The sequence below is a fragment of the Temnothorax nylanderi genome, unplaced genomic scaffold, assembly GCF_030848795.1.
Source record: "Temnothorax nylanderi isolate EJ_2023f unplaced genomic scaffold, tnyl_v1.0 TNYL_tig0019_pilon, whole genome shotgun sequence".
In the NCBI taxonomy this organism is placed as follows: domain Eukaryota; kingdom Metazoa; phylum Arthropoda; class Insecta; order Hymenoptera; family Formicidae; genus Temnothorax; species Temnothorax nylanderi.
Window position 1 is genome coordinate 4177 of NW_027249081.1, and position 60948 is coordinate 65124.

Sequence of the window (60948 nt, forward strand, 5' to 3'; positions counted from 1 at the left end):
GGACTAGAGCAACAAATTAGCACATAATTAGCACTAAAATTTTTTATAGTTCCGGATTTTTTTTGCGATGTGGGGGGGCTAACTTGATAGGGGTCTGCGAAGAGCATTCGCCAGCTGGCATACGAAGCGTGTAGCGCCGCTGGCAATGCGAGAGTTTACCGCCGCGTGCGTTTCGAGGGAAGAAATTTATAGTCACAAGAGTGAGAGAGAAAGACGAAAGAGAGAGAGAGAGAGAGAGAGAGAGAGACGAAAGAGAGAGAGAGAGAGAGAGAGAGAGAGAGGAAGGAGGAGAGAGGGGGGAAGGCTAGTGCCCGTACTGAAAATATCGAAGAGAACACGCGGATAGCTCGATATCGAACGTCTATCGATTTTTTCCGACCACTGTCGTTATTCTACTCGCCAAGCTGAACATTTCCTGAGTTGACTATTTCATGGCATTTCAGCCGTGATATCTCTCAATAAAAATTAGAATTTTTTTTAAGTTGGCAAAAGCAAACGGGTTGCGAAATAACACGGTGTTTATTACATCGAATTAAACTTTATTAGCTGATAAATCATAAATAAATAAATTTACGTGACTCAATATATTGATACAGATAACACGTATATATTCCAGTTTCACTTTAATAACACGAGGTACTCTGGTGACTCAAAAACTTGTTTCTCTCTCGCGATTTTTAAGAATACGTTTTCTCTAATTAATATCATGACAGATCATTTTCTGATACGATATGACGTGGTATTTTTATTCATTATCAATATTTTTAAAAATCTTATAAATTACATATCATCTCTCTTCCTCCTCCCTACTCTCGCTAAGTTAAGTTGTAAGTAAATTTGTAACTTTCTTATCGAAAAATTATATATTTTGTAATTATATTTTTATAATTCAGTGCAACAAAAAAATATTTGATTCAAGTATTCGCAAACTATTTTAATAGATGTTCAAAGTATAAATACCGTCAAAGTATAAAATTATATTAAAATCTGATAAGAAAAAGAGAGAAATGTATTAAGAATGTCATCGATTACCCACCCAAGTACAGCATTTGTAATTATGTGAATTTTATATATAGATATATTGTCAAATGTAAAATAAAGTAAAATATAAAATATAATAAATAACAAATAATATATAATATGAATAAAATAAAATATAAAATAAAATCGCGTAATGGGACTGTACGTGTGTATTGTATATTAAAAATAACATTTTATGTGCAGTCTATATGCGAAAGAAGTGAAATGTAATTGTAGTCTCTCTCTTGCTCGTGCTATATGAAATATTTCGTATCCGCAGATTGAGAGCCCCTGGCGTACGTCACCGTTACTTCCACGCTTATGCCAATGCACTTTGGTAATTGTTTTTATATTACATGCACAGTTTGCTTTATTATTTTGAAATCTGTTTACTGTAAATATCATGCGAATAAAAGCGTAATAGGGAAATACATGCAAGAAAGAACGTTGTATAAAAATAAAGTATCGGAAATTATTTGGAGAATATTTCATATTTTTCAAATCAAACACTATTACAAGTTTTATAAAGTACAATGGAAATCCAATCATCTTTATATGATATGAAATTATTGAAAATGCAATATATCAGACATTTTTCCTATCTTTATGTAGATTATTCTAAGTGTCATTTCGTATTTTGACAAAATGTAATATGATAAACGTCAATCAAACGTTTCACGTTATTATGCTAATGGTGCAGGTATTGTTTATTGAATATGTTTATTCTTATATGAAACAAACGTTACAGAAAAAAAAACGTTTTAATGAACAATATCAGTATTTCTGCAAATCTCGAATCGATCGATTGGGTTCTGCAGATTTGCAAAATTGGGTTAGGCCCCTTGCACAATGTCAGGCAACAGGCAATAGGAACAGAAAATAACCAAAAAATCATTAATTACAACCTAAAAAATTCGAATGCTATGATTGGTTGGCAACAGGCAATAGGCACAGAATTTCCAACGTGACGGAAACTCTGTGTCTATTGCCTGTGTCACTCTTTATTCTGCATTTATACACGATTTCTGATTTCAATTCCCTGTTCCTATTGCCTGTTGCCTGGCATTGTGCAAAGGGCTTTAGAAAGGCAATTCAAGAAATAATTCCTGAAACGTGCTTGTAAATGCATTCGCCGAAACAGCCGATAAATTTGACATTTGTAGAAACACTAATGGAGTATGTAAGAAACTTTCTTCTAAACTAAAGCTTTGAATATTATAAATTTTCTTTTTATATCTCATATCGCCGATTTAAACGACACTGAAAGACTATAAGCCTAAGAACCAAAGAAGACCAAGAACCAAAAAATAAATAGATCTAGAATATAATAAACGTTTTAGTTTACAAACAAAACAGCTCGCTCGTTTTACTTTCTTGCTTTTGTCTTCTAATTTTCATAGCTTAACGCTTAAAGTAAAAACTCGTTCGAATTATATAGACTATCTGATCGATATTCGTTTTGCTTATCGTAATTGCACATCGATATATAATTAAACTCCAAGATTAAAACCGGTTATACGTATTTTTCTCCGTTAGAACGATTCGGATGACAGAAATATTCGCGGATAACTCGCTCGCGGAGCCGCGCAATGAGCGCCACTGTCGAACAATAACTTCGTGCTGCTGCGAGCTCTCAAAATGGCTGTCCTCAGCTATTATTACTTCGGGGAAAAAACAAATGACGACGCGCTCATGCTACGCGAAGAGAAGAGGAGAGACGGAGCCAAGGCCTTCGTTCGGTATAACGTATCTTCGTGTGCATGCGATCGTATAAGTCGCGTATATGTATATATATATATATGCAGACATGCGGTCGCCGTTTCTCTCTCTCTCTCTCTGTCTCTCTCTTTCTCTTCCGTCGGCATGTCCTCGCGTACTACGGACCATATCGAAAACATCGGAATACCTTACACGTTTCCTGAAACCTGGTTTATCGGAGCGATAACGTCGGTGGTCTGTGCGAAAACAAAAACAAGCCTGTAAATGATGCGACGCCATACAACTTTCCTCTTACATATATGTATAACACGTATATATATATATATATATATATATATATATATATATATATATATATATATATATATATATATATATATATATATATATATATATATATTATATATATATGTATATATATTACATACAGATATCCATGACACACGGTAGAAACCTGACAAATAAAACCTGAAGGCGACAATGAAAAATACGAGGTCGCAAAATTTCGGGCGAAACAATAGCTTCGAAAAATAACAATACAAAATCCTTTCTCCGATCACTCCCGTCTCGATCTCCCAAAACTTTCCTTCAGAATTGTCTCCTCTATAGGTTGTTTTCTCTGTACACCTTGTGTGTGTGACGTGACAAAATTTAAATTTTAAAATCTCTCTGTCTCGCTTTTAGAGAATACCTTTCTTTCCAAAAGGTACTTTTTTTCCAAGTGCCTTTTTGAAAAGATCTCTACCTGTGGCTTAACCTTAAATATTTCACTACATTTAAAATATTTTAAAATCGACGAGACCGGTAAATTGTCGGCAAAAAATGCTCAATACCTTTCTCCCTAACAAAAACACAATTACAATGGAAATTTTTCTCTTTTAGGGTACAGTCCATTTACTGTCCATTTACTTTCCGAATTTTTAAAAAGGGGGGCCAACTTCACAGACATCTCGAATGTTTTCAAATGTTTACTTCCTAAACTTTCCGCAGGTAGAATAAAAAGAAATACCACATTACTAATCTCAATTGTCAAGGATGAATGGATCGTTTTCTTAAGACTTGCAACAAAAGTTTGACTAATGCCCTAACGAACCGTTAAGAACTAACTCACTAAATGACCTATGGCTAACTGGAAAGACATATAGAAACTTAACAATGCAAGGACGTTCGTTGAACAGTAGAATGTTCTTTTAGAAATCAAAAAGAAGTACCAGCTTACAGAGGTATGCAGCTAGAGCTGCATTTTACAAATGTACACTTATACAGTTTTTAAGAATATTTCATTGAAAGCGATCATTTTATACAGATGTACCTATCGGTTTACTAATAATTTCTTAACTTTTTCATTGTTATCAGTATTTCTAAGTGACAATGACTTAGCATCTAAATATTACAATTTATACTTCATGTTTTATGTTTAACGTTTATGTAAAATTGAACAAAGAATAGGAATCGATCAAAATGTTCTCGTCATTATAAAACAATTCAGCATTTCAACAATAAAGAACATGCGCTAGCAAGAAGTCGCTCTAATCGTTCACAGTCGATCACTGCTAACAATAAGCGACTACTCACCGCTTGCAATGCGCGTTTTGTAGCGAAAGTTCTTGTAGCGAAAAGATTAATATATCTATCTCAATAATAGATTAATTTTGTTATTATCAAGTATATAATTACGAGCATTCATAGTTTACGTAATTTCAAGATCGTAAATATATTCTGGATGTAATAAAGACTTTTCGTATTTATATTAAATTTATCGCGTCTAGAGACACGATTTTGTATTGAAATCTTAACGAATTATAATAACTTGTTTTCTTTTAATGTTCCATTTAATATTCCGCGAAATTAATTAAGGATTCAGATTTTTAGAATAATTATTTTTTGAAGAATTTTATTCAAAAATCATCGCTATTAATTTGCAAGCGAAAATTAACAGCATAACTTGCCTAGAATTTCTTCTCTGTTTCCGATAAAATCGACATACTTCTATAATGCTTCTTAATTGCAACAATAAATTCTCTGTTAGAGCTAAAGTCGATTCTTTTAAACAAAAATATCAAAACGTCATTATCAATTTCCAACGTCATATATCTATAAAAATAAACTTTGAACATAGAAATTATATTATTTATCAGTTGAAGAATACATTATGTACAAAAATATAAGAATATATATGATCCTTCTTGGAGATTATTTCGGGAAAAGGCCTCCTTCATAACTCCAAAAATGACCAGCTCCTGGACACCTTTTTTGCCAAAGAAAATTCGACTTCGATTCTTCCAGAAAAATCTGTCGTTAAATCTGTGGGACTGTGAGCTACGGGACGTGGGTTCTAAGGGACGAAGGAAGAAAAAAAGAACTCTATCTTTATCTTTCAAGTTCGCGGCCGATAATTCCTACGACACGTGTGTGTGTGTGTGTCCGTGTTAAAGACTTGAACTTTCGTGGCGGGCGTTCTAGATCAATATACGGCAAAACGCGCTACAGGAGCAAGGATGTATCAACGCGGTGGTAACGTGTACGAGGCTAGATTCGCGAGCCACGAAACGTGGGACGCGGTTTTACGGGAGAGGGCGACGGACTTAAAGCTGGAACATATATTGTCCCATTGATCGCGAGGGATTCGAGGCGACTTCGCGCGCCATATATACCCGTGTACACGCAGAGGTTCTCAAAAAGAAAGGGGGGGGGGAAAGAGAAAGGGGGGTAACTTACCGTTTGAAATGCTCCCTGATGCGATCCTCTCGGATGTTTTCCGGCAGATTTCCAACCCACAGGTGACGTGTCTCTCTAACCATTTTGCTCCGAACTCTTCATTTGGGATCGGATGTTGTGGTATCGTTTGGAGGCACTGTACAACGACACACAACCTCGATCAAGGCAGAATATAATTCACCAGACACTCTGGGCCACCAACACACCGGAAAAGCGCGCTATTTTTTTTTCGATCGATTGAAACAGGCCGGCTTCCACCCCCTCTCTCTCTCTCTCACTCACTCTTTCTCTGCTTAGGAACTGAATCTGCCTCCTCCGCGCTCCTGTTTCTTCGCTTTATCTCCACCGACGGAGAGATCAATTCGTGCACGCGTCCCTCTCTCTCTCTCGCTCGCTCTCGGCCACGCTGCTCACGGCACTGCCAATTTTGATTTCACCTCGGTCACCAGTCACCAGACGATAAACGAGTCCGGCGGCAGCAGGTTGTGGATCTGCGCGTACGTGGGCGCGGTAGCGACGGCGACAACGTATCCGGCTGCCAGCGGGACGATGACGTGGACGGCGCCGACCACGCCGGCGACGAGGATGCGGAGGAGATCGCGGAGCGATTTACCCGGCGCGACGCGCTCCGACGTCGTCGAGGTGTCGCGAGGTGACACGGGGGCGAAGGTCGAGGTGCAGGTGGTGATGGTGTAGTAGCCGGAGCCTTGACTTAAGCGGACGCCACTGATGATTACGACTGCGAGGATCAGTAGTACCGTCGCCGGAGAACACCACATCGTATAATCACTCGTATCGCGTACGGGGATACCTTCTTGCGGGGGGGGAAGGGGGGCTCCCAACCGAATCACACGTCACTCAGCCACGAGGAGCACTTCCCGGCACTCGGCGGCGCGGGATACGATCCATCCCGGCACGGCATTATTCCTCGCGACGCACACGCGTTCGTGTCGTCGGCGCTAGGCGACGCGCGCTTTCGTGCCGCTCTCCGCTCCGATTTTTTCTCCGTCGGAGCGGCACACAGCACACCGGGCACGACACGACACAGCACGGCACGGCACGGCACGGCACAGCACAGCACGGGCAGCACAACCAGCGCCGGAGAGCAGGACCAGGACACGGGCACGGCACGGCACGGAACGACACGGCACGACACGGCACGGCACGGCACAGCACGACACGACACGTCACGACACGTTACGCGGCCACGGCACGGCGTCACCGCCGAGGACGCGCCCGCGCGCGCGCGCTCGCTCGCTCGCGCACGCGAGAAACACGGAAATTCCCTTCGTCGTCGTCGTCGTCGTCGTCGTCGAGGCGCTCGCCTGCTTCAAGCGAGCCTCGGTCGCGCGCCGCGGCGTGCGTGTGCGTGTGTGCGTGCGCGTGACCCACTGCTGATAACGCGAATCAATTCGAACGCGCCGTTTCCTCTTCCTCGCCTTACACCGCACGCGCTCTTTTACCGTAGCGCGCGAGTAGACGCGACACGGTAGGCCCTTCTCGTACCGTACACATACACCCGAATAGGTACACGCGTGGAGAGCATACACGCGTAAACCCGTGCTCCCCCCGCGCCAATGTATTCACTTTGGGGGAATCGCCTTTCTTCTCTCTCTCTCTCTCTCTCTCTCTCTCGCTGTCGCTGTCGCTCTCTTTCCCTCTTTCACATCACCATCGTATATGTTTCGCGCGGCCCGAGTACGTCTCACGTTAATTATATTTATAGGTATACATACCACGGGCGATCCGCGTAAGTAAATCACCACTCAACACTCTCGCCGCCTCGAGCGCCTCGAGGGGGAGATCGAGAGCGCGGGGCGCTCCGGCGACTTTAGAAGACGTGCGCGCGATCGCGGCGAACAGACACCAAGTTATCTCGGCGCGCGGTTCCCGATTACGCGCGCGGCGGCGGCGTAAAACTCCCGTTGTCGTCGCGCGGCGAACGTATACGCGTGCATGCGCGACGCCGCGGCGATGCCGAGACGTCCGGCCGGACACATCGAAACTAAAACTCACTCTCGGACTTGTTACTTTTTTACTTCGGCTCTCTTCCACTTCCCTTTCCTCTCCGCCGTTGTTTTAAGGGTTTATTACCGCCTCGTGAACTCACTTCGCCTTCGTAATGCCTCACACTCGGGCCATGTAACGCAGAACGGAGCTGACTTCGGCTCCTTCTCACTGCACTACACTACTCAGAGTGACGTCACCGTGGCGGGAGCGCAGCGAGGCTCGCCGACTAGCATCGCCGTCCCGCCGCCTGGTGGGGGTGCCGCGATAGGGGAGCGGAACGAGTCTACATGAGAGAGAGGCGGCTTCGCGATCGCGATCGTCGCCCGCCAGGCGCGGTGAGGTCGCGCGGCGGGTAGAGAGGGGGGCGCCAGAGAGTGGGGGGGAAACAACGGGAGGGTGTGCGAGCGCGCGCGCGCGCACTTCGGACTGCGGGGCGGAAAAAGGGGTTGGGGGGGAGGGACTCGTTCGAATCGAAGCAAGGACAGGTAGGGAGAACTCGGGACTCGACACGGGCGGAGAAGGGATAACGGGTCGAACGAGCTAACCCGAACCCCCGAGCCGCGCTTGTCCCTTTCGTCCCGTAGTTCGCCCCACCCCCCCTCCTCGCCCCCCTCGACAGCCTCGCTCCACGCCGGATCATCGCGCTCCTTCTGTCTCTCTCTCTTTCTGGCTCCCCCTTACCTTTCTTCCCCCCGCGTAAGTCATTCGTTCTCTTCCTTCTGCACCACCACCGCCAGTACAGTACCGCCACTACCACCACCACCATCACCAACGCCGGTCGCCGTCGAGTCAAATCCTATCTGCCATCTTTGTTCCTTCTCCCCGCGCCTTCCCGTTCTACAGTCCTACTCTTGCTCTCTCTTTCTCTCTCGCTCGCTTCGAGAATGCGTGCGCGCGCACACATATATTCGCGCTCTTTCCGTCTTTCTCCCTCTTTCTCTCGCTTCAGGGCCGGTTTAGGGGCAGCCAATTACCCGGGGCATCGGTACTTTCTACCGAGAATAAAGACGGACAATTGGATTATTACGAAAATAAAAGTGCTTAACTTCGTGACGTTCCCTCTAATCAAGGAAGTAACGATCAAACAAACGTGTCGGAGCTTGATAGCGCGCATTAATGAGGCTCGCGGGTGGATAAGCGTTTTTCGCGTAAACGATTCGGTAGATTCGGCGGCAGGACGAGCGAGGAATAAGGACCCTGTAAGTGGTCCTTTTCCTACAAAATTTTTCGTTAGCCAAACGATTTTTGAAACGTGAGCGGAACGAAACACCCGTGACTACAATAATGCCGGGACAATTTCTCCTTGGGACGTCGAATTCTTTAGTTCTTGATAAGACAAAGTCGATTTAAAACTGTAAATGTGTCTTGCATCCAACCGAGAATGCCACATACATATCTGGGAGATTTGTTTGTTATTTATGGTTGTTGCGATTTTCCATAAAATCTACGGAAACAGGATTCGTTAAATTTTCGTACAATTAATGGCTTCGCGAAGCAATTTTCGTCCAAGATGCGTGCCTTACGCTTAATACATTTATCAGAACGTGTATTACACATGTAAATGCCTAATATAATTGAAAAATAAACCTACACGAGTATAAATTGAAGCATAATATAAGTATATAAATCGAAGCGTAAAATTGAAGCTATAATAAATATAAATGACTACTACCGAACGCTTCCTACCTGGCATATCCGACTATTTCGGTTACCGCCCGGATACCCGAATATCATTTTTCACCGAAATGAATATCTCAGGACACAAAATAGTCGGGGACACGACAGCGACGGGTCCGTCGGGGGTGAACAATGCGCTAGCTGCGTGCCTGCGCCGCCGCCATCTTGTTCTCGCGCCGAGGACCGTGTCGTCCGCGACTACCACTAATACGGGCACTACGGGACGGGCGTTGTTATGTCCATGCCTCGTGCGATCGTTGTCGCTCCTCCGAGTTCCGACCCGAACCGCCGGTCACACGTTCGCTCGCATCTCGCATGTCGCGCGTTACGCGACGTCGAGCCCGGGCCGGGCGTGCAACGACAGTAACGTCTGTCCGTGTGACCGCGTCGGGATGATGTTGCCCGAGAGAAAGCGACTTCCGTCGCGGCCGTGTCGCGCCGCGCCACGCCGCGCCGTCCGCGTCCGAAAACGGACGCGAGCGTTTTCGTCATTTTGGGGATGAGCCGGATGAGCGTCTCGCGTGACACGTTTGCCTCTTCCCGACCAATTTTCACAGTCGTGTGTCTTGTGCCGCTTGTGAATTTCTTTCCCCAGGCTCGATTACGGGTAATACTCGAATTTTCGGGCTCTCGCGTAAACGGCCCTTTTGCGTTTACTCGGAACAAATTGGGGAGTCAATTCGCGTGGCATCGAAAATTGAACTCGACAGAATCACGGCAATTTTATTTCGATTGTAAATTACGGCGGTAAGAGGGTACATTAATATAATGATATAGATATGAGCGAATAACGGGGGATATTAATCCTGATGTTTCACGCGACTTCGATGCCTTCGAGTATCGAGATTTCCAGGATTCGTAGAGATGCGTTCAACTTCCGATATCGATGCTGGAGAAAACGATTTCCGAGAATAAAGCTGCCTCGTCCGTTCCGAAAACGTGCACGCGTCGAGCGTTTCGTTATCGGAGGTCGTCGCCGTCGCTTTGTCTCGGCCAATTTGCGGTCGGATGAATTCCCCGTGAATTTCTTTGGCCAATATCGGTCGTATTATTATTCAAATTGCCGTAGTTCTGCGTATCTCGACGTAGCGGACGTGCGAAAATGACCCTTACTCTCCTCCTCGCTCGCTTTGCATACCAAATTCTGGGCAGCGCATCGGCGCGTTTCGTTATCCCGAACGATGGCCGCAACGAGCGGTATCGTACCAAAAATATAACGAGGCCTACAGTCAGCTTCATATATCCGCTTCGGCCGTTTCTCGACGCGGTATTTGCTTAGCGCGGTGAGATCTGCGTTCTATATGGGATCTCGCTCGAGCGTTACGTTTTTCCACGCATTTTTTCCTTCCAACGTGGAGAGACGCGAACGCACGTTTCGCTAACGAATGATGTAGGACGCGATAAGCATGTAATTATAAATAAAATTTAATAAATTGAAAACAAAGGGGCTCAGAGCCACAACCCACAACCGGATATTCGGGGTCGATGTTATCTAATCGAATTATAATTTACAAACGTTTCTTGCCTTTGAACCATCTTCTAATTTCAACGGTAGAAACCTGTGAATAAAGAAATATATATAAACTCCTAAATATATATGCATAGCTCGCATGAAGTATTCAATGCAATCATATAAAACGCAAATCGTGTAAAAAAAACTGTAATGATAAAGAATTCACTAATGCCAAAAAGAGTAAGAAAATTCAATGATATCTAGGTTTTACGTTGATATTTCGCCTCAGACATTTACCGTTTAAATTTTCGATACACGCGGCGCTCGAAGCTTTGTCTGCTATGCATTCAACGTCCGATTAAAATCTTTCTCTTCGCTGTCATTGGATCCGCAATTACCGAGCGATCTAACTATCAATTTGTATCTTTAATCTGATTAACATCTTTAATCAATTTGAAGATAAATACCGCCACGTACTCATGCATGATCACCACCTCAATTTCGTGATCATCGATATCTTATTTATCACAAAGAATATGCGATGTCGAATAAATATATTTGCATCTTTTACAATACAATGTGTGCGCGACTTATTTTATTTCTTCTATATACATATCCCTATTGAAGTATACCCTCGTTTACGTAAACTAAAATATGTATAGATCCTAAATAGATACTTGACGCGTGCGTTCGCCATCGCGCGCGCGTCGTCGTTTTCCGTTATGCGCAATGCAATCCAACTTCATCGCGACAATCCGTTATCGCCGCGACAATCCACTCGTCCGCCTAGCGCAATGGAAGTTAGCGGAATTGCCTCGTCTATCGATAATCGAACGAATCCAAATTGGAACGGGGAAGTAAGAAACGGGGACACCTGGGGACACACGCGGCATTAACCGATACAAACGAGCGCATTGTCGCGGCACACACGTGCTCTGCTCTGATCGCGATGCTCTTAATACCATGCGTGCGTAGGCGTACGTCTTAATTCATCGAGCGTGTATCGAGTCTCGAGGAGAGCACGATTGGCCGAGAGAAAGAGAGAAAGAGAGAGAGAGAGAGAAAAAGACAGAGAACGTGAACCGCGGCTTAGCGGTTTCGCTACAATTATCTTGGACCTTCTGCGAGACGATTGATGATGGCACTTATCGCACTGGATAAAGCTATTTCTTCGCTCGTCATTGAAGCGCACTGCCCCTTCCCGTACCCCCGTCGCGCTGCCCGAAGGGGTTACGACACGACACCGAGCGTGGTAACGCACGAGACGAGATAAATCGGGTGCATTAGCGTCGGCTTTCGTACCTTTTCGCGCCAGACGATAACGGAGAGACGCAATAGCGGCGCGTCCTGATCGTTCAACTTTAATATCGCGCTTTAGATAGATAAATATACATCTTACACATGTGTATATCTATATATGAGCGTGTACCCCCTTCGGTCGTGCGCTAACCGAGCTAATCGCGATCGAGACGCGTTACGTAAACTCGGCGCGGAGATAACGTATGAATACACGGCGTGGAACTCGCCGGTCCATTCGCCCGTCCCGTTCGTTACCGCCGCGTTTTTGGGAGCTTCGCTTTTTCGGCTTTGTCAGATTTTCCCAATGGCTTTCCGCGCTGCTTAATGACGACGCTTCTCCCACGCGCTTATTCAGCAGTTACATCGACAGCCTTTTCAGGGGTGAAATCAAAAATTGGAGCTTTAGCCTTCGTTATCCCGCTATTGAATCAAATATATGAGTCCTACTTTTTAGCTATATTTTAAAAATTCGGTAAAAAATTAATATACGCGTGTATGTGTGTGCAATGTATATAGATGTGTGTGTGAATAGACCTGTTCGTTTTAGCTAAACTTACTTTTCACGTTGAAGAGAAAAAGAGAAAAGATGAAGTGTGCAAGGAGTTCAGCTAAAACGAACAGGCCTAATGTTCGCAGCATGTCGAGTTCGAGTTTTTAGGTTTGCTGAGCTTAAATGACTGTGCGAATCAGGGCCCCGCAGGTGTTACGAGGTTCTTTCTTTAATTTAGAGACATAAATAAGAAACGATTTTTAGCTTCCGCTATTCCGGTTCATCCACATCAAACGCGTACATGGATGTCGTTTTTATTCCCATTCTTCTTATTATTTTTAAATTAGATTGTATCTAGTTTCAGCTTTTTCTCACATATTTATTGCACTGTCGCTCGTAAAAAACATGTATATATGAAATGTGTAAATAAATGTATGTAACGGAGTATCAATCCACAATGAATGAGCGAATCTCGATCATTCCTATGCCTGTACATCGAAGTTTTTTTTTTTATTAAACATAGTAAATATTGGCATTGGGATTAAGCCCATTTCGCCGAACATCGAAAGTACTTTTATTAGAAAAAAATAGATTACTACTAGTACGAGCAGAGACCTATTTGGCAGCAAAGCCCGTCGATTTAATGTGTAGTGACATCTCTCAGCGCAACACATTGCTATCAAGGCGATATTAGTTATCAACAGCGGCTATTGTCACCTGACTGTATTATCATCTAAAAATACATCTATAATATACGTATGTACATACATTTAACACGTGATGAAGGGCACCTCTACCAACGGCGATTCGAAAATATTATTTCAAATAACGAAAATGCAAAGAAGAAAAAGGAGAAAGAAGGAAAAGGAAGAGAAATATTTTTCTTTTTTTCCCTGTCGGTTGTACGCTTCGCGACGCGTGGAAATCGCGTGTCCGTATCGTCGCTTCGACTTGGCGACCGAATATTGAACAAACAAACGCTGCATGTCCCGTATTACAGAGAGAACGAACGTTCGCTAACGTTAAAAAGAATTTTGCCGTCTCGGCGCGAATAGCCGCTGTCATTTCGAACGCGCGTTCACATTCACAATCGAATATCCCTCTGAACTTTGCCCTGAATTTTTTCCTTCGCGACGCATTTCGCACGCACGCGGCGAATATAGAGATAAATAATGAATGACAGATATCCCGAGTTCGCGGAGGACGCGGAGGAGCCGTCCGTTACGTCGTCGGATCCGAACGAGCGGAAATTAGCGCGCCGCGTCCGTATTCAGCGGCGCCTAGAAGCGCTAACTAAGTAAGGATTAACGCTTCCCTTCTGACACTCGGTTGACTGAAAATACGATGTGCGAAGATTCGCAACCTTCTCCTCCCGCCCCCTCGATTTATTCTTTAAAAATTGAATAATCCGCCCGCAATGTGCGGACGATAATGAATGATTATATCCTATGTTGCGCAACTACGAGGGATGTTTACAAAGTTCTCGGAAATCGCGCACTCAAAAGTTTTTCGAAGATGGCCTTAAAAAATGGTTTTACGCCGAGATAAGTGTGTGTTCAGTTAAATGGAATATATATTGAAGGACTACAACGCGTTATATTGACGAAAATGAATGAAATAAAAGATTTAGAGCACAATTCTCAGAATTTTAGAAATATCCCTCGTATATTCGCATTTTCGCAATTTTGTCTTTCGCCGCCTTTGTAGCGATCCTTTTTCAAAGAATCGGATTTTTTTCTCCGTCTAATATTAATTGTGACTATCTCTTTTGCAGAAAAACAGATGCTGAAGATGAAGAGGTTGTCGAGAAGACGCTCACCGAAAGACAAATACTTGCTAGTTCTGAACTGTTGGAAAACTTGTCGGTGGAAGGGGACGAAGTGGTTGGCATAACGAATTATACCTTTTATATAATTATATTAATAATTATAGAATTATATTTATATAATTATATTAATCGAAATAATATTATATTACATAATTGCTGTTCGTTATATATTTTCGCGACGTATTAAAACTATTAACGAAAGAGATCGAACTGATAAAATTGCGTACAGGTGACTTCCGTGAAGGTGGCGAACGATGCTAGGGAGCTGCAGCGACGGAGGGAGGCGCAGGAAATCAGAAGAACGTTGCTGAGGAAACTCGAGGAGGATGACGAGGAATGCATGAGAAGGTACCGAGTGATCAATGAGAAGTGGTCAAACATACTCGCGTCCAAGGACCCGTTAGACATACACGCGGAGATGGAGGCCCAAAATGCCAAGTGTCTGGAGATCATGGAGAGGAAAGACGCCGTCATCGCGGAGCTGCGGCAAGAGTTGGAGAACGCCGATCTTGAATTCGTTACTGACCAGAAGAGTCAGAATGAGGATATAGATTTATTGATCAATAGGATGGACAATCAAGTTAGATATAGATATATAAAGATACAGATATATAGTTAGATATAGATCTATATAGATATAAATATAGTTAGATATAGATATATAAAGATATATGTGTATATTCTTTTGATAATGATATTAACGTGACTTCGCGCGTATTAAGAGCTCGTATATTTTATCTAGATGAACATTATGACCAAAGCTTACCGTTGCGAGTTATCGCTTATTAATGACGTAATGGAGTCTGAGCGTAAAATGCTGCTGGAAAATCTCTCGGAAAAGTGGGAAGCGCTGTACAAAAAGCTACGGGAGGACAGTCTCGCGGGATTGGACAGGCGGAAGGAAATAATGCGCGAGTACGAGGAAGAGATGAAGAAAGTCGTGATCGAGCATCAGGAGGAGTTCCGGGCGCAGAAAATCAGCTTCGAGCTTGAGATTCAGAAGCTCCAGCAGGAGGTGCAGAGCACGAAAGCGCTGTGTTTCATGAACATCGAGAAACTGGACTACAGTTATGCCGTGCTCAAGCGACGAGAAGACGAAAACACTATAGTGAAAAATCAGCAAAAGAGAAGAATTAATAAGTCGGTATTGAATGCAAATCGAATTATTCCATACGATCGAATACAGCAAGGCTTCGCGCTCCTCGAGATCGCGACAATTAATTATGATTAATCTGCAGTAAACTGGCGTGTTTTTCAGACTTCAAGATATTATCAATGGTTTGAAAAAAAATTATACCGAATTGGAAGAGAACACGAGACTTGAGATACAGAGGCTCACCGATCAGGTCATAAAAGCGCACAAGAATATTTTGGATTTAGTAGAAAAGTCGAACCACTTCACGAGAATTAACGACAAGAAGTACATGCGAATTTGGGATATGAATGCGAAAAATGCGAATGAGTTGCTCGATAAGGTATGTTGAAGTAGGTTTTTAATTGTATCGACGTTAAAAGGCTAATGCATTTCAGATTTTAAATGCTGACAAAGTCATATACGAACAAGCATTGGGCATGGAGTGGAGTCCACCTGAACAAACCTTGCTAGAAAAGAAAGATCTGCCGTCTTATAGTAGTGTGATGTGTACTATAGAAGAAGGTAACGATCGATTAAACTTTTTTTTAATCGATCCCGCATCAAATTTTACTGACACGTACATGCTTGCATTCTCCAAGAGAACAGATTGATCAACGAGAAGAAGACGATATGTGAATCTTACAAACCGGCTAGCACCATCGAGGAAATCAATTTAGAAAGACGATTGCTGAATCGTATTATTAAGAACATTGCCGATCGTTGTGATTATCTGATCGAAGATAGATTGCTCGAGCTGCTCTTACCCTACACCGCGAATGATCAGTTGATCATACGATTGGATAATGTGTTTGAGGTAAACGTACTTACGAGATATCTCATATCATTTCGTTGTAACATTGTCGTATATTATTAGGCGTTAAACATTAAATCCGAGAAGGAGCTTGGCTTTCTCTTGAATTTCTTTCTGCCATATGCATATTGTCCTATGTGTAGTAAGGGCATGAGCAAGGACATAAGCAGATCCACCGATGACGAATTTACTAAATCTCCTTCGCTGAAAACGGAGTAAGTAGACGGTTACAATTAAACAACGTATTTAATAATTTTATAAGCAATATTATATTTGACATATCAGCGTTGAAGAAGTCTGTGGAGATGTCTGTGGAGTTGCTGAGGAGTTCACGGAAGACGAAACTAAATTAATTGCCGCCGTTAAAGAAGCAATCTGTGACGAAAAATCATCTACTCCTAGTGATGATACGAGCATCACGGGCGCTTCGTCTCGAAGTTCTTCAACTGAAACGTTACTTCCTATCGCGGAATGCACTTCAACTTCTCATGCATCTATTAGTGATATCGTTCAGGGTACGCGTACTTTTACTTCCGAATTTAATGAGCGGAAATTAAGAGCCGAGGAAAATTTTATATTAATAAGATAATAAAATTAATATTAATTCTATTCATTTCGTACAGACGATGATCAAATGCAACGACGCTTATTGTGTGACAAGGGACACTTGCTTGAAATTGAAGCTACGTTTGTCACCAGAGCATTACGAGAATTCATAGAAAGATATCATTTTGTTAAATGGAAAGAGACGCCAGAAACATTTCAAGAAAAATTAATGGAGAAAAAGACAGTTGTATCCCGAAATATGACAATTCAGGATGTGACCGATTTTTGGAAGCGATACAGTGAAATTTTCCCAGCAAAGAAGGAACGACTTTGGGATGGTTTATTAATCGGACTTAAAAAGTATCACGAAATATTAAAAGAACGACATCGTTTAAATATTGAAGTGGAATCTTTACGAACGCAGAATGCAGAATTACGGCGTTTATTGAAAACATACATAATTCAAGTAATGCCAGAAAATATATATCAGATATACTAAATATCGCGTTATATTGAAAAATGAACTTGAAATATTAACACCTCGCATTCTTTTCTAGTCTGAACCTGAACGTGATGGATTCTCGCAAGATGATGTACAATCTATTCACGAAGCGACTTAGAATGGAATTTGTGAATACAGCAACTTAAATTTTATAGTTCATTAAATTCAATATATAATTTTTGACAGCCAGAGTAAAATGTAAATATACATAAATAATATCATTATATCGCTATATATAATTTTGTAACTCTTATTATCTCATCTGATGATTTAAACACAATGATGGATTCTACAACTCTTTACACAAAAACTTTTTATTCAATTTTAATATTAAGATGATTAATCAACTCGGTTGACTGCTTTCATATATTGCTATTTGAAAAAAAATTCCTGTTTTTCTTTCCTTTTAAACAAAAATGTTGCAATCCTTTAAAAAAAAAATTACGGAAATTTAAATTACAAATATGTATATTTACATTTGTTATATATTTATATAATTATGATTTATTAGTTAATAAGATATATTAGAAACGATCTCGTAATATATAACTCAAAGTAAAATGTGCAAATTATGTAACTTATGGCTGATATGTAAAATATCGGGTATTGCCCGATACAAAGCTGTTTGACAAAGATGGTATCTGATCCCTGGAAGCGATATTTCGTTTTGCTTTTTTCCGATACGGATATGGAAGAAATCCTTTATTTGGATCCCTAGATCTCTTCACTTTGTCAGCATGTTTCTCCGAATTCATATGCTGCAAATATATAAACGGGCGATATTAAATTTTAAGTATATCATACATTACGAACTCGATATTTCTATATTTATATAATGCAAATTATATAAAGTGTCAAAAAAATTTATGCAGATACTGCCAAAAGAAAGAAAAAAGTGACAATTGTGAAATACTGTATCCAGATAAAATTGAATGTGCGCAAATATGTATAAAATTATTGTACCACAGTGTATTGAGACGGAGAGTTGAAGAACTTGTTACATATTTCGCAGGTATGTAAACTCCTTTTTACGGGAACAGATTGTTGCGCACTACCAGTCGATTTCAACGAGGGACCTTGGGTGACAACCTCTTTGCCATCCCATTCACCTAAGCATCAATGTGCGATCAACACTATCTATATATCACAGCCGCAGAAGCGGTAATTTGTGATAATAAATCAGCTTGAACACTACATTCATGCTATAAAAAGATTGGTCATTAATGAGCGCATATAATCTTAATAATATAAAATTACTAAGAGTATCTCTGTAATATGTTAAAATAAAGCGTATTTTCATGCGAAAATAATCCATTAATTTACAAACTTTTTATAGCAATATAGGGATCGAATATTAATACCTATATGATGTGTTTTTTTTACCAAATATTTTTACATGATTTTTATTAATATATGTCTATTACGATTACTTTGAAATTCATAGAATCTTTGTTTTATATTATGAAAACAGTCGCTCGTTACTTTATTTAGAAAATTAAATTATAAATTTAGAAAAATAGACACACATATATGTATATATATATATATAACGCCATTGTATGAAAATTTAATAATTCGCATTTGTTGTTCTTTATTTTTCATGAAATATTTTTCATAGTATATAAAGCAGTCATTAAAAAATAACAAAAAATATTTCTATAACACAGCAATATAGTAAATAAAAAAGTAATACATATGTAAAATTTATACATGAGAAGGAATTAAGAGGTACAGTCAAACAAACTTAGTTTATTAAATGTAACATATGCAAACAAGTCGTGATCAAGCTGCTTTTCACGATAACATGTTAATAAGCAAACAAATATAATATATTACTAATTTTTTTTCAATAACAATTAAATATTAAATAAATAATAATAAATAATAACGCAGAATATCAACAAATTTGCAATTATCACTAAGCGCTTACTAGCACTGAAATTCTACAACAATAAAAGTTATGCGAATGGCAAGCAAGTTAATTCCACATAGTTAATTCATAGAAAGAAGTGAAAAGCAAAAGTGAGCAGTAGCGTCAAGCATGCGAATGCGAACAATACTAAACTATAAACAAGTACAACTGTATTTTTCTCTATTTTATCCAGGTACATGAAGCGATTAGTTTTAAGACCATATGGCAGTGTTTTTCTTACCATATAGGTTTTATTATTACCTCTCATTAATTTCTTTTTATGACGGCTTCCTGCAAATACATGTTCCATGTCATTTTCAATATTACTTTAATTTTATCTTAACTTTACGCTGAACTTAACGATATATCGCAAGTAATACTTAATACTTTCATTACCATTGAGATGCGTCTGTAACTGTTGAATAGAGTTCAGGCACACGTTACAAACATTGCATTTGAGCCCGTTTGTCTCTTCATCCTTGGAAAATGAGATCTTTGTTTCCTCGAGAGTTGCCATTATATTCTTAGATCTTACCTGTAACACAAGATATATTAAATAATGTACACTGTACTTGCGCATCCGATACTTAATGTACATCTTATTACTGACCTGTTTAGCATGACGTGCGCCTTGTAAGTGGGTATCTAATACCGCTTGGCTCGTGAAGGAAAGGTCACAGTCTTCGCATCGAACGAGAGGCTTTTTCGTGGGCAGATTGCCCATTATATTATCGACCACCGCCTTCGTTACGGGATCATCGAGATTCGTGTTCATGACGTTCTCTGACGGTACAGCCATTTTTCCAGTCTAGAACACATTAACGTACGTTAACTGATTGTCTCCTTCGAGCGAGACGATCATGATCGACTTGAAAACAATAGCTAGTCGAGCATCTCTCCTTTATGGACATGAAAAGCGAATACTTGGTTATTATTATCGGAGGGGAGAGAGTTATTACAATATTTACAATTTAATATACCGTGTCTATCGTTGTACGGGACGTCGTTCGCCTTATCCTAACTCCTAACGTAAAATCTTTCCCGGCGCACACACCACCACACACACACGCGCCCGCGCGTGCTATTGTCGAGGACTTGTACGAGAGAGAATACGCTACAAATTTGCGCTACAATTGTACGATATTAAATCGGTGTAACGCGGCCGTTTCGTCGGAGTATCAAATATAATTGTGCCGACATGTGATATTTACCGTTACAATTCCTGCTCGCCGTAAAGCGGTATCGGTGTAGGCTGCTGTTGTGAGAATACAATTTTTTTTGCTCCGCTCCGCGAAGCCGCCGTGTAAATATAGCGCTTTTTCAAATCACCGTTCTCCTCCCGGACGCACCGAACGACATCAACGTGCGGGCCCCGTGAGATCTCGCCCCCTCTCGCCCTTCGGCGTCTCGGTTCATAAGCTGCACCTGTCCGCGCTTCTCGTCTCGTCACTCTCGTCCCACCTCTCTTTCTCCCACCAACGCTCGATCGTACGTCCATTTCATCCCCGTGTCCGGAGAGTGCAAACGGTGCAGCTGACGAAGAACCGATCGGTAGAGTCTGTGTATCGAGGCACGGCCAATGAGGAGCTTCCGTTCCCTCGCAGAACGAGCGCCATTGGTCGCGCGATTGGTCCCTCGTCGTGGAATTCTACGAATTTTCAAATGTCGTGTCACGCGACGGGTATCGGAGCTCTTGTTGTGGCAACGTCATCTGTCAACAATTGGTACTTTAAAAGTTTAAATGATCCTTTCTTTTTTTTTAGAAATCGCGAGTATCAGCTCCTTCGTATCGCCTCGATCTTGCATCAATTGACGCGCATCCGTTATCCTGTTCCTCGCGTTTCTCGTTTAATACATTTTCGATTTACCTAAAACGTTATCGAGTTCGCGTTACTTCGGTTACCCTGTGACTCCGTTTGTCGCAAACGCTCGGCCGCGACGCGAGGTCCAATCGTCGCGAGCGAGTCGGGGACGGCGGGGCGGGCGGGCACGGCCTAAGGCGAGCGGCCAATCAGGCGGCGCGGCTCGCCGCGCCGCTCGACGGCAATCTCGCGCGCGTGTGCGTGTGCGTGCGTGCGCGCGTGTGGGTGCCCGTCGCGAAATATAGTAGCAGCCATCTTATATTTTGTGTCGGAGAAAAACAATTTGACCGTACAAATGTTTCGCGATTGCCCGTGAAGCCGCACGACGCAGGGAGGCGGTGCGCTCGATGAGGCGCGACGTTTTTCGACCCTAGACCCGGACCACTACATCAGCAAAGGTTCGTATCGTGCGGGCGAGCGCGTCCCGTTCGTTTATTCCCTCCGAGGGGAGACGCGCACACGACGGACCACGTACCTCCTCCCCCTCCCCTCCTCTCCTTCCACTCGGCGAGAGGAATCCGGTCTCGCTCGCCGATTATATTTCCGCCGCTTTCTCCGTCGGCCGACCCTTTAAAAATAGAGCGGCTCGCGTCAATCGCCACCGACGGCCCTGACCGACGGCCCCTCCGCCGTGGCGTCCGTGCCGTGGCGCGACGCGCCCCGCGGTTAAAAGTTATGCAATCAGCTGATCGTGTCTGGCTACCCTCTGTCACTTGTCAAAGATAAATGTCAAAGCGGGACCTCGGGTCTAACCTGACACACGGCCGTACCGCGCGCGCCGCAGCCGTCGTCGGCGGGTGATGCTCGCGCGCTGATTGACGCCGCTTCTGTCCCCCTCCCCCCTCCACCCCCGCGACCCCTCCCCCATATCCAGGGCGTACCGCTCTGAGATCTTTGTTCACGCACGCAGGTGGATTGGTACGCAGGATATGAGCAGTTTGTCAAGCGCAACCTGACTCTGCTCCCCCATCAGCAAGCAGCGCAGCAGCAGGACGAGCAGTCTCCGCAGCTGGTTCAACCGCAGCAGGCTGACATTATGACATCCATGTTCGATCAGCAGATCAAGAGCGAGCCCATGGGGTTCTATTCGGTCGCTTCCAGTCGCTCGGACGGATCCAACTCCATGGTGAATCTGTCCGACGATCGAGAGGATCTCTCGCAGCAGGAGGGTCACCTGCAGCCTCAGCAGCAGACGTTGCAGATGAGTCAGCAGCAGCAGGGTCAGCAACAGGGCCAGCCGCCGAGTCAGCAGCAGAATCAGCAGCAGCAGCAGCAGAATCAGGGTATGCAACAGGAGCCACCGAATCGCCAGTCTACGGGCCAGCAGACCGTTAAGGAGGGCTCACGGTCCAAGCCTCAACCTTGCAAGGTCTGCGGCAAGGTGCTGTCCTCCGCTTCCTCCTATTACGTGCATATGAAACTTCATTCGGGGAACAAGCCCTACCATTGTACAGTATGCGAGGCGAGTTTTTGCCGCAAACCTTATCTGGAAGTGCACATGAGGACGCACACGGGCGAGCGACCTTTCCAATGTGAGCTATGTCTGAAAAGGTTTACGCAAAAGAGCAGTCTCAATACTCACAAACGTGTGCACACGGGCGAACGACCGTACGCGTGCGACATCTGCCACAAACGTTTCGCCGTCAAGAGCTACGTCACGGCGCACCGTTGGAGCCACGTAGCCGAGAAGCCGCTGGTCTGCGACCGATGTTCTCTCACGTTCACGTCCAAAAGTCAATTTGCGATTCACATCCGTACACATACCGCTAGTACCACTTACGAGTGCAATATCTGCGGACGTACATTTGTACGCGACAGTTATCTGATAAGGCATCAGAATCGGGTGCACCGCGACATGAATCAGAGCAGCTCGAATCACAATCCGCCGACGCCGCAGAGCAGCGGCGCCGGGACGCCGGGCGCCGGCTTCGAGAGTCCGGTCTGTGATCTGCGCTACAGCGAGGGTCCGTCGTCCCTGGACGGTCTCGCGGGAGCTAAGGGCGCGGGCATCGCCGCGGAGATCGCCAGTTTAGCCAAGCAGAACAATCTACAGCTTCCACTACCGCTGCTGCATCCGCAGACCACCAACTAGTGTTTAGACAGCAGCAGCGCTACCCAGTCCCTGCCGCAACACCAATCACCACAGCAAGTAGTATGTCCCACCTCGGCGTCTTCGCCGTTCACACTTAACTCACCTATATCTCACATCGAGCACACGAGCACACCGCAGAGTGTCTACCAAACGATGGGCTCCTCCGATCCCTTGGAAAGCCCCAACTCCCAACTCTATCCGCACTTGTCGTCCCCTCTAGACCCAACGTCGGAGTCGCAACATCATTCGCATCAGCTGCACCGCGGCATCCCTCCGCCAGGGCTTCACCCCGCGCTCTATCTCTACGCTGCTCAGTATTCGAATACGAGCCCCGCGACTTCGTATTCGGAATATATGCAGCGTAACAATTAAAACGCGAGTTTTCATCTAGCATCGATCGGCTTCCAACGTGAACGAAAATACCAGTGAGACTGGTGCTATTTAATCGCGTCGGTTGATCAAAGTGCCTATCGAGCATCCACTTCCGGTTCGTAACAACGGATGCTCGCTCGTCACGGTTTAGGAATACGGTTTCGGTTTTGGTGCAGGAGGGGCTACGACTACTCAGCTCGATCAGTCGCGAAGTGATTACCGTTCGATAATTGTTCGCTAATATTTTGTGTCTTTATATCTAATCTAATGGATTTTATATTCATGAACATCTTTTAACGTGGGATTGAATAGCACCCGCTTGAAGCGGTGTTTTTAATCTTTGAACGATAAAATCGTTCTGACGCGGATCGTTTCAATAAATTGATCGCTATTCGTACGCGATGCTAGCTGAAACCGAAGCGTGTATCGTTTCTACGAGTCTCCACGATTTCAGCACTCTTGTTTCGCCTGATTTTAATCACATTTCTGTGAATATATGTCGCAGGGATTTTGTGTAATTCGTTATTTTTTTTTTTTTTTACAAAATTCCTAGAGACTCCACAAAAGAACCGGGATATTGTGGAATAAATACAAATTATACAATTTTACTAGTGATTTTGCAAAGTCTTAGGTTCTATCAGCGAAAGTGTAAGTTAAAATTCTTATTAATTTATATTTATAAATATATTAATTTTTATTTATTCTACAATATCCCGGTTTGTTGTGGATTTTAACAGTAAAGATTTCTTTATTCGACTTAACTGGCTATCTTAATAATCGTCACGACAATACCACCATTAGTTTTGGTCAAGACGTTTCGACTATAGTTTTGATCTTTCTTAATCGATGTAACTTTGACGATAATATATAACACCCTATTTAAAAAATTTATTGCGAAAAATATCGATTATATATAATAAAGATAGCTCAAATAAAAAATCTTTACTGTTAATTATTCACTGGCGAAATAAAAGTTACTTATTTGGTTTTCGTGGATTTCCTAGGAATTTTGGAAAAAAAACGAATTACATGAAATCCCTGCGATATATACATATGTATATACACATATACATATGTATATGTATACGTGTGTATATACATATACATTATGCGAATCATTACGACACATACACATATTTATATTATATTTTTAAAGGAGTTTAGTCACTTGAATCTGTGATATAGATAGTAATTATTGTCTACAATGTTTAAACTATTGGTTTACTATTTTGATGAATATCAAAACGAGGAAAATGAAAAAGCAATGTCACGAGGTGATCAAAAATTTTTTAGCAACGTTGGTCTCTACCGAAGGTGTGTTTGGTAGACACCCTTTATTAATTTTACAACAGCAACAACAGTAACACTCTATATGGCTAATTCTACTATTATCACTGCTATTATTCTAACTACCCACTATCACATCTATCACCACCACCGACATTTCCCCAATTATATATTATCTATCGCTACTATTATACGGCTATTACTACCACTATTACTCTACTGCTACTACATACTACTATACTACTAAAAAAAAAAGGAAACTATTACGATCACATTATCGCTAAGGATACACTCACACATGCGAGAGCGCGCGTTTATTTCGGCAAAGTACGTGTACTGCATACGACTACGGCCCGTCACATAGTCGTCATGGTTTCTCTTTAGCTTGAAACGCTACGAGAATTCCTTCTGTCGCTTTCTCCGTAGATCGTAAAAACGTTCATCCCTTTGCAACATCGACGGATATGTTCGTATGTGACGAGGTGCGCGTTTGTGATAAAAAAAAAAAAGAAAAGAAAATTGTTCTTCGTTAGATAGTAGAGCCACACAGCTTTCAATCAGTTCCATAGTTGTACTTACTTTCCACATATCTCGAGGTGTACACAGATATATATATATATATATATTGTATATACATATACATATACGACGTACGAATGTATTATAAAGCGGAAGTGTAGGAGAATGCAGGTCATTTACAAAAGAAACAGTTCTACCACGTAAAAGGCGCAATAGGCTGTTGATTCTTCGCGAACGCTCTTAGCCATTAGTTTATTATTAACTCCTTGTTCTCTCTTTCTCTCTTTCTCTCACAATCACGCTATACGAGCTTTATTGCAAGCGCGGGGGAACCATGACAACCGCGCGTAGAATTGGGAATAAATCTCAAAGTGCACGCATCTTAAACGCGGCCGTCGCTCTTCGAGCTAATCGAAATCCGAGATAACTGCGACCACACGTGTAAATGCAATTCATCAATAATTGCGCGTTAAGCACGCGCGAAACCGCGTTGTAGAGCTACAAAAGGTACACAAATCGAAAGAAGCTATATATTTGCGCTAGCGTGCCTCGAACCCCCTTATTGTGCGGTTCTCTCTTTTCTCTTTTTTTTCCCCTTCTCTCTTTTTATCTCTTAGACTCTTCCTTTCAGCGATCTAATTTTCACATCGTGAAATGATCAAAATGATCCTGCGCGCGTATGCCTGAGGCTTTCGATTTAAAGGAGGATGCGACGTCACCTGGGCAAGACTGATCTTTATCGTAACGAACTACAAGATACGAAATGTTTATTCTCTTTCTTCCTTTTTGTCTATTTTGTTTTCTCCTCATTATATTCTTTCTTGTTCTTTCTGATTTCTATTGAGGCGCATGTAAGCGCGCTAAAAAGGGGATAGTGCGATAGAGTCTTTCATTGATGAAGAAGAGCCGCGTAAAAATGCATGTTCGTGGACGAAATGAGTTAAGTAACCGGGCAATTGGTTAACGTAATCCATCGTTTCATTAATTAACGTGTAGTTAATTAATCAAGCGACTGGTCGCATTGATTAAAATTTAATGAGCGATTAAGTTAATTACGGGTGAGAAATCGTGAACGCGCGATTTTTGGTTCACAATTATGTTGAGGAACGAGGTGCAATGAGAGAAAGCAATTGATCTTTTTTTTTGTCGGCTAGTCATTGGGCAGCTCTACGAGATATTAAGTGTACTACAAAGCTGTGATTAAAGCCTCCGTGCATATGACCGCGCAGCTCCTAATTATAGTGATATAAATATATATATATATTTTGTAGTTTATTATAAATATGTAAGTAAAAGTGAAATTAGATAGCCTTAGGAATATTTAAAAATCGCAGTTCCGGTTGATCGGTTAATTATTCACTCACGATCTCTTTCTTTTTATTTTTTCTTTTCCCTTTTCTTCGTTTTAGACGCATACCTTCGCAGTGTTGGGCAAAGACATATATATGTAGGTATCATAAGTTATCGTTTGGGGAGGACTCGCAATTTGTGCGAGTGTTTAAAGAGAGTTTTATACGAGTGCGCGCGGGGCGCGGGTTTACGTTTTATAAATTTTTATATAACGATCGTACTGTTTGAAATAGATGCTTGCTTTTTCAGAGAAACTACTCTTATCTTGTCAATGCGCCTTAAGCTGATTTACTTGCCAATCCGAGACGAATTGTCAGTCGTTGATGCACGCAATTTACGAAGGCTATTTGTTTTTCTGTTTATGATATTTAAATATGGTCGCGCAAATAGGAGATAATGTACGTGCGTGCATTCGTTTAATCAAAAGAGCTTGTTTACTTGCGTTCTTAAACGTTAAGACTGGAATTGCACAAAACGATTATTTCGAAATTTCAATTACGGGCGACAAATTCGCAATCTAAAAAAAGATCGCGCTCGCCAACGGCAATGATTCCCGATGCTTAGAAATGCGAGCGTCGCGATTGCATCTCTCCAGTGAATGTAATGACCGGCAAATTTCAGCCAGGAACGATCGTAGCCAGTAACATCAGCGTCCTGAAAAATGTAGTGAGATTTTTAACTGTGTTATCCAATACGTATAGAATTAGGAGCTATTTCAGACAGTATGTCGCGTACATATAGGCTGTATGCGTATATTTTTTAGGATTGCCCAGCACTGACTTAACGAAACTCTCGAATCCGGTAAATAACGATCTCACACACCCCGACCGCTTTTTTTTCTCGCGGACGTATCTTCGAGTTCTGGTATTCGCGACATGTATATCAAAAAAATGTGTATTTTCGTAAGAAGGAAGGGAGGGTGGGGAGATGGAAGACAGGTCCTTCCTTCGGGAGAGCCCTCGTCGGACCAATACATATGTATATATGGCAGACGATAAAAATGAAAAAAATGAAAAAAAAAAAAGGAAGAGGACGTTTCTGCGGCGCTTCTAAAGCGCGGAAAAAATACGTCTACAAGTGCTATATACTTACACATAACGCGCGAGACGAGCGAATACTTCGACGTAGAATGCGAGATTGCACATTTTCTTTATTCATTTACCTCGATTTTCTTTGCCTTCTCTGGTGTCCATGTCTACAAATTTTTTTCTTTTTAGTCATCTATCGGGCAATTTCGATGCTTTTTATTACCCCTTTTTTTATTTAGATAAGCGTGAAAGATCTTTTAATTTTATGTATAATTAAGTATTCGAAATGATCGTCTTTGTCATTTTCTTTTTAACAAAAGATAGCGTGCTAAGTCGCGGATACGTTGCGAGCATGTGTATTTATGATGGAGATTTTAACTGTAACGCTTGACCGAAATCGTAGATGATTGATATTAAAAAGTTCGAGAATTGTAATATCAACTCTTTGTTCTACTTTCCTCCCGCTCGTGACTAAGATAGATACTCATTGGCTTATTTCTGTTCTCTACGACTGATATTCCTCATGACGTCTTGGAATTATTTCCGGTATTTCGAAAGTCGATTATTATCGTCGCGGCAGAGACCTCGCACGGCTTAATATTGATTCGCTCTTTCCACTTCGCGTTACAACGTCAGAGATCAATTGATCTTACGTCAACCGTCGATCTGGCGTAAGATTGATAAGATCAATCTTATTATTTGTACGAAAAATTCGACGTTAGGATAGCCTGGCCATCCTGATCATCGAGGATGCGAGAATGTGACAGGCCGCCGCGAATCGCATGAAAGGGAAAGAGACGACTCGTGAACGTGTAATTTCGAAAATTCTGAGAGCACCTTGTACATAGTGTAATCAATAAGGGAATCAAAAGACGTATTGCGCTGGGGAGACAGGGGCGTAAAAGCTTCCACGTGAAACAGTTCGGCAAGTTACCGCGTAACGAATTTCACGGTTCTTTGCGGAGCATTGGCGATTTTATTACGAATACGAGAGATCGAGAGCGACTTTTGTATACTCAAGTCATGCAGTTTTATCTGAATAGTAATCGTATGTTAATTCCCGTCATTGCGATAACGAGCGTGTTTAGCTGAAGAAATTGTTATAGCTTGTGATACTCGAGATATAATCTACTGGATCTAATGATCGATTTGATTGCCATTTAGCTCCTGCACAAATGCTGTCTTCGATGAATATGCGTTGAATATCTAACGACGTCGTTAGGAAATACACAGTACTGGTCTTTTTTACGTAAACGTGGATAGGTTTCTTCAACAAAATTTTAACCGCGCAAAAATCGACAAATGACAAACGAACTTTCTATATTTTTGTGGTTTTATAGAATTGCACGGAGAGCAATGCAATAAGGGACAGCGATTATATTCTGAGTTTTCGATTCTGGGTGAAACAATATTCAAGAAGAATATTGAAGAATAGTGAAGAATATTAAATTATTTGATCTAATAACAACAATATTCGTGAAAAATTGTAATACATGAAGAAATGTAATATAAATCATTATATGTAAAGCATTAAATGTAAAAGAGATAGTATCAACTCATTTTGTGAATGTTTTGCTGCATATTCTTAACGCTGTATGCAAAACGCGTCTGTTAACCAAGTATTTTGGACAATATGTCTTTGTGATGAAGATACATTTTATAAGTTTCCGTAAAAAAGTCATGTACAATATACTTGCTATTAAAAATTGGCTGGTCAGATTTATGTCTGTGATTATATTTTATTACATTAATTTACATTGCCAGTGGCATTACTCCATTAAAAATTTTTATTTGGAATCGGGAGCGCAAAGTTGATATTTAATTTAATTTTAATTATGATATTTAATTTTAACTTCCGAAAGATATACCTACGAGCAACAAAAATGTGTACTCATGTAAATTTTTATCTGACATTAGTGATCATATCCTGTGATTTTATATTAAATTTAGTGCTACTTAGTTTCCAGGATAGCGATATTCTGCAACGTAATCATTATATTATCTATCCACATTTTTTATGACTTTGCAGTGCGGAAGAAATACGATTATTACAGATAATAGTAAACGGGCGATAAAGAATGGGTAATCTAGCTATCTATAAAGATTTTGAGATTGCTGTATCGTTTAGCTTTTCGCGCATTTGAAATATAAATGCTGTTGTTTGCCATCCATTACAGTATTAGATATTTTCTCACATTTTTATTATCTGAGCAACTTGTAAAGAAATTAGTTTTCAAAATTCATTATATAGGGTAAACTCGGGTAAGATGGCCATACAGGAAAGATGGCCAACCTATGTTCTTTCAATCTAGCTCGCCATGAAACATCGAATGAACACGGGTTGGCCATCTTTCCTGTATAGCCATCTTACCCGAGTTTACCCTATTTATATAATATCAATGAATAATATTATTCATTATATATTTATTCAGAATTCATTATATATTTAATGTTATTGTATTTTGTAAAATATATAATAATTTATATAAAATATTTGTATCTATTGAATCATTTATTATAATTTATGAGATTATGCATATAGGATATATATCCTACAGTCTAAGGATTTGTTTTATGCAAAGCATAGATTCATGAAATTCTTCCGCACTTTTCTCAAATTATCGTGTCAATGACGATTAATTAGTTTTTACTACAGTATCTCTGCCATTTCATAAAATTGATAGCTGTGTTATGTTGGAAGAGATATAAATGAGAGTTATCTTTAACGACTTTATTTTTAGATTCTTCCATCGTTATTATGTTGACTTCTCGCTAAAAAAAAATACTAAAATAAAAGTTATTTTAATCAAAAGCATATATAAAATAATTTATTTTAATTTGACCGATAGATAAATTAATGCGATGAAGATTCGAGGTATTAAAGATTAGAGTATCAACACTTATAATTATCTTTTTTAATTATTTCTCGCTATCGTGAAAATTTAATTGAAATACCTCTCATTAAACTCTTCCTGTAGATATATAAATTTACGCTCATTTCTCAACGACGTTGCTCTCTTGCGTTTGAACATGATAGATCGGTGATATTAATAGCAAATGCAACTAGCGATCGCGATGCGTTAAACAACAAAAATCATCATGCGTTAAATTAAATAAATGTCAGTTTGTGGATTCTAGGATGCATACAGTCATGGAGATAAGAAGACGCTTTTCGAATCATGATAAAAATTGGTTTTATGTCGAGGGTGGAAAGGTGTTGATGTTAAGTTATCTGCGTAATTTGCAAAATCTTACACAATCGTATTTAGAATAAGAAGCAAAAAATTTTAAATATTTTATTATGTTTTGGAATTCTCAAGTGTCGTATCTTTTCTAATAGTATAGTATGCCATTAGAACATTTATTTATATACTATGTTGTTTATGTAACATATGCAACCATATGTTTTTATAATTTCATAATGAAATGAGGAATGAAATATATATTATAGTATGATATACATAACATATATGTATATGTGGCGTGTGAGAAAAGTGATTTTTTTACGTATAGAGATTTACGTTCGTTGTATATTTTTTAATGTATTATTTTTCTGTATATTTATATACAGAATATAATCGATACGTTTTGTTATTTTCATATAAAATCGAATTTTGTTGGACCTTTAAAAGTATTATTACTATAATACTTGTAAAAAATGTCTTTTATATAGAAATAAATAATTTTAATCGAATTTTTGTATTCTAAATTGAGAATAAAAAATCGCGCGGCAGTTACATTGCGCTAAAAAAACAAGGAATTATCATCTTTGAAACCGCGAGTAAATTAACATAAAAAAGGTACGGTTCTACGAACTATTATAATTGTGCAATTCTATTGGAATACTCTTATATCGTTATGCTATTTTGTCGATCGATTATTACAAAAGTTCTTCATTTCATTATAGATACGTATTTTGGGATTTTTTTCCATATTTAAAGTAACATAATATGCATATTCAGGCAAGAGAAAGAGGAAAGAAACGAAACGTAGAAAGCATGTGATCAAAAGGAAACACACATTTGAGAAAAATATTATATTCATTTCACGATTGTGATTGCGAGACTGTTTAACTTTTTGTTTCCCAATTTTTGCAGCGCGCATACGACAATATCAACTAACGAACTAATCGATCGATTATTAGATAAAAATCTTGGAACGCTCTATATTTGTCAATGTTAGATAGTTCGTCTTCGTTACGTTGATTAGCTATCATCTCGAATGTATCACGTACTCTAATATCTTAAATACTCTTATACAATTTAGCTGGTAGTTGCACGTATCTTCCTGATGCATCCTTTCAGTGAATTTAAACCGAAATGTGGAACTATTGGTGGTGGCACCCTTACCAAACCTCTCCTATACACATATACAGAGTCGTCCTTGGAAATATTGCCATTTTCTGAAATTTGCATTATTCATTGGAAAAGGAAAAACGGATCTCCGTTGCGATATTTTTTTTTTCACGCATGTAACTATGTTTGATCTCTTATTAAATCGGAGAAGATGTCAGCCAGGAAAGGACCAATTTGATAATCGGCGTTTCAGTTTACGCGTGAGAGGGATTAGATACGTTTCTCTGAACGCCCCAATGAATAGCAATACCATAGAAGAAAGTGACAATGTTTTAACGGACCACGTTTCATTCCCGATACTTTAAAAAGCCAGCTCCGACTACCTTTACCAAGTGCTCTATCGTGCCGTGCGATCGACTCCGTACTTTGTGATAGCCCTGGTAAGCGCACCTGGCTAACGTTTTATACCCTCGCGTCGCCTGGCACGAGCAGCACGTGATGTAATTAAACCTGACTTTCAGTAGGGGATTCGATCGAGGAAGGTCTCGCAGGAGGGGCGGGTAGATGATAAAAGAAACAAAAAAGAAAAGAAGGAATTCGAACTTTCGAATTTAGCGAAATCGGTCTCGGAGTCCGACGAACGAAGGGGTTAAGGGGTAAGACACTTAAAAACCGAACACGGAGGGAACTTGACGAAGCAGAGAAAAGATGGGGGAGGAGGGGGGAATTAAATTGACAATGCTCGCGTCGCTCGACATTGCGCCTGTACCATTTTGCTTCTTTAGCAGAGTACAATGCCATTTATTTTTGTAATACGTTTACGTAGGATAGCTCTTATTTTTATAGGGGTTTACTGTGCTACCGTAAGTCTTATAGAGGCCTGCGTAATAAAGTAGTGTAGGAATTTTTGTAGGTGTCGCAGAGTCCACGGTGGAATATATATACATATATATATATTTAAAAAAAAAAGGGACACGCACTTCTAGTACTGGCTTTAGTTTGGAACGGACACGGAGACGCGCGACATATACACACACAAATACACGAATACGTAGCAGATAAACTATTGTCAGGGCAATGATTCTCAAAGCAATCTTTCCGCGGGCGAGTGAAGGGAGTGGAAAGAGGATGGGAGGGATCTGACAGGGATATTTCCGCGTGAGGGAAGAATATTAGCGCAACATTGAATTACAGCAATAAAGGGATATTCCTCGGTGGGTGGCGGTCGCGACAAAATAGGCGCTCCGTTTTTCTTTTTATTCCCGAGGGATGGAGAATTGTCGCCGAAGCGACTATACGCGCGTCGCTCTTTTCCGTCATCGAGGCGGCGGATCGTTTTGACTCGAGCGGTTCGTTTGAGCCCCACGCGCCCCGAACTAGATTTAATACGAATGTAAAAGAGATGTACAAAGTGTACCGGCGCGCGTCAAGCGGATCGCTCGAGGGGAAAGGACGTAACACAAGGAGGCACGTCGGGATTGAACAACCACGTTGAGAGATAAAATGTAACACGTAGCGTTTCCGAATCGCCGTAGAAATAATCGATTCGACAAGAGACATAGACGGGGACGAAAACGGCGAAAACGGACGCATTCGCCGTTTAAACGGCGTTCCGTCGGCTTTCTCCTTTTATTTCAGATATATTGATATTTTTGTAGCGACCCGACAAGAGATTTGAGACACTTTTCGCATGCACGAAATCTGCACATGTATATACTGCATATAACAACGGTCTTCCTCGTCCAACGATATTTTTTTTGCAACGACGGCGGGAGTGCGCGCTTTGCATTCACTCTTTACAGCTTCACCGTCGCACTTTCGCAATAATAATGCACAGAGGTGATAGATCACGATGTAAGGGAGGTCCACAACATTTATGGAAAAGTTCTATGTAGTTCGAGACGTTCTACGACGTACGTTTTAAAGTAAGATTTTTCGTGGATCATAATTTACATATGATACTAGTCCTGTTACGTATATGTCTTAAGTTTGGAAACGAGATACGAGATTGATTTGTGAAATCGGGGATAGTTTTCGAATTTTTATACACGGTAATGTTAACGTTGTCCGTCATATAATCATGTTCGTTATATAATTATTTCCTAGCTCGCTAAATGTATCTCACCGTTAACTTCCGATCACCGTATACCGTATTACGTTGATTCTCTCCTACGAGCTGTGAAGGGTTAATACATGTTAAATCTGGTCTATCGGGGGGTGCTAAGAGTCACCAGGCCGTAAGTACAAGCGTAAGTTCTTCTCTATCGCTAACAATTCTCTCAACTCGAGTTTTTGAACGGTGCCTAAAAGCCTTGATATTAAAAAAAAAAAAACGAACGAAAGCAAGTCCGGAATTGCGTGTCGTCGAATCCTTGGCGAGTAACGGGTGGGTAAGGGAAGTGGAAGGAGCGAGGGTTGCTGTTAGCCGCGGTATTTCACGTACCCGCGTCAGCAATATCGTGTTTAAAAAAAAAAAAAAATCACACAGGAGGAACAAAATTATGAATACGACGATAAGATATACCTATGTACCGTCGATGCGTAGAAAGTATCATGTCACGTGTTATATACACCCGCAAGTGTGTATGTATGTACGTACGTATGTATGTATGGTGTAAACAAGGGGATTATCGTAGCGCTCCGTTAAGGGAGAATAAAGTATATATAAAGATATATAACTGAAAGGAAATAATAAACGCTACCGAACTAATATAAACGACAATGAAGATGTAGGTAGATCTACGCCGATTTATGTATGTACGTAAAGTAAAATGTAAGAATCGCGAGTAACGTGCACTTTTGTAATAGTCATTTTGCGAAAAACGATGAAAAAAAAATATATATATACAACAGAAGAAACAAGACAGGCGATAGCAGAGATAATAAAAAGTTGAACGCTTGGTATAACATAGTTTTTATCGACATATCCTATCCGAACACATCCTCCTTACGTACATACTGCATACCTAGTTATTATTGCAGATACATGTTACATATAGGATATTTTATGAGCAAACGATACTAATATAATTACGATTATTATTATTGTAATTATTTTGATTATCACATCATTAGCGGATATTATTAATTATTATTGTCACATAATTAACGCGGCGGGTATAGGTGCGTATAATATAAAAATGGTACAACTAAGGCAAGCATGTGTTGTACATAGCTGTCACAATCTTTGCCCCCACCATACGAATACATATACATAAATATATATGTATATATATACAAATGCATACAGCCATTATATTGCAGAAAAAAAAAACATTAACCGTTGTTGTACTAGTTATTATTGTGAATTATTATTATATTATTATTTTTCATCCTTATATTATTATCATTATCGTTATTACTATTATCGTCATTATGATTATTGTTATCATTGCCATTATTGTCATAATTATCATCATCACCGTCATCGTTGTCGCGGCGTCATTTTAATGCTACGTATTACTTTTAATTAATGTTACATTATTGTTGACGGAAGTAGCCCCTCACTTATAGCATATGCGGATCAAAAGTTGTATTTATTTGCAGAATTGGATTCTACCTCAATCTTATTGTAAACAAAACTACCCAAGTGTCCTCCACGCCTATCCTTCCATTCTCTGAATGAAAATTTCATAAGATATAGCGCGTCGTTACAGGCGAGAGATATTGATTTGCAGCGACCTCAAACTGTGATAGTTGTAATGGATATTTAAATTAAGTTTTTTTTTGCGCTGTATCGAGGTACATATAACTCATCGGTGAATCTTGCGAACGAAATACACGTCTGTAAGCTCATTACATGATTATGTGTGATAAACGTGGCATAAAATAAAATCCATCATCAATTATTATGCGAATATTATACTATTTAGAACTTCGTTATCTTACATCAGGGTTGTTTTAAGAATTATATTAATTTTGTAATGAGCTTTGTAATTTTCGTTTGCAAATATTTGGAACATTGTACGCTTTTAATATTAGACTTATGTTGTACTGTTTTAATAGAAAGTATTTATATATATCTCAATTTATTTCGGCATGTTGCCTGTATGTAAAACTAAAATATGTATTTTATGCAGAAGATTCTAAAAAAAAATATCTTATACATAATAGCAATGTGTACATCACGTTTGTATTTTGTGCATCGTGAGTACGCAATATTGTGTAAAACACAGAATTGTTTTTTTTTTTAAACTTGATCAAATATGCCCTATGAACAAATGCTGTGCACTTGTGATCTAAGAGTTTGTGATGTCATCGCGCACGATATGAGTTTTTCTTTCTTCGTTCTACGTCAGATTAAGTTCAAGCAGCCGCGAAAATTGAAGCGTTACATCGCGGTATGGGTTCCTTTATTAATACGTTGCGCAAGAATTAGTAGTGTTAGTTGTAACTGCCTATGGGGCCTCGATGATTTCAGTGTATTATTATATTGTGATGTTAGCTTAAGCTCTCGCGGACCGAGATCGGAGATTTGTAACTGAGGTTGCTGTAAAATCAATCTTATCGCTAAGGTGAGGGATCACTTTCATAATTTTTTAGGCTACACGAAAAACGCCCAGAAGCCGATGTCGATTGTCCTCGAAAAATAAGAAAAGTAAAACGTATCCCGCGTAATTGTGTTGAATGGCGAAATGCGATGTTTGGGAACTGTATATTGTGATCAGCAAACAGACTACAATGTAGTTTGTTCGTAATAAAATGAACAAACAAAAATACTTGTGTAATAAAGTAGGTATCCATGAACAAAAGTTGGTCATATCTTTTGCTAATATCCATACAATAATAAAAACCTATCATTCGTATATACCATGGTCGAACTATATTTTATACATTTATAAGCTTTATATTTGCTAAAATCTTGCCAACAAGGTAGGTATTTAAAATGTTTCACATATATATGCTTTTTTTATTTTATTATATTTAACTAGTTCGATAAGTATAAACACATAATAAAAAAAAGTAAATGTACACATTAAAACTTGTGAATTAAATACCTTTATTCAATTTCCACATCAACTACGGCATCCTCCACGATTACTTGCTCGGATGTTACAGGCACTTGTATCATCGGCAAGGGATCGGGCGATCGGGTGTAAGTATTACTTGTCGAGTGTTCTTTGAAATACTCCCCACCTTTCTCCTCGTATTCCTTGCGGCTGACCAAATATTCAGGAAAATTGCCATTTAGACCGAAATCTCTTGCACCGTACCAGGCATCCAAGCTGGTATTTTTTGCGATATTCACTTGAAAGTTCGATCCGAAAGGTCTCATTTCGCGCAGTTCACGTTTTAATCTTTCCAATAATCCTGGGAAAGCTGTTGATCCACCGGTAAGAAATACATTGCTCACAAGACGCGTTTGTTCTTCAGGAGTGTACTGTTTTAAAACAAATTCAATTGTCTCGGCAATCCCAGCTTCTACAGAACCAATCATAGACGGTTGAAACGACAATTCTGGCGCCCGTAGACGTTCTACGCCTACATGAAGCTGATGAGTTTCTCCAGGAACCATAGGAACGCTAGATCCGGCACTATCAAATTCTGGATCGTGATGACGTAAAACATCTTCCAATTCCAACAGTTTCTCCTGTTCTAATTCCGAATCTGAATCGCCACCTTCCTACAAAAAATAAAACACATCTTTAAATAAAATATCAATTTGCATAACTTCGCAGAGAAGAAGGTATATACCCTATTTATAACTTTGTACACGTCCCAGTCTTCGTCTCGCATACCAAAATCATCATCGCGCTTTTCTTTTTTCGCTAATTGGCTAATTATGCGCATCCTCTCCTGTGCGGCGGCTGTTCTTCGCTTCGCCATGTCTTGCCTCCGTTGTCTCTTTGCCATACGTTTGTCTAATATATCTTGTCTATAAGAAATAAAGATTTAATAATTTCTTAATAGATAAATATATACACAATGGATATACAGTTGTATATAATTATTTTATTGATTAAAGTTTATATAAAATTTATTGAGAAACTACCTTTTTTTTCTAACCCCAGCAATCCATTCATCAAAATCCTGCTGATCCTTAGGTTGTAGGCTTGATTTAATTTTAGGTTTTTCTTCCATTATAATATTTTCCTCTTGTGAATTAGCAGCAACGATTTTCTGTCTAGTCCTTTCTACTTTTGCTTGTAAATTATTAATCATTTTTATTAAATCAGCCTCGTTTGCAAGAGAGTAGGATTTCAATGCCCGGTCAAATTCATCGATTTCACCTTCTTCGAGAAGATCTTGGACTGCTAGCAATTGATTAAGTTGCTCTTCATCTTCTGCTAACTGTAAATAGATGCATAATTAAACATTGTATATAAGTAATACTACATATAAATAAAACTATGAATACCAACTCTTTCCTCCCTCTTTCTTGCATTAATTTCCATCAATCGCCGTGCTAATTCCCGTTTTCTCTCTTTTTGTTGCTCAAGCGTTAGACCAGGAGCAGTAGTGGGTGCAATATATGGTAATTGCACTCTTAAAACATGTGTGTCATAATAATCTACATCTGCCCACTTGGATAATTCTTCCTGGTAGTTTAAAGCAATCATCGAATGCTCGTGTATCAACTCCTGGCGATTATGAAACAGATATTTAGTAATTGTTGAAAAATATAAAATATGAAATATGGCTATCCACTTTATTCTTTCATTTCACTGTAATATATAATATGTACCTCTGCTCGACTAAGCGTTATTGCATTGACGTGTACTGGATATTTCAATTGAAGGATTTTATGCATGTACGACGCGATATGATATCCACCAACGTTGATCCTTCTCGCGTTCATGGCATCCGCTTTCCCATCCAATATCGGTATTATGTGAGTCGTATGGTAACCTACGCTAACTATCAGACCATCAGGTGGGCAATTATTGTGCTGATACGAAAATAAACAGTCGATTCCATATGCCACCGATGGTACATTATAACATTCAAATAATAATTCTGCCATCACTGAAATGTATATTTAAAATGTAGGATTCAGAAATTTATTGAAAATTAAAAATGGCAACATAAATTGCTATCTACTTACAGTTACGAGAATAGTTGGGATTCAGAAATGCTTCTGTCAATATAATTGGATGATTTACGCTACCCTCTGTATCAATACCCATGTGTGTGAAAGTATAATCAAATATCTGTTCTTGAGCCTCAAAATGTGTCACTACATTCCGATCGAATTGAGTCTTCAATTGAAATCGAACAGCTTCGATGTTCGCTATGTCATTCCCTACTTGAGGTTCCCCATCTTTCTTGCCACGTTCCTTCCTTGGTTTTGCTATAAGATTCTTGAATATCAACTGTGGTTCCTTCTCAGTAGCCCAACCGACTCTACAATTGTAGGACCCTAATGTCAAACAGCATTGTTAATTTATGGAATGTGCAACGTAATTAGACTATTTCGCTCATTTGCTACAACAATAATAACTTAAAAACCCAAGTTTTTCAGAAAGTAAACAATGGTTTAAATGTTTTTCAATCATTCAAATTTTGTAATATTTAAAAAAAATATGATTTTGACATACCGACAGCTAATTGTAGAGGAATAAAATCTAGCTATATCTAGCTATATGTTAGATATGTTGAATATCTTCATACCTTTATTCAATTGAACTCTCACCGTTCTTTTGCTCAAAAATGACAATTGTTGTAACAAAAGAGTGATACTACAAAGATATTACAAATTACCATTGTCAATCACAAGTGGCGTACACTCGGATTTCACTCGCTCCGGATAAAGATGTACTATGTCCGGTACGGCCTTTATATCTTTTAATTCAATCAATTCTATTTCCATTCTGTCAGCTTGGAATACACCTTGTAAACATTTAGTTTCTATTTATCAATGTGAAAGAAATCGAAAGTCGATGGCAATGATGGGGAGAGAACGACAGTACTACGTCCCTACCTCAGAACGCGAAAATAGTGAATTTCTTCTTTTTCTTCTTGATAAATGACAGCTCCCCGATCCTAATTCCAAAAGTTGTAAACTAATTGAACTTTAATTGCCTCTATAAAATCAGACGGAGAGAAAACAGAGAAAACTGAAGACAGACATGCGGCGTTTTACATGAAACTCGTTCACTAGCGCCTCTATGTGAACAAAACATTGAACTATGTAGTCGGATATTTTCGACGGGTAATACATGTTCACGATCTTCGTGGTTCGTGGCTCGGGAAAGGCTGGGAAAGGCTCGCGCATGCGCGGCAAGCGCGTCCCGGCTCACGAGTCACGTCACGTGGATTAAGTACGTAGTTCGTTCCACGTGCGCGCTCGGCTCTTTGCATTTCAACTTCACGAACCCCTTCATCTGTACATCAAGGCTCCTAAAATGTAAGTATATATACCAACAGTATTGAAAATCTAGAACAGATGCAATGCAAACTATAGTTTACAGTATTATTTCTCAGAATATATATTGGAACGCTCAGAATATATTGTCTATTTTACTTTCAAATGCTAGATAAATGCAACGAAGCGTCGAGGCGCTTCAGTCTATTCAGACAAACCCTAAGAGCATAGTTGACGGCAAGTCGACTTATTATTAGTCCTTACATCTTTTATCTTTTTTCAGAGAGAGAGAATATGATATTCCATTATTATTCTCCATTTGAGAGGGCTAGTCGATATCCCTATATCAGCAGGGTTCCAACAGGAGAGAAGAATCTCTGCTTTGTCTATCAGTTTGTGAAGGATGGTAATCATTATAATATCAGTAATCTCGACACACTTCATACTGTCGATTACATATCTGGGGCACCTACCAATTTTCCGAAATATGGAGATTTCCCAAAAACATTCATTGCGGTATATATGTTTATTTTGTTTTGTAGAAGTAATTGCAGTTTAACGTTTATGCTACAAGATTTTATAACATTTGACATATTTTCACATTTTAATACAGAGAAGTTATGGTTTCGATATCTCAATATCTTCATGGCGTGCAAACGTACTATATGATCTGCCTTGTATAAAATTGGCTGAAACAGATGTCAGAAAGATCAATTGTATTGGTACGTAATATTTTAATTGCTAAATAAAATATTAAAGAAAATACGCTTCTATTGGAAAGAAAGTATAATTATATTTTCTGTTTTAAAGAATTCGAGTTTCATGAACATGTATATCCAATCAGAGTCTCTATATACGAAGTATATAATCCTGGAAACATAATTAAAATTTGGGCTCGAGATTCTCAAAGTAAGTGGTTTCCATTGTGGGAAGGATCGCCTCAGATCGTGCCTCCGACATCTAGACTATTTTCTCCTCCCTTACAATCGTGTAACTTCAAGACCAACAGGCTCAGACTAGAATTTAAGCACAGTGTATTCGACTACACAAAGCTAGATGCTGTAATGCTTATTGGAACGTCAGAATTGATTCTTCCCAGAAATCCTGCAGAGAGTTTAACTGATCTGTTCAAAAGAATTAACTGCATGTATTCTCGCCATGAAGATGATCATAATCTAACAGCGGATTACGAAAATGCACACTTGGATATAACCCATCTTCAAAATAATTTTCCTGATCATTGTATTATTTGTAAAAGGTAAAGTACATAGATAGCAAAACGTGAGTGTGCAAAATCATGCAAATTATTGCTGAAAACAGATTATGTATTATTGTTGCCACAAACATTGCGTAAACATGAATCGTAGCTCTGGGATTCATATTTATATGGTGCTTTGCAGCATAGATATGTGAATTTTTTTCCATCATGATATTTAAAATATAATAATATATATTAATGGAATTTTTGGGCGTAAACTGTTGCTGTCGAAATGTAACAAATATTGAATAAACAAACCATTGCTTGAAACTAATTCAATACTGTTGCTGAACATTTACGGACGCAGCTTTACATGTTGTTTGCACTCGTCACGAGTTCACGCACATATTTAAATATATAATAAGCGTTTTGCTATCTGGGAATATTTAATCTTTCTTTATTCTGTTAATAATAAAAATTAATTAGTTCCAACATTACTTGCAGCGATGTAGGAAAAATTTTTCATAAGTATCATTTGGGGTACAAAAAGGCATCTATACTTTTTTGGAAGATATATCACATCCCTGATGTGCAGGAGATATTACCTATTACGCGGAGATACTTGCATCGTCTTTTAAATTATTATTATGCGAAGTTTATGGATAAATCCAAAGAGCTATCACCTTTTTCTACGCTTCCTGTAAAGTGTTCTAAGAAGTCCTATTTCTCATAATAATATTTATTTCAATGTTATCTCGTGTACTAAAGTTTCATGTTTTATCTTTTGCAGGATGAAGTGATTCTAGAAATATTAAAGCATTTAGACTTGAAGACGTTATGCCGCATGAACCAAGTAAATAGGCGCTTCTATAATTTAACACTGGACTCTCGACTCTATACGCGTTTGAACATGCGAAATATCTCCTGTCCTACCTATATTCAGAATATATTTTGTTACTTTACACCTAGATGTAAATATCTGCAACAATTAGATGTTACGTTATGCAATCTTTCTTTCCCTGCTACTTTCCTGCAATTTCTTGAGAATTGCGGCAGGCATTTAACACACTTACGGTTAAGGGGATGCGTCGGTGTCGATCATGATTTCGTATTAAAAATTTCAGAGATATGCAAAAATTTGAAAGGTACGTATATATACATATGTATATATGAAGATTTATATAAATATCAAGATTATAGATAAATTACATATGACCAATACATGTTTTTTTTTTTTAAGTATTGGATCTACCGTGCTATCAAGAACCTGAAGACAACTATCTCGAAAATCTAAAGAATCTGAAATATTTGAAACTTGATTCTACAATATATATGGGAGTTCAATCTTTTTGCAAAATGCTGCAAAACAAGAAATGGATGCGAAAATTAGATGTGCACGTTAGGTTCTGTCCTAGTATGAACCTAGACTCAGTTGCAATGGAGTTAAAAAAATCATGTCCAGACTTGGAAATAATAAATTTAGAGGGCAATTATGTTATATCGCAGGGTATTAATGCCCTTACTGACCGTAAGAATTTACGAAAGAAAATTGAGTAAGTGTGTGCCACATTTTCCTTCTAAATACATGTTACTGTATTCTTTATTAAAAAATTTGTTTCTCTTGCAAGCATCTTGAAAAAGTTACATTGATTTTCTCTTTGCGATTCAAGTGCTGTAATTATATGTTTTCTGTTACAGAATTCAAATCGTTGATGATAGCTTGAACATATTACTTTTTTCCTGTCAACTCCTGGAAGAATTACATTTGTACTTTCCTACTATCCTCACTGATCGCAATTTAAAATTACTAACGGAGTGCAAAAACTTGAAACATTTACATCTCGAGGACGTGGATTTCGAGACACCTGATAAGTTTTCCATTATTATCGAGCAATGTCCTAAATTACAAAAATTCTGTCTCCTGGAGTCCAATGTTAGCCCCAACTTGATTGACCAATGGAAGGAAAGTCACCCACATGTGTTACAGACTGATTTTGATACATGTTGGCTGTGATTTAAATTTTCCGGTGCATCACACTGGCGGTGCAGCACCCATCTGGAGAAGAAAGTGCTTTCCATCATGATATGCCCAGTGAAGGTTCTATTTCAGGAATCTATTTTATTATTAAGATAGAGGACTTTAGTTTATCGGGACTTCATAGTAATAAAATACTATAATAAAATAAATTTTTATATTTTTTAATAAAATAATGTGCTTTATTCAATAAACAGTCTGATCAGACTAAAGGATTATTTCAAAAATGAGCTTTTCAAGTGTTTGTTATGTAATGTTCTTGCTCCGTCCATCCTCTTTCCTTTGAGCCAATTAAGATAAAAAATATCGGTTTTGATTTTTGTTTGAAAGGCTCTCAGCGTTCGTCGAATGGAGCGAGCTACAGCTTTGTCGGCAAGTACTAATTATGCGGTTTTCCATTCGCGAGATTTACAAATTTAATACCGTACTGTGCGTGCGATGTTTAATTTTAATTGTGGATTTTCGATTAATTAATTGCGTGCCGTTAACTAATCGTCCACTTGACTCGCGTAGTATCGCGCCAAGTTGCCGCCATTTTGGAAGATTTCGTCGGCATTCCGGCATTCGCGTAACGACCAGAACGCGGTACGAATCGGTGTCGAAGACTCCTTCAGGTTTGCAGGATAAATCTGTGTTAGAATATTTCGGCAAATGATATCAGTCGAGTGACACGCGGCCTCGGTGTTGCGTTTTGTACGCGATGCGCTTTGTTCACGTGAAAATCACCGTGCGAGAGAAAAACTCATCGCGGCAGACAGTGCAAAATCGTTCCGTGCGTCGCGTCGTATAACGTTAGGATCCCTCGACCATTCGTCGCGGACAATATGCAGTTACCTCCCGCGCAAGCATAACGCTTACGTTCAGTGATTCGCGCGGGATTCAGTGACTCGAATATCGGGTGACGAATACTTGGTTAAGCGGACACGTACTTGGCGTGATCGATCTATTCGCTCGTGGGAATCGAAGCGGCACGCGACGGGAGTGCCGAACTTGGATCGCATCGCGTACCTTTGCGCGATCCGTTTGATTTCAATTGATCGTTTGAAATACGCGTGTATAGAGTCTCGCGTATAATTAACGAGAGTGTCGTGTAAAGTGGCGTCGGTGGATTTGTGTCGGGACGTCGAGGGAGCTGACAACCCGAGAGGTCAACCTGAGAGGAGGAGGAGGAGGCCTAGGAGAGGCATCGGGCATCAGCGTACCAACGTTTCTGGTAAGTGTTACTTTTTATTTTTTGTAAAGATAATCCCTTTTTTCGTTTAACCTTCAGTTGCTTTATTTTATTAAACCGTGATTCGGAAATTAAATTAGTATTACAAGAAATAATTTGAAAAGTTTGATTAAAGTTGATTCTAACATAAAGTACTTTTTCGAAATAGTAATTTAAAAAAGTATTAAATTGAATAACGAATATAAGATGTTCGATGCGCGTAACAATTATTTAATCGATTCGATTATTTATACGTTACAGAAAATATCCGCGCGGGAAGGAGTATCTTCGCACCGAGGGAACAGTAGCTGACATCCCGAGCAGCCTGAGAGGAGGTGGAGGCCTAGGAGAGGCATCAGGCGCTGGCGGAGCAACATGTGGTAAATATAATTTATTTATACATATACATATATATTATATATCTTATACGGATGGGTCATTTACTTTTCAACCGGATAGTTATTCAGAAAATAAAAGCTAGAGAAAAAGAGTTTTATTTGAGAAATTCTATAGAAGCTTATGTTCAATGGATAGAGTATTCTTAAGAAATTACAAGATTATTTCATTAAATTTGCTTAATAAACAATAATATAAAATTTAGTGTTTAGTAATTATTTTTTGAAATATTGACCGTCTCTCTCTTTTGTCCCCTGCTTTAATTCGGATTTTATATTTGTTTGTTACAGAATCATCGTAGCGACGTTGCAGAATAACTCCGTTGTTGCGCGTCGGTCGGTGAGTGATGATTAAAATTTTATGATTAAGGTAACGGATTTATGACAATTACGTCAAATATATTGCAGAGAACTATGTCAAGTTATTAGTGTTATTACAATAAATTATTACATATATTACGTTTCATAGATTCGTTGCCTTAAAATAGAGTGACTGGGTCAGATTAGGATTTAACATTTAATCCTGGATAAATCACATAAATTGATTTATCGTACATTCTGTCATCTCGTAAATTCCATCCCAAATATCTTTCAGGATTAAGTGTTACATAAATTGGTGCAAGAATGCAATATATACACTTAGAGATGCTTTTAGCCTGCATATATCACGATTGAAGATAAAAAGTACCTTACATTATTTTAATCATTTATTGTTATGTATATACAATCTATTTAATATATTTTTTACGTAATCTATTTAAAAAAATTGTGTGTATTCAAGATCATTATTTAAAATTATTTGTTCCTATAACGCACCAATTTTAGCCTAAGCTTTCACAGTCTATTCATATGTATTGATAACTGGTTTTTATACTAGTTAAAGCGATATGACGTGAGATCTAAAGATCTAATAAATAATGTTTCGCGAAATAGAAAATTTTTAGTAATAATTATTTTAAACTTGATTACTTAATTTCGCGTTATAAATACTTGATTTTTAGTAGTATAATTATCGTAATAAGATGTAGCTATCAAAATTCAAATTGTTTGCTCGAGTGCACAAAGTATTCACATTAGCTCAATATTGTGCGGGAACTTGATTATTTCTCTCGGATCTCACGTCATTAATTCTTTATTTTTCACCCTTTTGAGGTGAGACTCGATATGCGAAACGATATCGAAAAAAATGGGCCTTAGATTTTTTCAGTTCGCGTTAGTCAATATTGTTATTCATTTACATTTTGCATTTTTATTATTTAAGTCCTGCATGCTTATATCAGATTTAAATTCAAGTTTCTATTATTCGTAAAATGTAGTCGAATTTATTCGGATTATACGCAGTTGATTAAAAGGTTTTTTTTCCCAATTAACAGCTCCTAACTAATTAAAATCTTTTTTGTTCTTTTAATCGAGAAAATAATCACTTGCGTAAATGATAGTATATACGATAATAAGTAGATTTTGTTACAAATGGCCCTTCGCGACGCGGTCGTGTTTCGCGCATCGTGCATGGAAAAAAGCGTAAAATCATTACGCTCATCTGCCGTCTATGATCAGGCAGCAACAGAAGGAGTATTCCTTCTTCTTGTCTCTGGCTTTGCCAGAATGGATTTGGCCATGAAATGGTCAAACTAGTCAAAGGAGAGAAGATCTACACAAGGTAGGTTGGTGTTGAACACCACCAATTTAGTGTATAATGTGCATACAGGTAGGGTAATATTTTTTGCACATGTGTACGCGTAATCGGAGACGGGAAAGTGACGTCTCCAGCTTAATCTCAATTAATCGCGAACTTAAAATCTTTTAAACTCCCTTTTAAAATCTTTACTTCCTTAATTTTGGGTAATCGTGGTCGCGACTAATTAATATTGATAATTTAAATAAACTAATAATAATAAAACTAAATAAACTAATAAATTCGGGTAGGCAGGAATAACGCGTTAGGTAAATAGAAATATGGTAGGAATATGAAATATTAGGTAGGAATATGAACATATAGAAATATGGATAGGCAGGGAATACATGCATAGAGATATTACTTCGGGTAAGTAGGAACAACGGAGGGATTGTAACTCGTACTGTTACTTATATATATAGATAATGTAATAAATTAAATTTTAGTAAATTTCAAATATGTTATAGCTAAGTAGGTAATATTATATAATATTATTTAATTATTATATTACCATTTATATTATGTAATAAATCTTAAATTTATTACATAATATGTAATTCTATAAAGAGTATATTAAAAGTATTATATCATATTACTTAATTATATGTAATATTATTTATAAGAAAATTATTGTAATAAGGAATTATAAGGAAAATTGTAATAAATTTGAAATTGTATGATACTAATGCCGGATATATTATACGAAATCGACAGAAGACGATTAAGATAATAACACGGTGTTTATTCTTATCTATAGAATTTCGCATTTTAAAAATTATCGTTAATTATTATAAATTTTACATAAATGTGAAGGTTCGAATTAACGCTCAAATAATAGCTTCTTGCTTGCAAAATTTGATATCTGACCTGAAAATTAAAATTATAAAATTACGATTATATTTTTTAAAATTATGAGATACGAAATTCGTAATAATTTTGAAAAATGTAATCTTAATTTTGTAATTTTAATTATCGTAATTCGTTATTAATTGGAATACGCAAGACGGAAAATTATATATTCTGAAAAATTTGTTTGTAAATTTTACTCTGATTTTATTAAATATTCGATACTTTACGATGTTATATACCGCATTTCCGTGCTTGGATACGATCGTTATTTCGGCCTTTTTCGCTGTCCCTCGCGTCAGGTGAACGTTAAGAAATACGTTCGTACCGGCGGGGAGTCGTAACGATTTTTAACATGGAAGGTTATTAGTTCGTTGCCCCGTTGAAAATCGAAGACCCCTGTTGCGGAACCAGAATTAATCTCTGGTTTTCTTATATCTCGGATCCTCGGAAGCAGTGGTTTCGGCACGAATACGCGACATCGATTCGCGAAATTAATTAGAATTATAAGAGAAGATTCTATTCTTCTCAATATATAAAATGTTCTTCCATTAACGCTAATATCAATCATGCTTCTGTCTTGCTGATGAAAAGACATTAAAGTAGATATGGATAAAATAACTGTTTATAAAATAGAAAGAAAAAAGAAAAAGAGAAAAAAGGAAAAAGAATAAAAAAGAGAGAGACGAAAAGAAATAAAGAATACATTAAAAAGAAAAAAAAAGAAAAAATGTAGCAGGATACAATCACGCTACATTTTATGATATAATGTAGTTACAACGACTATATTTTATTTTTCAATTTTTTCTCATAGAAAGCCATTTCTAAAGATTTTACCAGAATATCAATATTAATTATGAAATGCATATATTTCATGCATTTTGTTATTAAATATACTCGTTTGTAACTATTCCTCGATATCAGTTATTCTATTCATATATTTTTTTTAATAAGAGAAATATATATCGTAATGGATATGTATTTTAATTATAAGAAAGAAATACACCTTAATAATGAAAGAATATTTCAAGTGTAATTATACGGGCAGGATGCAATGATTTGAAAAACGACTGTCGTTAACTCGTTGCTGAAATGACCGCTATCGGAGGGAATCCGGAAGATCTGGGATTCATTCCTTCCTGCAGCGGGGCTTTTGACGTTCAACGGGTTATTATTAAACTTTCTTTCTCGATCTTTTGATTTCACGGGACTCGACAAATCAAGGTATTGTCAGCTCACTTTCCATCTTGAGAGTCGTTCTTCTCTACGTCAGCAACTGACAAGCGTATCATCAGCGGGGGGACTTTGCTCTGATAAAATCGGTGGTCTAGTTATTTCTTATTTGATCGTTGACTTGAACCACGAAATTTTTCGGATTTTTTTCTATAATGAGAACATTTAGTAATAAAAAGTTGATTTTTTATTTTTTGCAGTTTTTGCATTAATCAAATTCCTGATTTAAAAGTAGTGAATTTTGATATTATAATTTCGAACGCCTTCGTGTAATCTGGCATTAGTAAAATATCTAAAATGTATGTATTTGTAATATAAATGTAAGTATATAAATATCTCGAATTTCTTTGTAACATATTATATTTAAATTTATTGTATTTTATATAAATGTATAATAATTTTGTATATTTTCTATTTTTTAATGTAAAATAAATTGTAAATTGTGATAAATAAATTGTAAAGTTATACATTGTTATATATTGTAATTTCTATGATAAAAAAATAATAAATAATAAAAAAAGCACACATCCAAAGAAAAGAGGACGCCGGTTAAAGTCGGCGGGGGTGGTGGAGGGCCTCTATTAGGTTGATCTGTTTTTACCGGATGAAATATTAATCAAATTTTAATTTTTTACAAATTTAAGGTATAAACTTTAAATTTTCGCACTTCTGAGGTATACATTTTAGTTTCTCACACTTCTAGCCTACAAGTTTTAATTTTTCCCACACTTAAGGTATAAACTTTAATTTTTCGCACTTCTAGGGTACTTATACATTTTAATTTCTCACACTTCTAGTCTACGAATTTTAATTTTTTGCAGGTATACAAATTTCCTAAGGTATACAAATAAGAGCTATGCTAATCCTAGACGGAGCTACGATTCATGTTTACGCAATGTTTGTGACAACAATACCTATACGGTGTAATATTAGTATTGCAGCTATCAACGGTGATCCAAGTAACGTTGCAATTATCTTTTTATTTAATTTAATTTAAGATATCGAATATACCATCATTACAATCTTCAATTTCTTGCTTTATATAAAAATTATGATTAATTATAAGATGCTCATTGATTAAATAATTATTAATAAATTTTTATGTAAAATATTAATTTTATTAATGTGAGTTTTATATAGCAAGGCTTGGTGATTATTAGCAATTTATGTGGTACATATCACCAAACAATTTCGTTACATAAAATAAATCATATTGTTAGTAATATTTACCACATTATATGATAAATATTACCAAATATTGCCTTTAGTTATAGTTAACAAATACTTTGGTAATTATCAAATTATTTGGTAGTTATTACTAAAGTATTTAGCATTACTTGTAAAACGGATATTTGTATTTGAAAAATTCCGCGCGTCCTTTCGTTTGTATTAATTTAATATTAAATGGATATTGAAAAAAAAAATACTTTTTTATATAGATATTTGTGTAACACTTTAGAAAAACGTCTTTTGTAAATAGTTAAAATATATTTTGCATTTGAAAGAAACGAGTAAAAAATAATAAAAGTTTAAACGAATATGTCCCCTTTTTGCGTCATTAGGCAAGAAGGTATCATTAGACATATCATTTCAACAACAATTACGCGATATATCGTGTAAATGTTTCGACCTCTGTAAATGTTTCGACTGACTTTTTCATACTATTTTATTGTAAAAAAATACTGTGTCTATATTTAAATACTTTCTTTTTCTTTACTTTTCTCTCTTTCTATTCATATCTTATTGTTAAAATAATTAATAATAGATATACACATGCATGTATATCTTTCTTTATATACATTTAAAGTAACCGTTATTATCGCTTTTGCAAACTTCCATATATTTTTCACCTTTACGTAAACAAACTAAACATATAATCATCAGCGCGTGTGACCTTCTCCTGCTGCGGTAACATTTATGATAACGTTACTTGCAATTTCTATACAAGAAACAAAGTACTACGTTAATCTATTTTATGTACATATTTTATATATCGCGGCATCAATCTTGATTTTAGTAATAGAACCTTTGACTTAGGGACGTTTTCTTTTTATTATTTTGAAAATTTTATTTTTTATTAGATTTTTTAATATTTAACATTCAGTATGGCAATAAAAAACAACATTACAAAATAAGATTTTAAAAGAAAGTAAATATTAAAGAGATGACATTGTTACATTATATTATTAAAATCATTAGAATTATTAACACAGTTACATAACAATGAATATAAAGACACTATGCTGTAACATAAGTATCAAATAGTTTGACGATGTGCAATGGCGTAGATAATGAAAAATAATGTTAATTCATCCATAATTACGCTAAGAAACAATTAGTATGCTGAAGGAGCGATAAAACTGAAAAGCGCGCATGCATATCTTTTTTTAGGTTCACGTATGACTCAGTCTCGTTCCATCGTTGTCGAAGCTCTGACAATAATGAATGCGCACACAACCGTGTTTGAACGCAAAAGTGGCTATACGATTTCGACATGTGGCACTTTTTTCTTGGGCATTTTCTTTCTAATCAACTTGGTTGGCGTGGGTTTGTTGGTGTATTATTTTGCACCTTGTCGCGAGGAGAAACAAATTCAGGCATCTGATGGTGATTCGTTCTTAAATTTTTCGATATCGATAAAGAAAAATTATGTCAAATTATCGAAAGCTGTCGTACCCGATTTGTACGAATTATGGCTGACACCTTTCATATGGGAGGGCAACTTCACTTTTCATGGCGAGGTAATGCTTTATAATTCAGTGATATTTTTTGTAACGAACAAATTAATAGTATTCTGTTTATAAATGTACCTGCAAACACATTCTAACAAATATATATTTTCATATATTTTTTTAAAAGAAAAATAATTTTAAATAGATTGCATGGATTGATTGAGAGTGTCGCATTTTAATATATTCGATCTATCTTAAATATAATTTTTAAAATTTGTAGAGTTATATTTTTTAATTATAGATTATGTCATTATAACTTATTGTTTTATTACAGCTATCTATGTGTAGAGATATACAAAAAATATTTTTTGTTTGCATTGACTGTCCTTAGAAAAACATTATGCTTTCAATTGTCACTGAAAAGTAGTCATTCATAATGCAATCAAGCTGATTTATTTATGTATAATTGTGAAGAAGTCAGCAGTGTTAAGCACTTGCCAAAAATATATATATTTTTTTTTTACATTATGAGTGACTTCTTACAATTATTTATAGACAAACCAATTTGATTGCATCATGAAATAATCACTTTTCAATAGCAATTGAAAGCATAATGTTTTTCTAACTTACTTAATTCTCAATTCTATATACATATATACGTTGTTATTGCCATCACGAACAGACATATGTATAGTAATTGATACAATCGTTAACATTCATGTACTGGAAAAATAGAACATATGCGTTCCTCTGATACTCCCGGTTATAATTTAAAATTTGTTTTCGTTCTTGTTACTTTTCTACGAATTGTCGAGTGTTCTGATTTGCGACGATTTTTCGAATTGCTATTGAAGAAAAACATTTAAATGTGTACTCCTAGATTAAATAAAATTTTACTGTTATGGTTGTGTTAAAAAATTATACATTTTTATAAAATTCTATATAAAATTCTGAAATATCTGCGGATCCTACAATGAGATAAGTAGGAACATCATGCATAATTAAAAATACAATTTCGCGGCACTTAAAGAAAATTAAACGTATATTAATTTCTTTTATAAACACTGCTTCTTATAAAAATAGAAATATTATCGATTTGTCTAGGTCAAAATTTTAGTAAACGTGACAGAGGATACGAACAATGTTACGCTGCATGCCTTTTGTATAAAGATCGATGAAAACTTTACGAATATCGGCGAGTACTCGGCTAATAACAAGAATAACAAGACCGTAATCAAGATTGCGGAGCAAAAAAACGACACCGACAAGCAATTTCACGTGATTAAAACATCGAACACGTTGAAAAAAGGCAATCAATACGTCGTGCATCTCAAATTCATTGGCTATTTGAATGACAATCTGCACGGTTTCTACAGGAGCTCGTATATGGTCGGCAATCAGACGAGGTAAACGATGTTGCAATGAAACTTCGTGGCTGATGTAAATTGAGAGTTGCTTCTTTATGCTTCAACTGACTTAATTAAATGTACTATTTAACACAAGCGTATTCTGATATAAAGCTGTTATATTGATTGTTCAATCAATTGCTCATCTAAAATCTAAAACCTGAAACTTTAATCTACAGAACATTTAATTAGATAAAAAAAGCACAGCATAGATAAATTTTAACGTCGAAAGACAAATTTAAATTTATTTCCTGAAGAGAAAGGGAGAGGGAAGAAGTTATTAAAATTATTTCGCTAAATCTCTTAATTTTTAACATTATCTTATACTTGGACTTATCGCAAAGTGTTTTGATTAGAGAGTAAAGTGAGTGATTATTTGAATAGTCTTATTGCGAGTGTGTGCTTGACTTATGTACAGATTCAAACGAGGACTCCTGTCGATTGTTTGCTAAAGATATCGGATTTCTGTATTATAGATGGATTGCTACGACTCAGTTTGAACCAACAGATGCGCGCCGTGCTTTTCCATGTTTCGACGAACCGGCTTTGAAAGCCAAATTCCAAATTAACATAGCGCGTCCCAGGAACATGACATCCATTTCGAATATGCCCCGAATAGGGAAACCGACGCCAGTGTGAGTAACTGTGTCATATTTTCGCATTAACGTGTTTGCGTCGTTTCATGAATTTGATTCGTATCTTTGGAATATCTTGGAATAATTTGCAGTAAACGTAAAACTTGACGCAATTAAAGTGATAGTCATTGGAATACTTCATAAAGTTGGTAAAAAACCTAATATTGTATATCACACTGTTGCAATTTGGCACTGGCAAAATTCATAAATTTAAAAATATTGTTTGTACTGTGTAAATAAAAAAGAGTTGAGGAAAAATAATTTATAACATAATTAACGTGGATTTTTCTCTTAAAATATCGACTTTTAGGACAAATTATTTAAGTAAGTATTGCAGAATTTTAAGGAACATTTTCTTTCTTATTTTTTTTATAATCAGGCCCGGTTTAAACACATACGTGTGGGATCATTACAAGCGTTCGGTACGGATGTCTACGTACTTGGTAGCCTTCGTAGTTTCTGACTTTGATGTACGGGAATCAGAAGATAGAAACTTTAGAGTTTGGGCGCGTCACAATGTCATTGATCAAGCACAATATAGCTTGAATATTGGACCGAATGTACTCAGATACTTCGAGGACTATTTCAAAATCAAATTCCCTTTACCAAAGATGGATATGGTCGCGCTACCTGATTTCGCCGCCGGCGCCATGGAAAATTGGGGATTGTTAACATTTAGGTAAGGATGTCATGTGTCATGTGCACACTGACGATTAATAATTACATTTTTGTTTCATTATTGTATGAAATAAGAGAACATTAATCCCATTTTGCAATATCGTAAATATCATCGAATGAATTTCGAAACGCGTTGCGATGCATACAGAAATTATTCTGTTTTATAATACAGTCATTCTTCTATATTCTACATACTTATATATAATTATTTGTATTATATAAAATAGTGTGTTATTACTTTACTAACAAAAACGCGCTTAAGTATATATATACTCGAAAAGTATGTAGCTAATAAATAATATTTCCGTCATTTCTTCCGATAAATTGATATTTTTTTATAAGAAGTATTACAATTTCGTTGGCCGTGGAAACATTTATTTAATTTATTTATTTAATATATTAATAATTTATTTAATATTTATTTGATATCATGAGGGTGGAAGTTTCATCGGAAGTAGATTTATGATATTGGAGTAACCATTGAGTCATATATACAATATTTTCACTCATGATTAATCTACAAACGTTAAAACAATTTTATTAAACCAATCTATTTTGTTACTACATGACTTGATTTGTGCTTGAAAAGAGATTAAATCTTTATCGTTAATATATACAAATAATTATATTTTAAGATAATTTACGAGATTATTAAAACTGTAGTATTTGGAATATCAGAAGCAGTTTATATAAAATTCTTCTGGAAATAGTTAATTCTTCTATCATTATAATTTACAAAATTATTATAACTTCATAAATATACGCGAAATACGCTAATAATTGTATGAGATACGGAAATACTATGCTATTTTGTCTATTTAGAGAGACAGATATGTTGTATCAGGAAGGCATATCGACCAGTGCTAGCAAGCAGCGTGTAGCTACCGTTGTATCACATGAGATCAGTCATCAATGGTTTGGAGACTTAGTGACTCCAAGTTGGTGGACGGATATTTGGTTGAATGAGGGTTTCGCCACTTATATGGAATATATCGGCGTGAATGCAGTAAGCCGTTTATTGACCCAGGGTTACATATCGCACGCATTGTCAAAATTGTTGCGTTGGCAATTCGGCAATTTGAGAAATATGACTTAGAAAATGTTTGAATGTTTTGAATATATTTTATATATATTATATTGTAATGTAAATTTGTCATATTCTTGAAACATACAGCTGGAACCGACGTGGAGAATGCTGGACCAATTCGTCGTTGACGAACTTCAAGATGCATTTAGTTTAGATGCTTTGAAATCTTCCCACCCCATATCTATTGAAATCGGTCATCCGGATGAAATCAATGAAATCTTTGATAGGATTTCTTATGGAAAAGGTACTTAACAATTTAAAATTTAATTAGTGAATTATGACGATTCTAAAGAAATCTAATGTAACTGCATGAATACTAAAATTGCTCAGGTGCTACCATAATAAGAATGATGGCGCATTTTCTCACAACAAATGTTTTCAAGAAGGGTCTGATTAATTATTTGAATGAAAAGTAAGTGAAGTAATAAGTAAATAAGTAAAGATTATTTAGTAAACTTTTGCTCATTTATATATAAAACGATTTAAAATCAATAATTATTAACAATAATATTTTTGCGATATTATAAATATAAATAAGATTTTATAAATAAAGTTTTGTATAATGCGACAATAATTGACGATATTTCTATCAAATAGAGCTTATCAAAATGCTGAACAAAATGATTTGTGGTACGCTTTGACCAAGCAAGCTCACAAAGATAAGGTACTTCATCCAAACGTAACTATTAAAGAAATAATGGATACTTGGACATTGCAAACCGGCTTTCCTGTAGTTACTGTCTCACGAACCTACAACGACAGTATTATTATGCTGACACAGGTATTTTAATAATCAGAAATTAAATAATAATTCAATAAAGTGCGATTTATTAAATGACCATTTAACAAGTAAAAGCCAATGTGGCTGACTTGTACAGTCATTCTCTACTTGATAATCTTTCTATTAAATAATGAATTTAAGATGCCAATAACGAGCAATTCAAGAGATGTCAAAAATAATAAACAGTTTAATCTCTCATGAATACATAATAACGTAGGGACATTTCGAACTCCATAGCGTCTTCCTCAACCAATTTAAAGGAAATAATAAATTAAATGAATAAAAGTCTGCAGTAACATATAATACGGTGAATAATAAAATTAAAGGCGCGGAGATGAGTCTTTGAAATAATCTTTCTATTGCATGTAAATACTTGAGATAATCTTTCTATTACATGTAAAATACTTTGTTTCGTCACAAAAGAAGATTATGAAATATATAATGTTACATTATAATGCTGTTACGGGCAACTATTTAATTAACGAATTATCTAGGTTTTAAGAGATTTATAATAGCATTGTACGCGCCGTCTATTTTTCGCAGGAACGTTTTCTGCTTGACAATAACGACACAACGATCACATCTGAATCATTATGGTGGATACCTATCACTTATACATGGGAAAAGCAATTAAACTTTAATAACACTCAACCTACGGAATGGATAAAAGCGGAACGCTCGATTATCCTTAACGATTTCCGTGTAAGCCCACTTGAATGGATAATATTCAATGTGCAAGAAACTGGTAATTATATCCTGATACAGTATTCACGATAAAAGAATTATATTTCTTTGTAGTAAAAATTTAAAAAATTATTCTTATAATGCAAAATTTATTAATATTTATCTCTAGTTTCATCAAAGAATATTAATTGTAAACTAAAAAACATTGTAAATATCGAAATATATAAAGGAAATTGTTCAAATTTCTAGAAGGAAAGATACTAAAAAGTTTTAGAAGATGATAAATTTATTGGTTCGATATTATAAAAATATAAATGCGACGTTAGATGATATATGTATATTATGCTTATATAACAGCGTACTATAGAGTGAATTATGACAGAACAAACTGGCAAATGATAATTAGACAATTGAAACAAAATTTCACACGTATCTCGGCGAATAACCGAGCGCAATTGATCGACGACGCTCTTAACTTGGCTAGAGCTGGCAAGCTCGACTACAATATCGCTTTCGATGTTATATCTTACTTGGTCCGCGAAATCGAGTATTTTCCTTGGAGAGCAGCTTTCAGAGGCATAGACTTCTTAAAAGATATGTTAATCAAAACACAAAGTCATGACGAATTCAGTGTATGTATTTATCAAACTAGAGTATTAGTTAATAGTTATATAGATATTTATGAAAAATATCAATAATTATTTAATTAGATGTTCCATAGTGTTAGCATAAAACATAAATAATACTTATTATTTTAACTTTCAATATTTTTTTAGTTATTTGTATTAAAACTACTCGATAATGTATACAAGCAAGTCGGTTTCACTGACGAAATAACAGATTCTCAGCTGACAATTTTGACACGAATTGATGTTCTAACTTGGGCATGTAACTTCGACCATGAGGATTGTGTTATGAATGCCGTGCAACAATTCAGGTATTGGCGTAACAATCCTGATCCGGATGTTAATAATCCGTAAGTAGAAATGTCATATCATATTGTATTATGTATTATTTAAAACTGGATTATTTATTGACACATTATTGCATTTTTCGATGCACAAGATCGCAACGATGACGTTGTTCCATTCGCTCTGTTGGCGTTAAACTGCATATTAATCGTAACACTATAAATTATTCGTTAGCTTTAGAATAATTGATAAAGCTATTTACACATATTTTTGTAGCCATTACAAATTTTGTATTTAGAATTTCGCCGAACTTGAGGAGCGTGGTTTATTGCACGGCTGTTCGAGTGGGTGGACAAAGCGAATGGGAATTTATTTGGCAGCGATACCGAGGAACCAACGTAGGATCGGAGAAGAATCTACTCTTGAAGGCATTAGCCTGCACAAGAGAGATATGGCTGTTAAATCAACTTTTAGATTGGGCCTTTACGGAAAATTCGGGAATCAGGAAGCAAGATGCCACCATAGTTTTCCGATTTATAGCTAACAATGTTGTCGGGCAGTCACTCACGTTTAATTACTTTAGAGATAAATGGGAACATCTCAAGAAATAGTAAGCTTTAGCGTCAATCCTTTATTCTTATATTCATATGTTTGTATATCTTACATTCATATGTTTCTATTACAGAAAGCTTTCCTAGAAATAGAGAACATCATTAGTTTCGTCAGAAATTAATCTTGCTAGGAAATATCACAAATTTCTATTATTATAATTTTTATTGCTATGAATCTTTGTCTTAGATCGAATTAAATTTTACTATGAAAGTTTGATATAATATAAATCTTTTATTATATCTAGTCTTGGGACGTCATTTTTCAATGAAGTCGCAAAGGCAGCAACAAAGGGAATAAGTACAAGATACGAATTGAAAGACGTAAGTTGAAAAATAATAGTATGAATATATTTTTTAAGTGATTTAAAACAAATTTAAATAGAAAACACAACACAAATGTTAAGCTCTTTAATCAATTCGACAAATAGATTCGATAAACAGGAAGCACGTACGTAATTAATTTCCACAAGGTTCTCATTACTCTTTCAAAAAATTAGTGTATCTATTTTTTATATGTTATTATCTTTTAGCTGGTAGAGTTTGTAAAAGAACATCTGGATGAATTTGGCTCAACGCGAACTATACAACAAGCGATAGAAGGAGTGGAATCCGACATACGTTGGTTTGACAAGTATTACGGGAAGATTTACAATTGGTTACAGAAGAATACCGTATAATGGTCGATACTGATTGAGATAATTATTTGGTTCTCCTTTAGTGTCGAATCGTGGGCCGATGATAAAATTAATAATCCCTTCTCAATAAATCTCGGGTCACATATATTCCTGCGGATATCAATCTAAGTTTGAAGAATTTTACTGTAGATCCATTGGATAGCAAAGGATCAGGAGAGAGAATTTGTATTTGAAATAACAATATCTTTTTAAAAAAAGAAAAGAGCACGAAATATCCGCAACCGTTAAAATAGCTATTGTTCGAAACAATGTTGTTTTATTTTTGTTATAAAAGTAGATATCAAAAGTAATATCAAATATTACGCCAACAGAGCATAAGTTTATACACATTAAAAAATTTATTTCATTTATCACACAAAATTTAATTCTTTTATCATATTATAATATTATAATATTATCAATTAATAGTAGACCCTCAAAAATTCAAACACAGAAGAAGACAGGGCTATCAGGGTCGAACGCAGGTTTTGGTGCGTGATGTCAATCAGTAGATTTATTCATCCAAATACATTAGTCCGAACGTTTCGGCTCCATTCGAGCCATCCTCAGCAATAACAATAATGTGTCACACGTTCCACATGCCATATGGTAAGTTTACCGATTAGAATTGTCGGAAACATCGACCAAATGATCGATATCTGAAAATTATCTATGTTAGAGTCAAGTAATAAAAACCGAAACTTCAGCAACTCACCAAAGGGCCGAACAACGCGGAAAATAAAACGGTGTATAAGCAGAATAACTCGCGAGGAGACTCAATAGTCTCATCGACACGCCAAACAACGATGAAATGACAATCTTTCAAGGGAGAAGCGTGTCAACAGTCTAAACAGTAGCGCGGATAATACATAGTGTGTAAAGTCGATGAGAAAAATAATGGACTCGAATGGAGCCGAAACGTTCGGACTAATGTATTTGGATGAATAAATCTACTGATTGACATCACGCACCAAAACCTGCGTTCGACCCTGATAGCCCTGTCTTCTTCTGTGTTATAATATTATAATATTATAATATTAGAATATTATATTATACTATATTAACCCTGTGGGGAAACACAATAAATACACATACATATTATACTATATTATATTATATTATATTATATTATATTATTAAATTGTACGAAATGTTATTTATAATTAAAGATATAGAATTAGACGTCATTAAAGAATTGTATAGCTTGACGCGAAATAATTGTATGGATAATAATGAAACAAAAATTTAAAAATAAGAAATATAAATACAAATGTAAAGCAGAAAAACACATGCAAAAAAAATAGGGCCGTCGATTAAAATCGGTGGGGATAATAGTCTCTAGAGGCTAATCCATTTTTCCTGGATTAAGTTTTATTTCAAATTAATAAATCTTAAAGTGAAAGTATACATATAATTTATTTATAATAATTCTCCAAGTTTTGCCGAGATATTTTTAATAACAAAAAAATTATACCCGGTAAATGTAGAACATATTGCAGAAAAAATCGTGCTCATATATCATTTTATAACTTCATTTATATGTACATGCATACAATAAGACAAAATTTGTTAAATAAATATCAAAATTTATACATCTTTAACGATTTTTTCTCATTTTTTAATATCTTTCTAAGCTTAAATTATTCCAATTTTTAATTATTATTTTTTATAATTCTTTGTTACGCAATTATACTTTGTGGACATAGCAATTAAGGAATAGAATCAAACAATCATTTACATAACATGGAGCAGAATCTTGAATATAATATGTTACCAGCTGGAAATATCCATGGCTACGTAGTTTAATGTGTACGTTTTATGCACATGGAGGCGCCAGTGAACGGGTTCCTTCTAAAACGTGAGCACGTCCATTCTCAGGCTTCTCTCTGGTTAAATAAATAATACTCAATAAAAATTTACTGTACGCTAACGCCCTCTTAGGAAATATTGCGTCTAATGCAAGAGCCATATCAAAAGTATCACAGAT

General features: G+C 37.2%; 6 protein-coding genes across 11 annotated transcripts; 4 read left to right on the plus strand and 2 right to left on the minus strand.

The window, feature by feature from the left end:
- Window positions 1-13558: 13558 nt before the first annotated feature.
- On the plus strand, window positions 13559-17205 carry LOC139768909 (dynein regulatory complex protein 1). The gene is made up of 10 exons (XM_071699554.1): window positions 13559-13683; window positions 14161-14269; window positions 14444-14794; window positions 14957-15354; window positions 15473-15689; window positions 15745-15871; window positions 15949-16163; window positions 16224-16375; window positions 16446-16675; window positions 16784-17205. The coding sequence occupies exons 1-10, from the start codon at window positions 13559-13561 to the stop codon at window positions 17203-17205; spliced, it is 2346 nt and encodes a 781-aa protein (XP_071555655.1).
- LOC139768913 (zinc finger protein 346) lies at window positions 17133-20806 on the minus strand. Of its 4 annotated transcripts, none has more exons than XM_071699562.1 (6): window positions 20332-20806; window positions 20101-20234; window positions 19517-19928; window positions 19382-19411; window positions 18172-18317; window positions 17133-17966 (listed from the first exon to the last, which is right to left on the minus strand). In XM_071699562.1, exons 3-6 carry the CDS (start codon window positions 19917-19919, stop codon window positions 17787-17789), a joined length of 759 nt encoding a protein of 252 aa, XP_071555663.1. In that variant the 5' UTR covers window positions 19920-19928; window positions 20101-20234; window positions 20332-20806; the 3' UTR covers window positions 17133-17786. The 4 variants fall into 4 exon arrangements, with proteins under 4 accessions (XP_071555663.1, XP_071555662.1, XP_071555664.1 ...); XM_071699561.1 differs by having other exon boundaries at window positions 20101-20247; XM_071699563.1 differs by lacking the exon at window positions 20101-20234 and having other exon boundaries at window positions 19517-19655; window positions 19731-19928; window positions 20332-20748.
- A 427-nt stretch (window positions 20807-21233) lies between these two features.
- On the plus strand, window positions 21234-36676 carry LOC139768912 (uncharacterized). Its single transcript, XM_071699558.1, has 2 exons — window positions 21234-21380; window positions 21893-36676. The coding sequence occupies exon 2, from the start codon at window positions 22019-22021 to the stop codon at window positions 23072-23074; it is 1056 nt and encodes a 351-aa protein (XP_071555659.1). The 5' UTR covers window positions 21234-21380; window positions 21893-22018; the 3' UTR covers window positions 23075-36676.
- Window positions 36677-36824: 148 nt separating this feature from the next.
- Window positions 36825-40003, minus strand: Arp5 (Actin-related protein 5). 3 transcript variants are annotated; one of them, XM_071699556.1, is made up of 8 exons: window positions 39847-40003; window positions 39627-39773; window positions 38971-39285; window positions 38611-38891; window positions 38288-38506; window positions 37918-38216; window positions 37620-37800; window positions 36825-37548 (listed from the first exon to the last, which is right to left on the minus strand). In XM_071699556.1, the coding sequence occupies exons 2-8, from the start codon at window positions 39733-39735 to the stop codon at window positions 36925-36927; spliced, it is 2028 nt and encodes a 675-aa protein (XP_071555657.1). In that variant the 5' UTR covers window positions 39736-39773; window positions 39847-40003; the 3' UTR covers window positions 36825-36924. The 3 variants fall into 3 exon arrangements, with proteins under 3 accessions (XP_071555657.1, XP_071555656.1, XP_071555658.1); XM_071699555.1 differs by having other exon boundaries at window positions 39627-39755; window positions 39847-40002; XM_071699557.1 differs by lacking the exon at window positions 39847-40003 and having other exon boundaries at window positions 38971-39269; window positions 39627-39753.
- Window positions 40004-40179: 176 nt separating this feature from the next.
- On the plus strand, window positions 40180-43688 carry LOC139768914 (F-box/LRR-repeat protein 4-like). Its single transcript, XM_071699564.1, has 8 exons — window positions 40180-40272; window positions 40514-40746; window positions 40844-40952; window positions 41041-41488; window positions 41933-42128; window positions 42219-42573; window positions 42669-42981; window positions 43127-43688. Exons 2-8 carry the CDS (start codon window positions 40525-40527, stop codon window positions 43440-43442), a joined length of 1959 nt encoding a protein of 652 aa, XP_071555665.1. The 5' UTR covers window positions 40180-40272; window positions 40514-40524; the 3' UTR covers window positions 43443-43688.
- A 5988-nt stretch (window positions 43689-49676) lies between these two features.
- On the plus strand, window positions 49677-60562 carry LOC139768915 (aminopeptidase N-like). The gene is made up of 15 exons (XM_071699565.1): window positions 49677-49781; window positions 51214-51563; window positions 52599-52900; window positions 53377-53535; window positions 53915-54214; window positions 55036-55219; window positions 55388-55544; window positions 55631-55712; window positions 55898-56081; window positions 56625-56826; window positions 57123-57397; window positions 57542-57741; window positions 57975-58286; window positions 58533-58608; window positions 58818-60562. The coding sequence occupies exons 1-15, from the start codon at window positions 49679-49681 to the stop codon at window positions 58962-58964; spliced, it is 3033 nt and encodes a 1010-aa protein (XP_071555666.1). The 5' UTR covers window positions 49677-49678; the 3' UTR covers window positions 58965-60562.
- Window positions 60563-60948: the final 386 nt, after the last annotated feature.

Coding starts and splice junctions, on each gene's coding strand:
- LOC139768909 (XM_071699554.1), top strand. CDS start 13,559: ATGAATGACAGATATCCCGAGTTCGCGGAGGACGCGGAGGAGCCGTCC. Junction 13,684..14,160: donor CGCCTAGAAGCGCTAACTAA/GTAAGGATTAAC, acceptor TCTCTTTTGCAG/AAAAACAGATGCTGAAGATG. Junction 15,690..15,744: donor CGAATGAGTTGCTCGATAAG/GTATGTTGAAGT, acceptor AATGCATTTCAG/ATTTTAAATGCTGACAAAGT.
- Arp5 (XM_071699556.1), bottom strand. CDS start 39,735: ATGGAAATAGAATTGATTGAATTAAAAGATATAAAGGCCGTACCGGAC. Junction 39,286..39,626: donor GCCACTTGTGATTGACAATG/GTAATTTGTAAT, acceptor GTTTGACATTAG/GGTCCTACAATTGTAGAGTC. Junction 37,549..37,619: donor TGTACAAAGTTATAAATAGG/GTATATACCTTC, acceptor TATTTTTTGTAG/GAAGGTGGCGATTCAGATTC.
- LOC139768915 (XM_071699565.1), top strand. CDS start 49,679: ATGCTAATCCTAGACGGAGCTACGATTCATGTTTACGCAATGTTTGTG. Junction 57,398..57,541: donor AAAGTCATGACGAATTCAGT/GTATGTATTTAT, acceptor ATATTTTTTTAG/TTATTTGTATTAAAACTACT. Junction 58,609..58,817: donor CAAGATACGAATTGAAAGAC/GTAAGTTGAAAA, acceptor ATTATCTTTTAG/CTGGTAGAGTTTGTAAAAGA.
- LOC139768912 (XM_071699558.1), top strand. CDS start 22,019: ATGACATCCATGTTCGATCAGCAGATCAAGAGCGAGCCCATGGGGTTC.
- LOC139768914 (XM_071699564.1), top strand. CDS start 40,525: ATGATATTCCATTATTATTCTCCATTTGAGAGGGCTAGTCGATATCCC. Junction 42,129..42,218: donor CACCTTTTTCTACGCTTCCT/GTAAAGTGTTCT, acceptor TATCTTTTGCAG/GATGAAGTGATTCTAGAAAT. Junction 42,982..43,126: donor AATTTACGAAAGAAAATTGA/GTAAGTGTGTGC, acceptor TTTCTGTTACAG/AATTCAAATCGTTGATGATA.
- LOC139768913 (XM_071699562.1), bottom strand. CDS start 19,919: ATGGCTGTACCGTCAGAGAACGTCATGAACACGAATCTCGATGATCCC. Junction 19,412..19,516: donor GTTACAGACGCATCTCAATG/GTAATGAAAGTA, acceptor ATGTATTTGCAG/GAAGCCGTCATAAAAAGAAA. Junction 18,318..19,381: donor TAAAAAGAAATTAATGAGAG/GTAATAATAAAA, acceptor ATTGATGCTTAG/GTGAATGGGATGGCAAAGAG.